Genomic DNA, 72,089 nt, shown 5'->3' on the forward strand with positions numbered 1-72,089 from the left:
TTAACCAAGCAGAAAAATATGAACTCAACAAACCTGACATTTGATATTCCCTCTTATAGAAAAGGAACAAATTCTAAGATTTCAGAATTTAAGCTTAAAGAAAAAATTCCCAAACAGTAACAAACTATTTAAACTTAGGATGAGGCATAAGGACCTAAAATAAAGATGTGAGAATGTTCGATATGTATGGCAGATTACAAACAGATTTTAAAGTATTTTAGTAAAATTAAAAGCAGACTTTCTGCCTCAAATAAAAAATGTAATGAACATATGCTATTTTTAAACATACAACACTAGACCCTCAAATGTGATCTATGTAGTTGTCTGGCTCAATACTTTATATACACAGATGAGGAAACAGGACCTTAGAAAGCACAAACTATGTGCCCATGATCATGTCTCCTCATTCATTACCTGATATGGATGAGGCACTCAATAAGTAGTCGTTTTATAAGTGAACTCAGATCTGTTTTTCTAATGCGTACTATGCCTTGCACCTTGCTAGCCCCACTCCCCAAGAATTTTAATCAAGGTTTTACCTTTAATTCCACGCTAAAGAATTATCAAGGTTTCTATACTACACCTTTATGTTAGAAAATCTAGTTAGTTATAAAGAAATTAAATGTAAAAAATGATACCTAATATGGATACAGATGGTTGGAACTCTTTCATAGTCTCATCAAATACATCAGCAGAGGACCCAACCTACACTCAATCTTAAAAATTGGTCTTGACTAGTCATGAAGAATAAAAATACATCAATTATAATTTATATCCATTGACGTTTCTACTGTCCTTCATGCCTGAGATTCCTTGTGACAGCATTCGTTGTATAGCTGCATTAAATAAGGGTTTTTTTTTTAAGCTACCAAATTAGGATCATTCTAAGCACACCAAGTTAAGAAAAAGATAGAAAAAGAAACACATACCAATGTATTTTAATGAATTACTAATGCAGATTACTTACAATTTCTGAGTTGACTGTTCATTAGGATTCAAAATTCCTACTTCGTTAACTTCATATGTCTTTTGCGTATGTGCAGATACAATTTTATCTCCTTTGGAAACAACTCCATCAAATAACGCCACATTGGCTATCACACCTCTGTACTGGTCAAAGGTGGAGTCAAATACCAGAGCTCTCAGGGGATTTTTGCGATGCACTTTAGGACTAGTAAATATAAGTAAAAAACAAATACATACATACTAAATTACAATCTTAATAAAACGCCTATTTTCAACTGAGATATTGTACTTAATCTATTATATTTCTTGAGAAAGGTTGATACTCAACAGCCAAAATAAAAGGACCTTTTTCATAAAATATGGTACATTAGATTTAATTCAACCTCTAGTTTTAAATTTTTTAATTAACTTATGAATATATTTGTTCAGTATAAAGCAAAGAACAATAATTGCCAATGTACTGAAGTCTCTTTATTATGATTGTCAAGAAGAGATTCCTATCATCCTTCCTATTTTAATTTCTGTACTGTATTTGCCTTTTATATATATTACTAAAAGCAAATAAATTTATTCTTCCTGACAGCAAAAGTATTTGCCATAAAAATTAAGCTAAAATAACATTATCACATTGTTAAGTCTTTGAACTATTAAGTATAGGTGAGCTATAGTACAAACATAGCAAAATACTTACGGGGGTATTCTTTCAATAACTGCCTGAAGAACACTTTCAACATTTGTTCCAAGTTTAGCAGAAATCTAAAAATATACATATGAAAAAAACAAGCATGTAAAGACTGTATTTTTCTATCCTGATGACTTGTGACTTATGATCAGAAGGAAGAAAGAATTCTAACAGTTATCAATCTGTTTGAAAAACACAGCAAAAAGAAAAGCACAAAGCAAATAATAAATTGACAAATACTTCTTTTTTCATTATGGTTATGTGTTTCTATGTTCTAGGATTGAATTACAAGAGCATTCTGACTATAGTACAGAAAGAGCAATGGACTAAGAGTTCAAAAAATCTGGCTAACAATCATGTTGTCTCTGATGGAGTATTTCACTTTGACCAAGACCTGTCTCCTTGAGCTTTAATTTCCTCATCTGAAAAATAAAGTGATTATTCATATTCTGCCTAAATCTCAAGGTTGCTGTGTGAATAGAATGTATTTGGACGACATGCAACTACAAGGCATATTACTGTTTTATTGTTCTCACACTAGAAAAGCAAGCCAAGACTCAAGCCACATGCCTATGCCTGACCTTGGTCATCACCAGTAGTAAATGGACTGTCTCTGAAATCTTGACTTCAAACCTCTTACCCTTCAAACCCAGTCTAGACCAGGATTTTTCAACCTCAGCACTACTGACAATTTGGGCCAGATAACTCTTTGTTTTGGGAGCCTGTCCTGCCTTACAGGATGTTCAGCAGCAACCAGGGAATCACACTGACCTACAAGATGCTAGTAGCACCCCTCCCAAGTGGTGGCAACCCAAAATGTTTCCAGACATAATCCAGTATCCCTGGTGGTTGGGGGCCATGGGGGGACCAATCACTACTGAAAACTATTGCTCTAGACTCTTAGTACCCTCTTTACAACAGGCCTTACCTTCTAATCTATTCGATAGCCTATTTTATGATGGTATCCATTAGTGCCCCCACTCCCTTTCCATACTGTCCCAGCTGGGACTCCAAGATAATGCTGTTCAGAATCATCCTGTACAATCACTTTCTATTCTCTCCCTGTCAAAAAGCAGCTGGCAAAAGCTTCAACCTTGACTGCATCCAATGATGTGCCTTTTCTATTCCTATTCCAGAGCAGATTAATTACTGGAGGAAAAATCAAATAAATAGCCTGGTTGATTTCTTGAGTCTGACAACAAGCTGCCTATGGGCAGCCTTGCTTCTTTCAAATTTATCTCCAATATCAAGGAATATAATTTAATGCAGTGCATATTTTGAAACTGATTCTTAATTTATTAATTTTAAATGGAGGGCTGTAGACAGTACTCAGTTTAGCACTGAATGTTAGGTTTGATATGTTACGTTGTTTCCTCCTAGATTATAAGCTCCTTAGTGATTTCACATCTGGGCCATTACTGCTAACTGGACTCCCTGTACCTCTTCTTGTACTCCTCCAATCCATCCTCTATAAGACAACATGAATGACTGTTTTATTTCCCTTTCTTGTTTAAAATCTTTTCATAATCTCAGAATAATTTTCAAACTCTTTAGCAAAGGAAAACAGTCCCAGCATGACTCGATCTCTACATACCCCTAACAAAGCCTTCTCACCCAACTTGCCTCCTCCTCTCTGTTCCTTACACATGCCAAATCCTATCCTGATTTAGGTTCTTTATACTTGCTCTTTTCTCTTCCTGGAATTCTTTCCTCAGAACTATTCACTCCTTCAGGTCTCAGTTTATTAGAGAAGCTTTCCCTAAGTTAGTCCATGTCACAGCATCTCTCTGAGAGAAAAAAAAAAAAAAGATTTTTTTTCATTGTTACTTATGGTATTTCACCTACAGTAAAATTTGTTGAATGAATTTCCTTGACAGTATCTGTCCTATTCAATCATTCCCACGCTTACTTCTCTGTTTGCTTATTTACTGACTGACTGTAGAGGCAAGGGTCTTGTGCATCTTGTTCACTGCTATAGCCCTAGTTGTCCAACACCAAATAAATACCCAAATGCATTTTGTGAAGATTAAAACCAGAAGTTAATTATACTTTAATATCATACTATCTAAGATATACAACCAAATGTAATTCCAGTTGGATACCTTATAATGAGGTCCCTATATAATAAAAATACATTAAATTCTATACATATAAAAAATTATTACTTTATTCAGTTTGTAAGTAATCATCCTTTGTTTAAATTAAAAAATAAATAAATAACCCCTACTCTTTCAAAAACCAGATGAGATTTGAAAGAAAAACATTATACTGCTGCACTGACATAACTTACTATAGTACTATGCACTTACGGCAGTTTGGCTGTGGCGATTTAACAAGAAAATCATCATTTGAAAGGAGAGTAAAAATTCAAATTTAAAACAGTATCAACTTTGATATAAATAAAACCTACTGTTTCCTAGCATTACCACAGCTAGCTTTTTTATAAAATAGGTTTTTGTCAATTCCAATAATGATACATACAACTACCTTTAAATTAGTTTGAACCTGCTCTTCAAACATAATATTCTCATAGAGGCAAAATGGTATACAAGAAATAATACTGCAGGAAGTTTGAGAAGGCCTGTTTTAGTCTGGGCATACTGACTAACTAAACTTGTGATGTTAGGAAAGTGGTAAATCTTTGAGCTTTAATTCCTTTAACTGTAGCATTGTAATAATACAGTATCAAAAGGGTTTCTGATAGAAGCAATCAAATAATAGTAAAAGAACTCTGCAAAACCATGAAAAAAACTATATCATGCTAGGTTATCAAATACCACAAAATTTCGCTTTTTAAAAAAGTATAATCTTTTCCAAAACAAGGTATTTTACCTTGATACATTCATCACTTGGAATATCAAACACTTTTTCAATTTGTTTTTCAACCCTTTCAGGATCAGCATTCTTCAAATCTATCTTTAAAAATAAAAACATTATGTGTTAGTATAATAAAAATAAATAGTATTAACAGTATTTGAATGGTTAAAAGATTGCCTGCTTTAAACTAACTGACCCCTCTAAGATTTTTTTTAAAGTATTAAAAAATAATATATATACAAGCAATACAATTTAACAAGTATGACTACTGAAAAATATCAGATAACAGAACATGCAAAAAACTTAAGCAGTTAGCTACTCAACGCAGAAGAATTCAGTAGTAATTTATCAATTAGCACCATGGGCACTGATTTTAAAAGTTAAACACAAGTCTGACAAGCTTTCTTACCTGTGACCTTTCTTTTTCAAAACTTAACTCCAAAATCAAGAAATGTTAATTTAACTCAATGCAGATTTTAAAATTAAAATTCTTAATGTATTAATTTTAAAACATAAAATGGAGGTTGGTAGACAGAACTCAGTTTAGCGCTGAATTGTTTCCTCCTGTATCACAAGCTCCTTTTCTTTCCTATGTGAAGTTTAGTACAACAGACATGTTTTTTTCTGTTGTGCATTCCTTTCCTACAGAAATGGCCTTCCAGTACCCCATGTAGTTCAGGGGACTATCTTCTCAACTATGTTTGAAGGTATAGGAGTTTCAGTTGCAATTCTGTTATATGCAATTCAAAGAGATAAATCCCACCAGCACATTTAATAAATAGGTGGAGATCTCTAATATAATATATAGTACACCTGATATTTTAACACTAAATGTACTTTTAGGAAGTGAAAATAATAAATAGCAGGGCTGTCTCATTATACTTACCTTGTTTATAACTGGAATTACTGACAGCTGTGCTTCAAAGGCAAGAAAGAAGTTTGCTACAGTTTGGGCTTGAATACCCTGGAAATATCAAGACACAAGACACTGATATGACAACCATCCAGCACAAAACTTGTAATTCAAGACCATTCCACACATCTTTATCAAAACTGAGATTTTGCATAACTCTAATAATAAAATTAAACAAAAATGCCATATATCTGTCTTTCATACTTTTCTCTCCATCTTACGTCTTGGGGGTCAAAACGAAGATGGCTGATGGTAAAGCAATAACCAGATCAAGCAGGGCGGTCCACCAGACACTCGCTACTAAGTTGGAGATAGGAAGCCTCAAGCAGAGGTACAGGGCAAACGAGCTGAGGTACCTATACATCCAGGCCTATGGATCATTCCCTGTGATAATTCCTTTTCTGTTCAGGAAGCAGTTATGAGAGGGCCCATTCTATGGCAGGAACTGTGTCAGACACTGAAGACACAAAGATAAAACATGGACTCAAGGACCTCAAAGCCTACTAGAGGGCACAGTCACATAGCACAGTCTATAAAGCCCAGTATCTAAGGTACAGACTGACTTTTCCTGGCAGGATCAGGAAAAGCTTACCACCACCACGGCGTACCCTTTGGGTTTTGAATAAAGAGTTTGTAAGAAACCGAGACATATCAAAAGCTTACTTTAATATATAATGGATCTTATATGGTAATTGGCTGATTATGTTTTTATGATTTATACCACAAAAGAACTTGGTAATGTTATTTGATTTTCTTTAAACCTAACACTTTCCGAATTACTGCCTTAAAATCACCTAAAAATGATCTGAAAACTAAAGATTTATTTCCAAGCTGTCCTTGGAATTGATATGGAAACCTCAGATTAAAAACTGCTAGAATTGAAGATGGGTTTTTGTTCTTTTTTTTGGCAGGATACACAGAGACATGACATCGTATTTCAACAAAAATGCAATCTTTTGAACAATTCTTCCAATCACTTTTCAAATATTAAAAGATGAACAGTCAATTTCACAGAACACTTTAATGTAATAAAACTCCAAGTTAACAGGATCAAGGAATACAGTTTTGAATAATACAATAAATCTATTTTTTTCAAACACAAAAATTCTATTTCCCCCCAAAATTTTAAGCCTCTTGAAACAATCAAGAAGGCATGTGACATCACATGCAGAACATACAAAATGAAAAACACCTACCTCATTTGCATCAACCACAAGTAGAACACCCTGGCAAGCAGAAAGTGACCTGGACACTTCATAACTAAAATCAACATGGCCCTGAGAAACAAAAAATATTGACACCTCTAAATGTTAGCTGTAATTTTTTTAGGAAGGGGCATTATGGCAAAGCTACTGACTCTACTTTAAGTTGTTCAATATAGGTTTCTGTTTTTTTAGCCTGCACTTTTGAACAATTTACATTTAACACAAGAACACTGAGAAAGCAAAAAGAAAATGTAGATGTTTAATATTCAGTTTAAAAATTAAGGATTTGTCTTCACTATTAACACAAGGTTGACTTTAACAATATAAGTAAAATTCATATTAAACTTACTGGTGTATCAATGAGATTTAAAAGGTATTGTTTTCCTTCACAATTGTAAAAAAGAGATGCTGTCTGTGCTTTAACAGTGATTCCTCTTTCTCGTTCCACTTGCAATTTATCAAGAACCTGCTTATTATTCTTTGTTTTATCAATTGTCCCTACAAAAAGAAACACTTATTGATATTTCTCTGGACTTTAAAACAAAGAGTATTACATATAAAATTAAGACCAAAATTTAATACGGCGTGGAAAAAGTAATTCCCAATTACTCACAGCTATTAAGTATATAATATAAAATGAAAATACCTGTTAGTTCTAGGAGCCTGTCTGCTAAAGTACTTTTGCCATGATCCACATGTGCAATAATACTGAAATTTCTGGTATTTTCAACAGGAAATCCAGACATGTCAAGTTTTTCCTAAAAATAAGAGAGAAATATTAAATTTAGGAGTATAAATTTTGCATAAAAGTATACTATTTTTTAAAAACAATTTCATTTCTAGCACTTATATTGTTGACATTATTCTGACAATAAAGACATGTATGGTAAGTAAGCTCACAAACTACTGGAAATTGGTATTCAAGTAAAATATACCAGTTCTTTCGTACTCTAAACATTTTATCCAATAAAAGCTATATGTAGTAATCAGCAAAAAACATGAAACTATAATGGAAGTTTTCTTTTTATAACTGCCCCAATATAAGGCACATAATAAAAGTACATTCATATCTGAAAGAAATTCTGCCAAAAAAAACCCAAAAAACTCATCCTGATGTTTGCCCTATAGATGGTCATATCTTTTGCCCTTCAATTCAAAAGGTAAACAAAACTCTACCATGTTTAAGAACCTGGAATTGCAATACAAATCCACTTTTAAAACCACAGACCTATTAGAAAAAATGGCTAATTATAATAAAGTCTGATTTTTCCACCTACTTTATAGCTTTCTGCCTAAACTATATGTATCTCTTCATGGTTATGTAGTTTTATGTAAGAGTTGCTGAACCCTCACCTTCTCCAACCACAAGAACATTGAGTCAAAATCACAGAGGTTTGCTCTGGTTGAGGTAAAATAATATAATAAAACAAACAGAAGTTAAGACATTACCCAGCACTTCTTGCATCCCAGGTACGGGTCTAAAAAGTTCCAGCCTTATATACACAAACCTCACAAATAAGCCATTGGATGTTCTATTACTGTGTTTCCCCGAAAATAAGACATGGTCTTATATTTATTTTTCCTCAAGAAGACACCCTAGGGCTGTGTTATTTCAGGGCATGTGTTATTGTTTTTAAGGACGATACAACAATCTACATTTACTCAAATAGAGTTAAGTCGTCTTCTTCTGGAACATGATCCTAACTCTCCAAACTCCGAATTCCATCCTGAATTTCTTGTGACTCTATTTCCTTTAGAACCAATGGCCCCCATCTCTCCTGTGGAGCACTAGAGCTCTCACAGGGCAGATGAGAAGGGCTGCTCCTCCTCTTTCCCGCTCTGCCAGGACATGCATGGGTTGGGTTGTGCAGATGTGCTGCATAGCCACGCCCACCACTGGGTCTTATTTTATGGGTAGGTCTTATTTTCCGGGAAACACGGCCATATCTCATTCAACAAATAAAGCAGCAGAGCCTCAAAGAAGTAACTTGCCCAAGTCACATAGCTAACAAGCTGCCGGGAAATAAAAGTGATATTAGCAGCTTCCCTGATAGGCTTTCAGGAAAATTAAATAAATCAATACACGCAAAGCTCTATGACCAATGCTTGGCATAAACTAACAGACGCATCAGCTAACACCGCCAATCAGAAACCGTAGGACAGGGATCCTCAAACTACAGCTGGTGGGCCACCTGCCGCCCACCCAGGACATTTATCTGGCCCCAGGTGTGTTGCCTGTCCTGCTTAGCAGCCGACTGCTCCCGGGGCCCACAGTGCGCATGTGTGGAATGTGCCCCAACTCTCCAACGGCCTTCCCACGGGTCTGAGGGACAGTGAACTGGCCCCCGTTTTAAAAGTTTGAGGACCCCTGGTCTAGGAAGTTCAGTGAGTCGCCCAAGGTCACACCGGTGAGAGGTGGGAGGTCCCATGCAGGAGCCCCAGCAATTTCCCCGCTCTCTGCTCTGCTTCCCTTTGCAGATCCCAAGAGGGATTCACGGCCACTCCCAGGAAAGCCTGCCGATTCCAAGATCACAGGGGCACTCCGAAGTTTTAAGAAAGTGGCTCCTCGGTCACCTTGAGGTCCGCGGAGCTGAAGCGCCTGGCTGCGGGCTCGCGGGATGGCGCAGGTCGAGGCCCCGGCAGGCGCCGGCGCGCGGCCCACAGCGCGAGCGCATGCCCGCGCCCCCAGCCCGGACCCAAGACGGTCCACATGCCCCGGGCGGCGAAGGTGTCAGGAGAGGGTCCCGGGAGGCAACAGCGCCATTGCCCGAAGCCTCCCTAGGGCCCCGCAGCCAGGCGGGGAAGGGAGGGAGCTGCGGTCGCTCTACACAACCGGAAGCCCTAGCTACTCGCCGGAAACGCGGCGCAGCGCTGTGACGTCCGCGCGGCGCAGCTCTATGGCGTCAGAGGGCGCGCGACATCTTAACGTCCGCGCGTCTCCTCGCGATACAGTGAAAGCTGAAGTTAAAGTCATGGAGCCTAAAGGTGGTATTAGGAACACAACCCACCCAGTGGCAAAATAAAATCTTTTAAAATCTGGATGTTGAGATGTATTCCACATGTCAGTCATGGAGCTAACCTCAGATGAGCTCCGGTGAAGTGAGAAAGGGGTAAAAGTGATGATGAGACCTGGATGGCATCCGATGTTTGCCTCCCGCTATTTCCTCGGGCTTTTCTGGAACATCCAGAGGTTGGTTCCAAGGAGGGAGAGGGTAGTTGTGATCAGTTCACCATTGTGATTGGAAACAGAATTCTTAGTATTGTTCCCAAAACCTTTGAAAGTTTCAATTGGACACAATTGAAGACTCCTGAGCAGTGAAAAATGGGATTTGTTTTTGGCTAACCTCGTATTGACTTATGGACCCTTTTCTAGACCCTTGTACGCTCTCCAGAAAGCAAACATTAAGTCTTTTTTTTTTTCTTTTTTTGTTTATATGCATAACGAAGACATGATTTTTTTTCTTTTTCTTTTTTTTAAACATTAAGTCTTAATTAGCACAACCACCATAAATTCCCACCACTTCCCTAACTCATAATACTCCCTAAAGATTTGCCCTCAGAAAACTACTCATTGAATTTTTTTTCCCCCCCTTGGCATGTGTTGTCTTGTCTGGCAAATCAATAAACTCAACTCTGATGATCACAGGAGTGGTCTGGCCTTTCCTTTACTCGCTGTCTGAGTTTTGGAAATCAGAGCAAACACATTGATCTCTAAAGCCTAAAATCGATACGTAAGAGATGAGATCAGGAATATCCAAAGCCACTTCAGGGAGAAAATAGTGTACAGTAGTGCTTCCTGATCCACCGTTTTGCTTTCCACAGTTTCAGTTACGAGAACTATTAAACGGAAAATTGCAGAAATAAACCATTCATACATTTTTAAATTGCGCACTGTTGTGAGTAGTGTGATGAAATCTCTTGCCCACCTGCTCCATCCTGCCCTGCACTGGAGTCTTGCCTTTGTCCAGCACATCTATGCAGTCTACATGACAGCATGTACCGTGTTTCCCCGAAAATAAGACCAGGTCTTATATTTATTTTTCCTCAAGAAGACACCCTAGGGCTTATTTTCAGGGGGTGTGTTGTTTTTTTTTAAGTATTGTACAACAATCGACATCTATTCAAATAGAGTGAAGTCGTCTTCTTCTGGAACATCATCATCACTCTCCAAACCCCAAATTCCATCCTGAATGTCTTATGACTCTATTGCCTTTAGAACCATCAACCCCGATCTCTCCTGTGGAGCACTAGAGCTCTCATGGGGCAGATGAGAAGGGCTGCTCATCTTCTTGACCACTCTGCGATGAAATGCATGAGTTGTGCAAATGTGCTGCATAGCCACACCCATCACTAGGTCTTATTTTGGGGGTAAGGCTTCTATTGCACAAATGCTTAGAAATCCTGCTAGGGATTACTTTTGGGGAAACACGGCACGTTAGTCACTTAGTAACTGCCTCGACAGATCACATTGACAGATCACATCGATTATCACATCGACAGATCACAAGAAAGGGTGAGTACAGTATAATAAGATATTTTGAGAAAGAGAAGGAAGAACCACATTCACATGACTTTTATTCCAGTATATTTTTTATAATTGTTCTTTTTTATTATTAATTATTTTTGTTAATCTCTTATTTGTGCCTGATTTATAAATTAAACTTTATCATAGGTTTAAAGGTTTAAATCATAGGTTTAAATCATATCATAGGTATGTATATGTAGGAAAAAACATAGTATATATAGGGTTTGATACTATGCATGGTTTCAGGCATCCACTGAGGGTCTTGGAACATAGTGGGGATATACTGCACGGGACAGGACAACAGTTGGTATAATTTAACAAATGGTTTCAATATAGCTGAAGAAAAACATGGATCCACCAGAAGGAATATAAACTAGAAAAGAAAAAAGAAGAAGAAGAAGAAAGGGCATTAGAGAGGCAAAGGTTGACATTATCTTTATAGGGTCCATTGTGGTAAGTGCCTTGAACCAAGAACTTTTTTTTATGTGTTGGCCAGAAATGGAGGCACAGGGAATTAAAAACCAAGTCCCCACACTCTGATTCCACTTCACTAAGTAATATTTCTATTATCTTTTGTCTTCACATAGTTTTGCCTGCAATACATGTGGTCAAATGTACCTTTTTAGGTTTGAGGTATGAAGATTTAAGTCTAATAATTCTCATCCTTTAACACAGGATGTCTCCTCCCTGGTGGAAAAGGTATAGAATCAACAAATTGTGCTGCTTCCTATTGTTTTTAAGAAGATGACATTAAGATACATTTGCACCTTTTATAAGTGATCACGAATACGTATTGAAATAAATGGAACATGCAATATCTGCAAAGCTTGTGTAAGAATTTTTACTATATACAAATTGTACCAACTTCTATCCAAAGAACAGAGATATGCTCAGTGCATTTCCTGCCTCCCTATTTGAGTTTCTAACGGATCAATTTACAATCAACTTCACAACGAATAGTTCTTTCTAAGGCAGGACCTTTTCTAACTTAGGCCACTTTGTGGGTGTTGAGAAATGTTAATACTCGTAAAACCCTTATAATTTAACTGAGAGTGTCCATAAGGCATGCCCAGAAGAAATTCGGAAGCTCCACAAAGTAGACCCTTAAATCTATCTGAGGTCATTTTCTGTATTCTGCCTGGAAAGTTCCCTTTCTATTTTTCAAGTTAATTTTAGCAATGGTGTCGCCAAACTTTCTAATGCTACATAAAATAGGTTATTTTTTTTTCCATCTTTTGAAAACATATTTTTCACTATTTTTCAAATCCTTACCCTGGGGCCCTTTGAGCTTCCGCTAACAGTCTCCTTGCGGCTCTTCCAAATTTTTCTTCCTATTTCGTCTCAGAGCCAATATAACATTTTAAAAAACTGATTACATGCTCTACATTGTGTTCTTGTTATTTGTCGCTGTCATTACAAACCGCTGTAAAATTGAGTGGCTTAAAACAATCGTTCCTTTTGCTCATTCATCTGCAATTTGGAAGGATTGACAGGGATGGCTTGTTTCTGTCGTATGATGTGTGTGGCCTCAACTGGGGTGATTGGACAAGCAGGGCGCTTGAAAAATGACTTATTCCTCTTGTCATAGTCACAGGGCCTTTCCACGTGGGTCTCTCGAGCATGACCTCAGGGTACATTGCCTTATTACATGGCAGTTGGCCTCCGAGAACAAGTGTTCCAAGAGACCGAGGCAAAAAGCTAACTGACTCCCAGGCTCAGAAGTCTGAGAACATTACTTTGACCACATTTTATTGGTCAAGCAAGTCACTAAGGCCAGCCCATCGTCAAGGTGAAAGGTATTCCTTCTCAACAAGAGGAATGTCAAGGAATTTGTAGCTATCTTTCATCTGCATTTTTAATTGTCCAACTAATTTCTTCCTATTTTTTCAGTTGAGACAGGGCCTCGCTCTTGCTCAGGCTGGTCTCAAACTCCTGACCTCGAGCAATCTTTCTGCCTCGGCCTCCCAGAGTGCTAGGATTACAGGCATGAGCCACCGCTCCCAGCCAATTTATGTATTATAAAATAAGATATGAATGGTCAAGAAATGTTGAATCTCTAATCACAATCTATCTGTAAAAGTAAGCATTTGCACATATATACCTCCCAGCTTCTTTTGATAAAATGAAATTTATGCAGATTTATGTACTATCAGAGTAGAGTCCACTAAAAAAAAGTTATGTGTTGAATGACTATAAATAATGGACACAAGAATAAATATAGATACCTGCTATTGATCCAGCTTCATTTTCATCTAGAATCATGATCATAACAAGTACCATTTATTGAGCATTAACTACTTCCAGCTACTGTGGTAATTGCTCCTTTTGCAAAATTCTGCCTAATCCTCATATTGTATACATGTTTATTTATACACACATATATACATACATTTTGATCAATGATTTAGGTATATTATGAAACATAAAAAATAAAGTTAAGTGGATGAGATAAAGATGGAATAAACTGTACCTAAGATGTAGGTATACATTTTGTTCCTTTTTACAGTTGAGAGAACTGAGTATCCATTTGGTTAGATAACTTATGGAGGAATTTATGTAATTCCCAGGAAAGACTGCTTATGAAAATTAATTATATCAACTTGCTAAATGTATGTAAATTTGACTTCTTATTACATTTAAAAATGACAATAATAATAACATGGTTGCCAAGAATGTACAACTCAACTACTGCTCATATCAGGTTTAATAATTACAGGTGCAAAGTATGTTTCTGCTAACATTTAATTATTACCAAACTAAAAACTTAGTAAGAGTTCAGTAATAATTCTGCTAGATTCCAATGTCTTCTACTAAAACAAAAGTGGAAGCTGACAAAAAAATAGATTAAAAGTCAAAGATTATTATGACAGTATTAATGAAGCAAAAACCTGTAGTTTTCTTTTCTTTTCTTGCCATAGAGCATATTGAGCTCTTTAAAATTCATGCAGTGAAATAGAATTTTATGCCTATTTTCATGTAACTATGTAATATTCTGGGCTGTAGTTTCAGGCTTATAAAATAGAAGCAGCATGATCTTTAAGGGGCAGATGATCAGGAACAAATCTTTTGTGCTACTAACAAAAAGTGCTTATAGAGAATGCTGACCAAAATGCATTAAAAATAATGGAAAATGAAATGCATTGTATTCTTCTCTGCATTAATGTGAATAGTAATTTATATGTAAAATGCATCCAATGTACATTAAATTGCAACACAGATTGCCAAGTAAAGTAATTGCATGATAAACACTGGTAATAAAGAATCAATTTTCCTGTCAGCAGAGGTAGAAAATGATAACACATACTCCTTTGGGTTTATTGACAGCTCCGTTCAGCTGAAAAATATTTTGCAGGGTTATAAATAAACATCATTTAGTGTTTCCAAATAGGTACAGTCATAACACCAGAATTCTGGCCAGCCATATACAGTGTTTTTGGAGAAGCAGAGAAATAAAAGGAAACTAGTCTGAGTGAGAGAATTGATGTTTCAGACTAGGTTCTTTCACATACTAGGTGTGTAACTATACAAGTCATTGAGCCTCTCTTGAGCCTCTGGTTTTTGTTGTTGTTGTTGTTTTTTGAGACAGAGTCTCGCTTTATTGCCCAGGCTAGAGTGAGAGCCGTGGCGTCAGCCTAGCTCACAGCAACCTCAAACTCCTGGGCTCAAGCGATCCTCCTGCCTCAGCCTCCCGAGTAGCTGGGACTACAGGCATGCGCCACCATGCCTAGCTAATTTTTTTCTATATATATTAGTTGGCCAATTAATTTCTTTCTATTTATAGTAGAGACGGGGTCTCGCTCTTGCTCAGAGCTGGTTTCGAACTCTTGACCTCGAGCAATCCTCCCGCCTCGGCCTCCCAGAGTGCTAGGATTACAGGCGTGAGCCACCGCGCCCGGCCTTGAGCCTCTGTTTTAATATCAGAAGACTTCCGTGCTGGATGTCACAATTTTATATGATGCTTGCTTGTATTGACAGACATCAACTGAAATATTGGATTCGAGTATGCAGAATTAATAGTAGTGATCATTCACCCATCCATCTAATAATTCATCCTTTAATTTAACACAAATACGCATGTATAATTGTCAGGTCTAGAGCACATTGTTGCAGATATAGCTATGGAGCAAGTCAGTCTCTACAACACTTGATGGACGATCAGAGAGATGCTAAGAAATTGTGAGTGTGGACGGAAATTCTTCTCCTTGAGTCCTCCTGCTAATTGCAATTAGGAACCACAGAAAAATCTTCCCTGATTTTGGCAATTCACTAAAGGCATCATTTTTTACAGTCTTTTAATTTAACCTTCATTGCCTCCTGCCAATCTGCTACTTTAAAAGTGGTATTTCACTTTGTTGAATAATTACAAACAGAAGTGTAATTGGGAGAACAGGTTGGCTTCAACCAGGCTGATAGCAGGGAGGATGGAATAAACTGGGAGATATACTTTTGAGAAAGAATTGGTAGAATTTGTTGACAGGTTAGATGATTTCTGATTTGACTCAGTGGGTGCTTTGTGATGCCATTTCTTGAAATGGAGAAAACCGTATTGGGTTGAGGGGGGTAGAGATTTCTTAAAAATCTGTTTTTGATTATGTTAAGTATGAAACATCTGTCAAATTGACAGTTTGGGGCTGAGAAAGAAGGTCACAGGTGCATATGTAACTTTTGGATTGTCTATGTATAATAATATATAAATCTAGGAGAATAGATGTGATCATCTTAGGAGAGAATTCAAAGAGAGAACAAAGTAAAGGGAGGAAAGGAGGGAAGGAAGGAGAGAGTGGGGAGAGAAAGGGAAATGAAAGGGAAGGAAAGGAAAGTGGCTGTGAGTAGAACATGGGGCTTTTTATATCCAGTGAGAATCTTTATTCATATTTTTGTGCAGTCTTTTTGGTCACTCAGAACCCAGAAACTATTATTTAAATAAATGAGTTAAAATATTAAATTGATGACACTGTGACTATACATAATATTGATCTCTATTTCTGTTCTTCTGCATACACTATAACAATCAGATGATTCATTAATGGAAAAAACACTTAAATGCATATTTTATACATATCTAGTATTACCTTTGTAAGGGTAGCTTTAAAATATTCTGGCATATGCATTAGTGGACCATTAATGCACTTCTCGGGAGATTGAAGTCATTTGGTCTTCAATGTTTCATAGCTTATAGTTCACTTGAGATTTGGATTAATTTCATTTTTATATGCCATTTTTGGTCCATGTATTCCTGCAGTTCATTTGATCAAGCCAGTTTTTATGAAGGAAACAATGTTGAAAAGTATAAAATCAAAAAATAAGTTTAAAATTTATCTAAATGGACTAAGATTACAAATATCATCTTTGGTAAGCTTTTCTGTGAATTTGTATGCCAGAAACAAAGAATGTACCCTGAATCTCTGCTGTTACAGGAAGGGACCTATGTTCTCACATAAAGAACTTTGAAAGAAAGAATGGAAAAGGTGATGATCTAAATTTGTCTGCTATTCAACAATTTGGCCTTACTCTATAGCGTTATGTTATATATTAGGACAGAAAACTTGTCAGAATTCTAGAAGTGACCATTGATAATTGCCTTTTCCTTCTCCCTCCTATTCAGTGAAAATTGAATCCTATTAAATCTTCTTTCCACATATCTTCTGGGTTTTTTTGTTGTTGTTGTCATTTTTGTTTTTGTTTTTTGTTTTTTGAGACAGAATCTCACTCTGTTGCTTGGGCTAGAGTGCCGTGGTGTCAGCCTAGCTCACAGCAACCTCAAACTCCTGGACTCAAGCAATCCTCCTGCCTCAGTCTCCCGAGTAGCTGGGACTACAGGCATGTGCCACCATGCCCGGCTAATTTTTTCTCTTTATATTTTTAGTTGGCCAATTCATTTGTTTCTATTTTTAGTAGAGATGGGGGTCTTACTCTTGCTCAGGCTGGTCTCGAACTCCTGACCTTGAGCGATACGCCTGCCTCGGCCTCCCAGAGTGGTAGGACACATATCTTCTGTACCTGTTCAGTCCTCTCTGTTTCCACTGGACCTTCCTCCGTTCAAATAGCTCTTTGTCCTTCCTGGGCTGAATCCTCTTCTCACTGATATGCCTGTTCCAGTCATGACCTCTTCCATTCATCGTTCTCTCAGCTGCAATGGCTTTTGGATCAGTTCTCCCCACTTCAACGGCGACCCTAGTCCAAGCCTCCGGAGTCTCATGCCTGCATTATAGCAGCAGCCCCTTCCTAACCAGGCTCCCTCCTCCAATTCTGCATAACGCTGACCCTATCATCTCATTGCTTAAAACCTTCAAGGACATCTCATTTCAATTATATTGGCGTCTAGACTCCTTACCATGACCTACAAGCTCCTTTGGGATCCGCCCATGCTTCTAACGTCATCTCCTTCCACTTTTCCCTAGTTCAAAAATCACTAGTCTCATTGGCTTTCTCTCTAAACCGCCAACCACCAAACTCCTTGCCATCTCAAAGCCTTTGCTTAAGGCATTCTTCACATAATCTTTCAAATGACCTCTTCCTTCTCATCCATCAGGTATCTATCCAAATGACCCTCTTAAAAGGCCTTCTCTGAATACTAAAATCTTCTCCCTTTAGCACTCTTCATCTTAATAGCATATTCTTCTTCTCTCCTGAAATCATTAATATCTCGGATAATAATGTGAGTTCTGGGCTGTCTGCCATGATTCAAACGTTGGCTCTTTCAACTACTTACTAGTTGATGACCTTGAGCGAGTTGCTTAATCTCTATTTCTTTTTTCTGTAAAACAGGATAATAATAATACCTCATAAGATTGTTGAATTAAATGACTTAAACCTGACAGTTGTAGAAAAATGCCCAGCTGGTCATTATTATTAGTTATATGTGTACTATAATCAATCCTAAAATATATCTCTTTAAATGCAAGCTACACAGAGCTGCATTTAAAGAGATGCTAGTCCTGTAACCCTAGCATCTAGAACAAAGTCTGGTACTTAGTAGTAGGTCCTCAATAAATGTGTGATCTGCCACTACCTGACTAGTGACCTAGAAAAGGAAGCTCTGATCAAACAAATTCGAATTCCAAATGTTTTTAAACAGTGCGGAAAAGATTACTGCGACATTCTGTCCTTAGCTCCAGCATAAAAATTTTAAATGCCAAGGCCGGGCGCGGTGGCTCACGCCTGTCATCCTAGCACTCTGGGAGGCTGAGGCGGGCGGATTGCTTGAGTTCAGGAGTTCGGAACCAGCCTGAGCAAGAGCAAGACCCTGTCTCTACTATAAATAGAAACAAATTAATTGGCCAACTAATAGATATAGAAAAAATGAGCCGGGCGTGGTGGCGCATGCCTGTAGTCCCAGCTACTCGGGAGGCTGAGGCAGGAGGACTGCTTGAGACCAAGAGTTTGAGGTTGCTGTGAGCGAGGCTGATGCCACGGCACTATAGCCTGAGCAACAGAGTGAGACTCTGTCTCAAAATAAATAAATAAATGCACTAGATCACATGAGCACTTAATATATCTGTCTTAACCTCTGCTGGAGAAGTGAGAAACAGGAAAAAAGAGTCAGAGGCAGACCATAATTAGTCTTCCTAAATGTTGTTCACATAAATAGAATATTTCAGATCTAGCCAAAATCAATGAAACCCTATTTTTATTTTGGTGCTAAGATCTTCATAAGAAACGACAGGGATCTGGCACCTCTTATATTTTTCCGGGTTGAGCTTGAGCCCATTATCCAAAGTGAGGTGACACAAGATGGAAAGAATGGGCTCCACGTGTACTCGCCATCAAATTGGTACTGACGGATCAACACTATGGTGCCCACATGGTAGTGATATTCTCCAGGGCTGGGGGGCTGGGGGGGTTAAACTCACGACAATAGGACACGGTGTGCATTGTTGTGTGTGGGGGGGGGGAAGGGCAGGCCTGTAATTTCCACTTGGGAGAGGCCAGGATATAAAATGTAGCCAAAATGTTTGTACCTTCACAATATCCTGAAATAAAAATAAAAATGAGTAATGGAAATGAAAACAAAACAAAACAAAAAAAGATTATGTACCATACATTGACTTTTTTCTGCATATTAGTAGTAAATCCTATCTAGGTAAAATATAATCTCAAAGGCCATGAAGTGGAGGGAACATTGAAGCATCTTACTTTCCAATGCTTGCCTCAAATGAATAATCTTATGTCAAAGTATAATAAACATGCAGGCAAGGGAATTCAATCTATCTTTCATTTCCACATTATCAGTTTATGTCTGTACACTGTTCACTGTGTTTGTAAACCATAACAAGTGTTATGAGATACTGTATTTGGCATTTTGGTAGGCTTTTTTTTTTTTTTTTTTGGCTGTAGCATCTGTTCAGAGTGTCAGAGTACAAATTTAGAAACATATATATATATAGCCAGCCCCGTCATCTTTCCACAAACAGATTTGCTTTAAGAAGCTCATGTAAAGCTACACTAGTTGGGGGATATTTCCACATCAAACACACAGAGGTATGTGTCTGATCCTTCTCAAAGACTTGGCATATAAACAAAGTGGGAAGCTGGGTTATGTAAGGACTCTAATACCAATGGCCATATTACATAAAGCTTTGCATGTTTTGAAAACTTAGTGCGTTCTCCAGAAATTACTCCCTGTGCTTTATGACAACATATTTTCATGTGTTGAAAAAGTTATGCTGCTAAATTTTAAGTTCTTTAAATTATAAGTTGTTATAAGATTTATCACTAAGTCCTGATTTTAGTTTACATAATTCATAGCTGCTTTTATACACACTGCTAATGAAAAAATCTTGATTTATTAAATCGGATGCGTGAATTGCCGCATCTAATTTTAGAAAAGCTTTTTGTGTTTTTGCTGAACAAATTTGATATATGTGACATTTGTTGCTCGACTATTTCTGATTAATGAGGCCCTTAGGGTTAAGGCTGTTTATGCAATTCCATTTGAAATTTATTATAAGTAGTATTTCATAGATGATTATAATTACATGGATTGCTCCTAGTGATTTTTTAATTCACTTTTTAAAAAGAAAGTTTTTCCAAGAACAATAAAGATTAAAATGTTGAGTTGGATCATCATATTTGTTCAATTGAGAATTCTCTTCTCCATTCTCTAAGTTTTTATCAAAATAGCCACTCTTATCTCTCTAGAACCTTCTTCTTCCCTCACCTCTTTCTCCTCTCAAATCTCATTTTCCCTCTGGTATTCCTGGCCATTAGGTCTAGTTCAAGGTCATGCCTTCCTCTTCTTTCCCAAAAGTGAGTAGAAACTATGTAAAGAGTATATATTAATAGGAAAGAGTATATATTAATAGGAAAAAAGCCGGTTCCTTTAGCAGTATTGAGTCTTTCTCTATCCGACTCAGCCAGAAATGCAGGTACACTATCCAAAGAAAAAGACGAATGAAAATGCTCCAAACACTTTTCAGGAATTGTCAGCTAGAACTAGAAAATAGGTCTTAGGGCTTTGTTTTTGTTTTGGGGAATAGGGAGGCTATTAGCAAACTTTAAAGCTGTAGGAAAATCAAACTTAAATAGTATTATCAGTCATTTGCTTTATAGTCTTGTTATAAGTGTGTGTACCATGCTTCCCCAAAAATAAGACCTACCCATAAAGTAAGCCCTAGCAGGATGTCTAAGAATGTGCAAAATAGAAGCCCTACCCGGAAAATAACACCTAGTGACGGGCGTGGCTGCGCAGCGTATCTACACGACCCATGCGTGTCGTCGTGGAGCGGGAAAGAACACGAGCAGCCCTTCTCATCTGCCCCGTGAGAGCTCTAGTGCTCCACAGGAGAGATCGGGGACGATGGTTCTAAAGGAAACAGAGTCGCAAGACATTCAGGATGGAATTTGGGGTTTGGAGAGTGATGATGATGTTCCAGAAGAAGATGACTTAACTCAATGTGAATAAATGTAGATTGTTGTACCATACTTAAAAAAACAAAATCCCCTGACAATAAGCCCTAGGGTGTCTTCTTGAGGAAAAATAAATATAAGACCCTGTCTTATTTTGGGGGAGACACGGTATATATATGAGTGTGTGTGTGTATGTGCTTATGCACACACACATGCTTAAAATGAAGAATTGACATTACTTCATCACTTAAGGGAAAACCTAGATGTGTAACAAGTTTTAAAGTTTTTCTCTTAAACTTCTAAAAATAAGATATTTGGGGAAGAATGTTAATTGTTTCAGATCAGTTAAAGTCAATTTAGTCAAAGTCACGGTCCAGGATGTGAAAATTTCAGAAGTAGCTGAAGATAACACATTTTGCAAATGACTTTCTAGCGTATATTTCCACACTCTTCCCTCAATAACTTAATTTACCCATTGAAAGAATACCTTGTTCCTCTCTGGGAGGCCGAGGCGGGCGGATTGCTCGAGGTCAGGAGTTCGAAACCAGCCTGAGCAAGAGCGAGACCCCGTCTCTACTATAAATAGAAAGAAATTAATTGGCCAACTAATATATACAAAAAAAAAAAAAAAGAATACCTTGTTCTCTGATAGGAATTCAGTCATAACCATATCATCAATTAATCTTTCTAAATGTCTCAAAAAGAAGTTACATTGACTCATGCACTTAGTGGAAAAACAAAAACAAAAAAAGAAAACCTCTTATTTTTCAGGATGTCAAACTTGGGGCAGTTTGAGTCTGATTTTTATCAATCTAATTATACCATTGATAATCAGGAGCCGAGTTGTAATGATTCTAATGCCCATGGACACCTCTACGGACGTGGAAAGTAAGTACTTTATCTTGCTCTCATTTTAAGAAGTCTCAATATTATGGCAAGGGGCTCTAGGTGGGGAGGTTTCCTTGAGAGAAGTCAAAGTTTGTCTCAGTATATCTCAGTGAAGTCCCCAAGGGAAAAAATATGTCACCAAATGGCAGAGAAGTTAATACATTTCTCTCCATCAATGCCCCTTATCACCTAGGGCCCAGGCTGAGCGAACGACTTGTCTTCTCTTTTTAAAATACCATTTAACAGGGAGTCTGAATACAAGTCCTGGGCAAACAAGCAAGTGTTTTCCTTTCCCCTGAGGTTCCCCAGGACGCTTCTTGAGAAACACATTTCACTTAATTTAGTAGACATTGATAGAATGCCTGCTTGCGTGAAAAGAAATTAAGAAGGGTACTACAAACCCAAAGGTGAAGGCGACATCCATAGTCTTCTCCCTCACAAAATGTATGATCTTTATGCTAAGCAATTGGGCAATTAAATATGCAATTATAATACACTGTGAATAGTGTGCTGTCACGGAGTCAAGGCAAACATATTTCAAAACATGTTAGTTATTTACAATGAAAATTCTCCTTGAGCTGATAAAAATAAAATGATAAAGAATTTAGCGTCTGTCCTTTGCTAGTAGCAAAATATGGCATTTAGAGTAAGAAGAATTGGGTTCAAATTCTGGCCCTAGTAGATGTTGTCTTTGTGATATTGGAAAGACTTCTTTGTCTTAATCTGAAAAATAAGGACATTCATAATACCTACTTTATAAATTTTATTGGGAAACAATTGTGATAGTGTGTAGGAAAGTGTGTTTTAAAGTAAGACCATGATATGAGTATTATTTATTTATGCAAGGGTGGTTCACAAAAGCAATTGACACTTTGTTACCCAAGGACTTAAACATACTGTATTTCGTTACACAGTTGTTGTATTTTTTTTTTTTTTGGATGTTGTTTTGTGGACAGACTCTTCAACTTTCATAATGACTCACATTGAGCTGTTCATACATGTTAGGAACTGTTCTGAGACGTATATAAATTAACTCATTGGATCATCGACCAACCGTATGAGCTAGGTACTACAGTTTGAGCATCCCAGATCTGAAAATCCGAAATCCAGAATGCTCCAAAATCTGAAACTTTTTGAGCACTGACATGACATTCCAAGGAAATGCTCCCTGGAGCATTTCAGATTTATGATTTTCACATTAGAGATGCTCGACTGGTATGTATTCTGCAAATGTTCCAAAAAACAAACAAACAAAAAAAAAAACTGACTATGGAGGGATCAAGCTAACAAAAAACCAAAAAAGAATAATAATTAAAAAAAAAAAAGACAAAATCTAAAAAAACTCCTAAATCTGAAGCACTTCTGGTACTAAGCATTTTGGATAAGGGACACTCAACCTGTACTATTATTCCCATTGTACACATGAGAAATCAAGCAAAAGGGGAAATTAAGGAGCTTTCTTAGGGTCTCACATCTAGTGAGAAATGGGGCTCAGATTTTAGCCAAAGTTTGTTTGATTAGAGGCACAACTATGCGAGCATATGCTTTGTGGTAGAATCAAGACATTTTTGAATGTGAAATGCGTGCTATTAACAATCACGTTGCGACAATAGGAATAAACTGCACTATCTTAGGCAAATTAGGATGTGTGGTATATTCCAAATGTATTAATTCTTGAAGATTTTTTTTAACGCATAAAAAAAAAATACCTTAACAGCCCCAGATAGAAAGAAGAAAAGACTTAAATATGACAGGCAGTTGGGAGTCTTTTGTTCCTATTCTGGCCAAGAAAAAAATTGCACACTGTTTTCACTGACCGATCATTCCTACAGACAGCAGCAAGTGATGCTGTTTTCACAAGCTTCTTCCTAGCTACTCCTGCTGAGCCACTGCTCTAAAGGATTGGGAAAGGCATTGAGATTTAATGTTTTTAAAACTGGAAACATTAAATATCTGGGATTCTATCTCATTCACACCCCTCTTCTATCCTGTCCAACACCGGTCCGACTGCCTTTTATGATTTATACTTTGGAACAGGGGTCCTCAAACTTTTCAAACAGGGGGCCAGTTCACTGTCCCTCAGACCGTTGGAGGGCTGGACTATAGTTTTAAAAAAAAAACTATGAACAAATTCCTATGCACACTGCACATATTTTATGTTGAAGTAAAAAAACAAACGGGCAAAAACACCCGCATGTGGCCCTCTGGCCGCAGTTCGAGGACGCCTGCCTTGGAAGATCAAGAAAAAAATAGAAAAGTGTTTGGGGCACAAGGAGTAGTTTCAGCATGAAGTTATTCCAGCCTGGTCATTCTAAATATACAGCCCACAACGAGAGCTATAAAATAGGCTTTTCCAGCTCTGCTCTCTCCTGTTTTGTAGAAAGGAAGCGGTTGCCTTGAAACTTCTGATTCTTTTCTCCCTTCTCTTTTCCAGATGTGATAAGCAATTGGGCAGCATCTACATTTACAGACTAAACTATCTGAAATATTCCACACATCTTAATTTGCCTCAGATAGTGCAGAGAATACAGACTAAACTGAACTATTCAGAGAACTTTCTCCTTAAGCCAGTACTCATGGACCACACGGCCTTCTCCCTGCACCCCACCTGCTAAAATGTGCTTTCTCCATTTGACTGCACCTGTCAACATTTCTCAGAAATCAGGATAACAAAGAGAGGATTCCTCCTTTGGAAATAACCAAATGAGGAAAGCTCATCATTATATCAGGTTGATGGCCTTGCTTGCTTTATTTTTATTTTTTATGTATTTTTTTTTTCCAGACAGAGTCTCACTCTGTTGCCCGGGCTAGAGTGAGTGCCGTGGCGTCAGCCTAGCTCACAGCAACCTCCAACTCCTGGGCTCAAGCGATCCTCCTGCCTCAGCCTCCTGAGTAGCTGTGACTACAGGCATGTGCCACCACGCCCGGCTCATTTTTTTTCTATGTATTTTTAGTTGTCCAATTAATTTCTTTCTATTTTTAGTAGAGACGGGGGTCTCGCTCTTGCTCAGGCTGGTCTCGAACTCCTGACCTAGAGCGATCCTCCTGCCTCAGCCTTCCAGAGTGCTAGGATTACAGGCATGAGCCCCGCGCTCAGTCCCTCACCTGTTTTATACGCTTGGTATTTAAATCCGGGGCCTGATTTGGATGCAGCAACATTTAAATTCCAACCCACACTGTAAGTCTTAGGAATTAGGAAAGGGCAGATTCGCGGTGGTAGTTTTATGAGGTGCATAAAACATGGATTCAGGTCAGTGATTTACTGCTAGTGTACATCAAAGGACCTCCAGAGAGATGATCTTTTATTCATACCATGAATAGTTCAATTAAAATATACCCCAAGTAAGAATAAAATGCTCATCGTCCTGATAAAAGATATAGAAAATCCAGAGGATAATTATAATCAGTCATTCAGCTTCTGTGTTTCTGTCTCTGTCACTTCCTCTGTCTTTCACTCTCTCCCTCCCCTCACACCTGCTCCCAGTATATGGGGGCTTATTTTAAAAATTCTGTTTGGCTCAACAGAGCACTGATCCGAAAGCTGATTGGCTGTGCTTACTAAGACAACGAAGATATTTGTATTTAAAAAACATTTCTTATTTTAGAATGAACAAGGAGGAGCTTTCACTTAAAAACAAACAAACAAACAAAAAACAGCCGGGTGTGGTGGCTCACACCTGTCATCCTAGCACTCTGTGAGGCTGGTGGATCGCCAAGGCTGGTGGATCGCTCAAGGTCAGGATTTCAAAACCAGCCTGAGCAAGAGCGAGATCCCATCTCTACTAAAAATAGAAAGAAATTAATTGGCCAACTAAAAATATGTATAGGAAAAAATTAGCCGGGCATGGTGGCGCATGCCTGTAATCCCAGCTGCTCAGGAGGCTGAGGCAGGAGGATCGCTTGAGCCCAGGAATTTGAGGTTGCTGTGAGCTAGGCTGATGCCATGGTAGTCTAGCCCAGGCAACAGAGTGAGACTCTGTCTCAAAACACACACACACACACACACACACACACACACACACACACACACACACACCTATTCAGTAATTCAGATAGGGGTAATTCCCAACCACCTATAGCTGGTTACCTAGGCTATATTTTCCCACTATATTTTTCCAATTTTTGAAATGGGAAATCTATTTATATTATTTGGAGGAAGAAATGGACATTGCTGCAGAAAGGTGAGGACAATTCGAAAACTCCCTTTGAATGTTCTGGTAGGATTTTAACAGATCAACACTGAATCATCATCTTTTCTGAATCTTCAGACATGATCTTCTACTATTTCAAACACAGTTGATAGCATCACTTTTCACCCGGCTGAACCAGCCAGGATCTGGGAGTGTTGTATGAGCCAACACCCCCAGCTACCATGTTTCCCCCCAAAATAAGACAGGGTCTTATATTTATTTTTCCTCAAGAAGACACCCTAGGGCTTATTTTCAGGGCATGTGTTATTTTTTTTAAGTACAGTACAACCATCTCCATTGATTCAAATAGAGTGAAGTCGTCTTCTTCTGGAACATCATCCTCACTCTCCAAACCCCGAATCCCATCCTGAATGTCTTGCGACTCTGTTTCCTTTAGAACCACCGGCCCCATCTCTCCTGTGGAGCACTAGAGCTCTCACGGGGCGGATGAGAAGGGCTGCTCATGTTCTTTCCCACTCCGCCACGACACGCATGGGTCGGATGCGCTGCGCAGCCACGCCCATCACTAGGGCTGATTTTCATAGCCACGCCCATCACCAGGGCTGATTTTCATAGCCACACCCATCACTAGGGCTGATTTTCATGGCCACGCCCACCACTAGGTCTTATTTTCTGGGTAGGACTTCTGTTGCGCAAATGCTTAGAAATCCTGCTAGGGCTTATTGTATGGGTGGGTTTTATTTTTGGGGAAACACGTTACTGTTGCCTAATGGTGCCCTTAAACTGATTCTATACAACCTGGCTTTGCAATTTGCAAAGGGCACTTAGAATGCCTGCTTTTATAGCCTATGCTGGAAGCTTACATAGAGAAAATGTTGCTGGGCATCCAGGCTAAACTTTTTTCAGCCAATAGGGCATTTTTTGTGTTGTTGTAGACCTGTCATGCTATTGTCTTCTCCTGTTTAAGGTGGTGTTGCACATTCTGAAAACATTTGTGGTTTCGAGTTACGAATGGTTGCAATGCCACCTAACTGAAAGAAGCATACTTATACTTGCATATGAGCCCAAATGTGGAGACGGAATTACAACGAATGGTACTGATCTGGGGGTACCTATCTCACCACCTGAAGTGCAGTGTTGTTCTCCTAATGACACAAGGGGTGAACTTACTACCTGCCTTCCCCCAGGGTCAGACTGGACAGAACTTCCATTACCATGGAAGTTCAAACTCACAGTTTTGGAAAAACAACACCTGTCATAAAATGTGTAATTAATGGTTAAGTTATGAAACACAGAAAACAACCTGCAGGCAAAAAACAAACAAAACGTATCTTGAACCATAGAAATTATTACAACTGACTCTTCTGTATTTGCATCGGAAGACAAAGGTTTAAGTCCTGCTCACCCAGAAACAGGTCAAAAATTTTGCCCAGCTTGATATTTGGGGAAGATTGATATCTGGGAGATTGTGCCTTATCTTAACACAACATTATGAGAGTAAAGACAAACCTCCGGGGGCTAGTTAGAATTTCATAACCCTAGGTCTGAGTGGTGAATAGGGGAATGTTGAAGAATGGGTGTGTCTATAGAGAGTTCTTTTATGTAGGCTAGGTGCATGGCCATTGCATTGAGGCCCATAGAGAAATCCTCGCACAGGTATAGCGGAGATTCTCCTGGTGGAAAAACAAAGGACTAGTGGGGTGTGGAAGTCGTTTTGGGCGTTCCAGGGAACCCGAAATGGAAATAAAGGTTAAAGATGATCAGCACAGAAGGGACACAGACTTTTGACCACCTACTGATGCTGGTTTTCTTTAAGGAAGTGACAGACAGGGAGACAACTTGTTACAAACACAGAAGAGCGCCCCAGGAAGAAAGGAACATGCAAATACTTAGCTCATTGATTCTTCGATCATTTCTCCTAGTCCCAACACAATCCTCAATGCTTTGCTTATTTTAGCTAATTTAACTCGCAGCAGCCCTGTGAGTTCTATTATCCTCATTTTACGGATGAGAAAACTGAGGCACAGAACGTGAAGTAGTAGTTTGTTTAAGATTATAAAACAGGGATTTGAACCCTGGGAGTCGAACGTACAAGGTGACGTTTGCTAATCACTCTCCTTGTTTAAGGATACATCCTACCATTGGATTATCAGTGCAAGAAGAAATGTAGCTCCACCACACTGGAGAAGGGAACTATGATCAAGAATGTTACTGGCTGTTCCAAAGGAGTCTCACAGTCACTTCACCGTGGCTGGGAGTGATTTTTTTTACAGGAAGAGGAGACATTTAGTGACAGAACTCATAATTTAGACCCGACCAGCCAGAGTCCATTGTTTCACTTGGTGTAATTCGGTTGACATTGATTTCATTCGGAATAACACGCTGAATTACAAATTATCACAATTTCAGTACTAGCTCTGCCTTAAGCTCATTAAGGATGCTATGAGATCCAAGAGAAGAGTTATATTTTGTTGGTGGACTCCAAAAGACTCCCATTGTTGTGCGGGGTATAGATGCATAACGCTAACATCTTAAACATTGAGCATATTAATCGGACTCAATAAGTTGCCTCTAATAGGGTAATCATCAAGTCCTATAGACTTAACAGAGCAAATAGTGAAGTGTCCAGTCCCATTGTCCTAGAATTTTTTTTTTTTTCCATGAAAGGATTGTAGGCTTGAAAGATGCCACTAAGAATGTAAGAGAACTCGTTGGCATAGCCATGCAGACTTAGTGCTATCTAGTAAAAAAAAAAAAAAAAAAAGGCATAATACCAGAAGGCATGAGACTAAGTGTAGTCTCATGATATACACTTAAAGTTACGGTTGTTCATAGCAATTTTGGGGAAAAGGCCTCAAACATGAAAATTGGGTTAGGTTATTTACAGAGGTTTTCGGGTGAGACTTCGGACTAATAATATGATTATTTTGGTATTGCATGGGTTCTGTTCTTCGCGATGTCATGTTAAATATTATGGTCAGAGTGTACAAAGTCGGCCAGGTGCGGTGGCTCACGCCTGTAATCCTAGCACTCTGGGAGGCCGAGACGGGAGGATCGCTTGAGCTCAGGAGTTCGAGACCAGCCTGAGGAAGAGCGAGACCCCGTCTCTACTAAAAATAGAAAGAAATTAGCCAAATAACTAAAAATAGAAAAAAATATTAGCCGGGCATGGTGGCACATGCCTGTAGTCCCAACTTCTTGGGAGGCTGAGGCAGGAGGATCGCTTCAGCCCAGCAGTTTGAGGTTGCTGTGAGCTAGGCTGATGCCACAGCACTCTAGCCCAAGCAAGAGTGAGACTCTGTCTCAAAAAAAAACAGTGTACAAAGTCAAAGTTATAAGATAAAAAAGAAAGAATTTAAATTTTGACAGCTATAAAAGATGAGCATGGCAATTTTAGTAATTAAAGGATTTTGTGTATTAAGGGGACTTTTATTAACCAACAAGCCATTCAGATTCTTATTTATAATTTTTTTCTACCAATACTTTTCATAGTGTGCCTACTTTGCTGAAAAAAAATTAAGAACATAACAGATGGCTAAATTAATCACAACAGTAGGTAATCAGCATATGTTCTTGGGCATTCGAAAAATATTACCCAGGTCCCTTCTCCTAATTAGCTTACAGTTGAGTTAGTGAATGATTAAGTGTTTTCCTATCTCTCTCTGTCTCTCTGGCTTTCTTTTCCAAAATAGGTTATTTTCTTGGCCAGGCTTACTCCTATGAAGGAGGTTGAGTATGCTATTCTTAGATTTCATATTAAGATTGATGTTGGAAGAAAAGTATTAAAAGCCATCTTGCAAGTATTTTACCATGAAGAGACCATGGAGAGTTCAAAGTGCAGAATTGTAGATTGTATATTTGGCTTAGCCCCACGGGCTTTGATGGAAGAAACCTAAACATGTTAGTGGCCAACTCTTCATGTTTCTTCCCTTTCTTTCAGGTAAAAACAATATAAGATGGACAAATAACCTCACACACACACACTCTTTTTCTTTCCTTTCTGTAGCTCTAACAAGAAGTTATTTGCAAAGACTGTTGTTTTCCAGCTTACTCATACAAATGGTAAAATGAAAAACCAAAACACAGTCAAGGATGTATTGAAACATCCTTGGCATTGTTATCAATATTGTTATCAATATTTTGGCAAAACGAAATTGCTCCTTTCAAAAGAGGGACTCTAAAACCAGCTACAGGACACATTTAGCTACACACAATAGATAACTCAATTGGCAATCCTTGTCTGGGAATGGCCAGAACTGGAAAATGTATTATTTCTTTACAGACTAATCCGCAATCAGTTTAGGAATTTATTTATTTATTTTCCTACAAATTGACTCTACTGTTAAAATTATGATTTTTTTTACTTGGTGGTTCCACAGTCTTACGAGGACATCACTGTTGGTGATTGTCCCTGAAGATCTACGAAAAAAGCAGCGTGTGAGGTCAGCAAAACACTGCTCAGAAAACCTCAGCCAGAGTCCCACACCTGCGGTATTATTGCAGGATACCCGGCAGGTCACTCAGTCTCTATGAACCTCTACTTCTGTAAAATGGGATTAAGAACACATTTTTCCTTGTAGAGCATTAATAGAGAAAACATGAGGGGGACGTGTCCAGCACATTGTACATCCTTAATTAATATTTGTGTCAGCACGGATCATTTTCTAGAATTCTTCCTGTGACCAGTTATTTCGCTCTTTGGGAACAAATTATTTCTTTCATCGGTAAATATTCATAAAACTAGGTGAAGTCATGAAAGAGAAATTGTAGTTTTCTTTTACTTGATTTGTTATGATATATTTTTTTTCTTTAGATGTATAAATATGAGCACTTTTCTTTTTCTAGACAAGCGGATGCTCAGCCTCAGCCTGCCTCTTTTGTTCCACCAGAAATGCTCATGCCACCAGATTACGCAGGACAATTTTTTCAGCCAGCTTCCAGCTCGGATTATTATTCACAATCTTCTTCCATTGGCAGTTTTGACGAAGAGCCTCCTTTGCTAGAAGATAAGTTAAGGGAGTGTTATTAATGTGTGTACAGCTCAAAGAATAATAGCAATAATTAGCACTTAATGTGCACTGCCAGTATGTTTTGTGTACAGTGTTTTATGTGTGATCATTTCGCCTGTGACAGTAGTTTGCTAAACCAAGGCACTTAAACCGTTGAAAGTTTGTTGCATGTTTGTGCAGGGAAATTGGAAGTAGATTTGTGCTCCTGCTGTGACATTTCTGTGGCCATTAAATATTTTTTTCCCACTGTTTCTTAAATTTGGACACCCTGGCCGTGTTTAGACGACAGCAAAGACATCTCTTGGCAGAGTGGTAATATCAAGGCGACCACCCTTCCCACCCCAATTAATGAAGCCCTTCAGAACAGCATATGCTTGCCTGGGAGCAAGCGGGATAGCTTCTCAAATTAATATTTTTGTTGTTGTTGACATGGAGATATGCCATTTTTTTTTTTTTTTTTTTTACTTTCCATGATTTGTATGAGCTCTTTCATCTTAGCTTGGTGTGGGTCAGTGGAGAAGAATATGATTGCAGGAAATAACACTGATGGTGAGACAGGGACCCAGAGACTCTTGGAGCTGAAGGTCCTTAAGGGATCTCGGAGATGTTCCATTTATTGATTTTATACACACACACTTGCGCGCACACACACACAGCTACTCTGTATCTGCTGATTTTGCTCTTAAAGAATGTCAACATGATGCTAGCAGCATATGTGCTAAAAAAAAAAAAAACAAACAAAAAAAGAAAAAAAAAAAAAAAAAAAACCCTAAAACTCAAGGGATTTAAATTTGAGAGCCAAGCAGAAATAGTCACTGGTTAACTACTCCAAGTCTTTGATATGTATGTAGTCAAGAGAAAAGGAATAGATTAAAATTTTCCATATTTTAATATCCAAAGATTATTATTTGTCTGATATGAATACAGCCAGCCACCTGGAATTGAAAGATTTCTTCTGTTGTTGTCTTTATTTTATTTTATTTTTTTGAGACAGAGTCTCACTCTGTTGCCCAGGCTAGAGTGCCGTGGCGTCAGCTTAGCTCACAGCAACCTCCAACTCCTAGGTTCAAGCGATCCTCCTGCCTCAGCCTCCCGAGTAGCTGGGACTACAGGCATGCACCACCATGCCAGGCTAATTTTTTGTATAGATATGTCAGTTGGCCAATTAATTTCTTTCTATTTTTAGTAAAGACAGGGTCTCGCTCTTGCTCAAACTGGTTTCGAACTCCTGACCTCGAGCGATCCCCCCCCCCCCCCCCCCCCCCCCCCCCCGCCTCGGCCTCCCAGAGTGCTTGGATGACAGGCGTGAGCCACACCGCCTGGCCTATGTTTAGAGACATTTGTATAGCCAAAATATTTATTATCTAGAATATGTATTTCAAATATTTTTTTTTCCTAGCATGTGTTTGCCATCTAATTTGTTTATAGGTATTTCAGGGGGCATATAAAAAATGTAATACTTTTGTTTTAAGCCCAGAATATTTTTTTTTGGTAACTTTTCTTCTTTCCAATTGCTTTTTTGTTTACAATCTCTTTCTCCCGCTCTGAATACTATTTATATCCCTTTATAGATTCTCAAGTTTTTAACATTTTTTTTTGTTTTATATGTAAATTTTAGACTTGAGAGTTGTTTTTAGCTTAATATGTGAAAGTAAGTATTTAACTTTAATTTTTTATTTATTGGTTCATCAATTTTTTTCCTGCAACATTTCTACTTATCAAAAACATCTCTATTACTGGACGCTACACTCTATGCATCCTCCTATAATATCTCCTTCAATGTGAATAGAAAATAAACACCAGATTTTCTTTCACACTTTTTACAGCTTAGAGAAAATTTTCTAGATTTTTTTTTTTCTGTTTGTGATCCTCTGTACCAAATATATAGTATAAGAGAGCACCTAATATAATTTCGCATTTGGAATCTATGAAATATCTAGTCTTTTGATCCAATATGTTCTTCAGGCTGGGTGACTTGTGAAAATCTCAAGCCTCATATGTCCAAAAATATGAAACACTATAGTCAGGATTTCTATGATAAGGTAATTAATAGTATTTGCTAATTTTTACTGAGCACACATCAAAACAGCCTATAACATTATGAAGCTATAATAATGGACATTCCTTGCACAAGAGCATGTTATTTTGAAAATGTGCTAATTTATTCCTTAAGTGCTTTGTCATCTAAAATACTTATTTGGTTTTATGTAAGAATAATAACTTTCGTATTTGATAATATACAGCCAATATGTTAACGAATGCATCTTCAAAAATAATAGTCAATTCCAGTCTGTCAGACTAGAAAAAATTACCGATACTTGGCATTTCGTATTTGTAGCATAGCCTGATGTTTATATACGAAAAGCTAAATGCCACAATTTACATAGAAAATAAAGATTTTAATTCATTTTTATAGCATATCTATCATATGCTTTACTGCCACTAGATGACAGCAAAACAATAAATTTTGCATTCAAATTTCACAGCAGTTTCATCTTTTATTTTGTATAATATGGTATTATATTAGGATCTACAATTAATAAATACTTATAATCTCATTCACATACCTTGTAATAAATTCAAAACCAAAATATTATGGAGCAATATTTTAGAAGAAAGCACATAAAATCTTTTTTTTCTTACGAAAATATTTAGTAGGTCTTATGCTCATTTATTGTTTCATGACTCAATGTTGAAACATGTGCAGAAGTTAATTATGCCATCAAATAAATGGTTAGAATCAGTAAGGATGCTGCATAAAGCATTTTTCATCTGAGTCTTTTTTTTTTCAGAAATAATTGTGCTTTTTGAGGAAAAAGGCATTTGGAATTAAAGACCACTTTATTGTGGCAAATGCTGAAAAATGCATTGTTAGCATTAACGCCAAAATTGAAAAATAAAGCTTGAAAACAGCATAAGCCTCGGGTGAAATTAATTCTAAATACACAGCATTTCTCAATTTTTAAATTCTTATGCTATTTTAAAAATCATGTTAAGCACCCTAATCTTAGTTTAAGCTTGGTGACCTGCTCATATTCTTTAAATAGTACGTTCATTAAAAAATATACAAACACACTGAAAATAAAGCATGAAATATGGAAGTTGAAATGTAAATTGTTTGCTTACTATTAATTTAACTGGTCATTTTTTTTTTCTTTGCAAGCTCGGAATAGCAAATGTCATCCTGGGCATGAAATGAGTAAAAATACCCTTTCTGTCTCAGTTCAGACCAGTGTCTAGATGACAGTCTGAAAATCTCTGGGTTTTTAGAGCAGGGCCCCTCTGTGTCATGAGAATCATTAAAAGTGCATCTTGTATTCTGCACCCAGAATGTCAGGTATGCAAGGTATTTAAGAGGGACGTGCTGCTGTAAAAGAAGTTGAGCTATGCCCTATATCTGACCAAACAGGGTTGCTAAAATCCTTGGAAGGGAAGTTGAATGTCACATGTAAATAAATTTAAGAAGACAGTCGTTCACATGGGAGAATTGGGCTTAATTAAAAAAAAAATACAACTATTATGAGAGTAGATGCACATTGACCAAACCAGAACTCTATGATTAAAAGCATGGAGTCTAGCTGGGCGTGGTGGCTCACGCCTGTCATCCTAGAACTCTGGGAGGCTGAGGCAGGCGGATTGCTCGAGGTCAGGAGTTCAAAACCAGCCTGAGCAAGAGCAAGACCCTGTTTCTACTATAAATAGAAATAAATTAATTGGCCAACTAATATATATATATATATATATATATATATATATATATATATATATAAAATCAGCTGGGCATGGTGGCACATGCCTGTAGGTAGTCCCAAGCTACTCGGGAGGCTGAGGCAGGAGGATTGCTTGAGCCCAGGAGTTTGAGGTTGCTGTGAGCGAGGCTGATGCCACGGCACTCATTCTAGCCTGGGCAACAAAGCGAGACTCTGTCTCAAAAAAAATAAAAAAAACAAACAAAGCATGGAGTCTGAAGTCAGACTGTCCAATGCTGAAACCTAGATTTTCTATTACTAGCTCAAGTTACTTAATCTCTCAAAACCTCAACCACCTGCTGCATAAAACAGGAATGAAAGAACATTACTAGCTTCACTGTGTGTGTTTAAGACCAACGCATGTCAATCTTGCAGGGCCCACAGTAAACCCTTAGTAAATGGTAGCTCTTTTTAGTTAATATGTCTGTACTTGTAATAGTTTAGCTTCAGTTCTTCCTACCTTCCACCTCACCTGTATTGAAGATTAAAAACGATAGAAGGAGGGTAATCAGCTTGATTGCTATTGAAGTCATACTCTTCTCTTTGTTCTCTTTTTTTACTCTTAGTTTATCTCATAGTAGTGAGAAAATAAACCAATATGGTGTCAGTAGTTATTTACACGTTCAGTGGATATCAAATGCCTGAGTGTTCTTCTTTATAAAAATATTAGAGGAACAGAATCTAGCAGAGGAGCCTGTGTGTTGACAGGAAGAATTCTTTGGAAAAGAAGCATAGGAGGAAAAAAATTTAGAAATTTCTACCTGAGTTTGGACTCATGGACACTGGGCCCCACTGACTGTGGATATTTTATTCCAACACTACCATTTATAAAAGGGAAAGTTTAACTTGTCTCAATAATTTAATCTTGGAATACACAGACTCAATCTCACAGTGCCTTGACCTTATAAAAAGTATTAGTGCACATTCCGATTACTTTTATGTGCAGAAAGAACCCTCCCCTTTTCTCCTCAGTGGAGTTTCAGGCGTTTAGCATAAAATTTCTCTTTTCATTAGGCATAGTGGTAGTAAAATCCAAGACTTAGATCATCATTACTTTAGATAGTATGGCTAATTGAAAAATTATGCCATAGTCGACACGACAAGATTTCAGAAGTGTTAGCAGTTGAAAATATGGAAAGAGGAAATATCTAAATGGGCGATAGGATGAGGCTTTTGGTATATTAGCTACAATTTTATCTTTGACTGCATATTGTCAGTTTCCCAATTTTTAACTAGATTTTAAGTGTGCACTTGCTATATAAATCAGGAAACGTTTTCTTTTGTGGAATATTTCTCTAAAATATTTAGGTTATGTCATTGTTTGACAATAAAAAGGGGTGTTTTTTTTTAGTTTTTTTTTTTTAAGGATTCCTATATATTACAGAACTTTAGATTCTATGTAAGATAGAACATAACACTTTAGAAGGTATAATAGGACAATCAGATTAAAATTCTAAGTAAATTAATGAACTGGGCTAACCTTTAATTAGAGAATATAGCATTTATATTTTTCTATGTTTATATTACTCTGTTTTTCTTTTTGCAGAACTTGGAATCAATTTTGATCACATATGGCAAAAAACCTTGACGGTGTTAAACCCAATGAAACCAGCAGATGGCAGCATTATGAACGAAACGGACCTCACTGGGCCCATCCTGTTTTGCATTGCTCTGGCAGCCACCCTGCTTCTGGTAAAAGGGGACAGCAAGCGTCAGATTTTAACGCTGGTCATTTTCAGTGTCCATTCCGACAGGTCTTTGTAAACATGGAGGAGAGTATGTTGCTTTACATAGTGAAAACGGCTTAATGCATGACTCAACTTTTTAAGTGAGAGAGAATATGTAATCAAACCATAGTGACGAAAAGAAGCTACTGCTCATGGATGACAACAAATGAAAACATAAGTTTAAATAGAATTTCAAAAATCAAACCACCAAGTCAAATTTTCCCCAAAGCAAGAGATCACTTATATCTTTCTTGTTATGAAGAAAAGACTGTCAGGCTGGAATAGTTGAAGGAAAACATGGATTTGGGAACTATAAGCCCTCAGTTTTGGGCCAGGCGCGGTGGCTCACGCCTATAATCCTAGCACTCTGGGAGGCCAAGGCGGGCGGATTGCTCGAGGTCAGGAGTTCAAAACCAGCCTGAGCAAGAGCAAGACCCCGTCTCTACTATAAATAGAAAGAAATTAATTGGCCAACTAATATATATATATATAATTAGCTGGGCGTGGTGGCGCATGCCTATAGTCCCAGCTACTCAGGAGGCTGAGGCAGGAGGATCGCTTGAGCCCAGGAGTTGGAGGTTGCTGTGAGCTAGGCTGATGCCATGGCACTCACTCTAGCCTGGGCAACAAAGCGAGACTCTGTCTCAAAAAAAAAAAAAAAAAAAAAAAGGCCCTCAATTTCATTTCTTGATTTCTGTGGGATTTCTATTGTGACACTGAGCAAGTCACCTCTCTCCCTCTTTGGTCATCATTTTCTTCGCTGCGGTATATCCCAAGAGTTATTTTAATAACTAGATATTTCTAACATCTTTCTAATAACAAGATATTTCTAATATCTTGTGAAGTAGGAGATGAGTCTCCTCGTTTCTGAATAAAGTATGAATGGTTTAGGAATAAATAAATAAGTTATTTATGAAGAAAACAATTTGCAATGATAACCTATGATTCGTTTACTCAATCTATATATTTCCTCTATAATTTAGTTTTCTGCTTTTTATGGAGGCATTTTCCCCCTAGCTTCACTGAATATCTTCTGTATGGGCCCCTTTCATTCTTTACACCTGGAAGCAATGATGTTAAGAGTCATCAAAAGGTAAAGAAAAACACGTTTCCACCTAAGTCAAGTTTAGAAAACATTCTAACTCATAGCTTAAACAAAAAAAGAAAAGAAAAATAAATGAGAAAAGGTCTCTAGTTTTACGGTGAGGAGGGACTAGTAAGACATTAAAAACAAGATGGAAACGATCAATTCAGTCTGAAAAGTATAGTTTCATTGAGGCACAAAGAGCTAAACTTGGCAGGGGAAATAATTTAGGAAATTAAAGACTCTAGGAACTTTTAAGATAACTTAAAATAACTGTTTAACGCTCTTCCCCCGCTTACTGCTATACACTTCCCATAAAAATAATTTTCCCTTAATGTAGCTATAATTTTTAAGTAGTTATGAAATGCATTTGCAACTAAATAAATTTTGCTTTTCATTTATTAATTATATGTTATCAATCAAAATACTGATAGCAGTACTAGTTTCTGCATGGTGCTATGTCCAATAGTCACATCATAGATATCCTCTACAAAAGTATTTAATGATAACATCTTATTTCTTTCTTCGTACTACATACAGCACATGGAAATACTCTGTAAATCAAATGCTGTATTGACTAGAGTTTTAATTTAGTCTCTAATCTCCGTTCTTCTGTCTTTGCCACAGCAATTTGATAATTTTAGATTAAGCTGCTAAGTAAGGCCATGCCAATTAATCAAATAGTCAGAAACAATCAATTTAATATATTAACTCATCTTTCTTTTTCAAGTCATTTGTAATATAACAGCTGTTTTTCTGTAGGAAAGTATTACAGTTAGTGTTCCTTAAAGGATAGCGTTAATCTCACTAAAATCTCTCTTTCATGTATAATGTTAGTTGGAATTATTTAAATATCCTCTCTTATGTTTTAAATGCAAAACATTATAGGCAAAAAAAATTCTTAAGTGGAAGTGAAAAAATTAGATCTGCCCTAACTTTTCCACTGGCTGTGATCTTGAACTTTTGGTTTCATATTTATAGGCCCTCATTTTATTTTCTTCAAGACAAAAGGAGTTTCTTATGGTTCCTTTGAGTTCTAAAATTATGGAGAATGTGTGAAAATACCAATTTTCTAAATCTTTTTATGCAAACAGTTTCCCTTGGATTTTACCATTAGATATAGTAACTTTAGAAATGATTATGATAAATACAGAGAAATTAGGAGCCCCCCCCCCAAAAAAAAAACCTCCAACTGGATATTAATTGAAGATTTAACTCAGAATTCATTTGGTGCTAAGTTAACTCTGCCTTAGATATCTGGAATTAAAATATATAGAGTGATTTTATAGGCTGATACAAGAATTATACTAGAGAAAGCAAAACTAAATCCAGAACCAATATCCAAACCTGTTCCCTATCTCCAGATATGTAACATTCATAGTCATAGACTCATCGTTTTTATAATTTATGTTGATGTAAAGACCCGATACTTTCTAGTGGGCTTTCTCCAGGTTGAAAGAGATAAACCAAAGAAAACAGCTTCAAACACTTAACACAAGCTTTAGTTTTACTCGTTCTTTCCCCTAAAACTATTTTGAACCCTGACACCAAGATCTAGCACCTCTTATATTATCCTGGATAGAGACTGAGCCCATCCTTCGAAGTGAGGTATCACAAGGATGGAAAAACATGTACCGCATATATTTGCCATAAAATTGGTACTCACCGATCAGCACTAAGGTGCTCACATGGTAGTGACACTCACTGGGTGCCGGTCAGGTAGGGGGAGGGGGGTTGGGGGTGCAGGGGGGGTAAACCCACAGTTAATGGAAACAGGGCACATTGTATGGGTGAAGGACATGCTTATAGATATGGCTTGGGTGAGGCAGATGCATCTCATGTAACCAAAATGTTTGTACCCCCATAATACCCTTAATTAAAAGAATAAATAAATACATAATTTTTAAAAATATTTAAAAAATAAAAAATAAATAAGTGGTTTAAAGCAAATTGCTCCATGCGACTTTTCTGGCAGGGCTAAGAATATGATCTGGAAAAACAATATCCGTGGCCAATATTAAAAAAGACGCATAATCAGAAGAATGCTTAAGTATTTTAAATTAATATGTGGTAATTAGGGAGGGCTGAAAACTTGTGAGGTTAAAACATGGAACATTTATTTCTATTTCAATTATAAGCTCTTGTTAAGACTTTGAAACGAATTTTAAAAATAGCAGCGATGCAGGTCAAATACAATTACAGCCTAAATTGGACAAACCAGCAAGAGGAAGCCATGAAGAGAGAGGTCCATAATTGATAAAGAAAGGCATAATTTTACTATCAGTACCAAATTAGTTTCATCCACCCTGTATTTGCCATGCTCCATTTATAAAAATGCCTTTTGGGGCCACAAAGATACAGTTTATATGTCCTTTGGGAATAAGGAAATTGTCCTACAATATGCAACCAGCTTTATCTTAGACTTATCTCATCCAAATAAAATATTAAGTAGAATGTTTTTGTAATACATGAAAATAATTTGAAATTGCCACTATTTTCCTAGTAGAGGGAACCTATCCAATAGGGCAGTGCATACCTGATAGCATGCCCATAACTAGCATTATTCCCTCAAATAGGTATAAGAATAAAAAAGATTTAATGAGACCTTATCAGTGGCCAATGCTGAGGAGAATTCTATCACCGTAGTCCCTGATATTTTATGAAAAACTTAGTAGTGACCAACCTCTCTAACTGCAGAGGAAGAAGAATTCACAATATGTGGACAATTTTTTTTTTTTGGACAGAGTCTCACTCTGTTGCCCAGGCTAGAGTGCCGTGGCATCAGCCTAGCTCACAGCAACCTCAAACTCCTGGGCTCGAGCAATCCTCCTGCCTCAGCCTCCCGAGTAGCTGGGACTACAGGCATGCGCCACCATGCCCGGCTAATTTTTTCTATCTATTTTTAGTTGGCCAATTAATTTCTTTCTATTTTTAGTAGAGAAGGGATCTTGCTCTTGCTCAGGCTGGTTTCGAACTCCTGACCTTGAGTGATCCGCCCGCCTCGGCCTCCCAGAGTGCTAGGATTACAGGCGTGAGCCACTGCGCCCAGCCTGTGTGGACAATTTTTAACACTAAAATGATCATCACATTCTCTATTACCCTAATTAATAATTGCAGAATATGTATCTCTAAAGAACTTCATGGATAACCACCATGGAGAAAGAAAAAAATGACAGCTAAAAAGTTCTCCCTATGAATCAATTTATCAACTCCTTCATTTCTTTTACACAATTCCCCTGAAAACCAGAGTTAGCCTCTTCAACCTCTATCTAGAGGTTATAATCAACTCAATGCAAAGACAAAAATAAATAAATAAATAAATACATTATTTTACTGGAGTTTTGGCATTCTCAGGTAGCAAACATTAAAAGACCTCCTGTTGAATTAATATCAATAGTAGACTGTGACTTCCCTGGGATGAATTTTTTGGGAGTCCTGCTCCTTAATGCCTTGTGAGTGATGGCTGGTTTTCGAGTCCTCCTTCGAAGCTTAGTGGTGTGCTCTGAACTCCACCAACTTCATTTAACAACGCCCCTTTTATGATTCATTGCCGGTTGGTTTATATAAATCAGGTTTTTTCATAAGACGTCGTCAGTCAGTGGTGGAGTGGGCACTATGAAGAACAGAAGGATTCTGTGGTCAGATAAGTTTGGGATGTGCGGAGTTCAATGTGGTTAAACAAATCCCATTATTTTAGGACTTGTTAGTGCTCCTGTTAATGTTAGAGACCCGAATTTTAGAGCCAGAGTGCTGGGGTCCCTATTTCCATATGGTTGTTTATGTGGATTAAATAATATACATAGGACACATAGAATGGGACCCGACATAGTAAATCCGATAGATGTTTGCTAATTTTACAAACATGTCTTGTCCATCTCCAGGACTAACTTGGATGTTTTTTTTTTCATTCCTTTATTTTATCATTCCATTATTCAATAAATATGGGCACAAAATGTAGCTTTACAAGTCCTACTAGACAATCGATGATACAAACCTAGAGCTATTTCCGTCTTTCTTTGTAGCATCTTTGTTCCATCCCAAGTATAGTCAGGGATATTTGTTTTTAGGATCTGAATTCATTTCATAGGCAGTGTTTTATTTTTTTCCAGAACCTCTAATCTCCTAATGATAATGATAGGGAAAAATCCCCACCCCGGGGCCCCATGGCTGAACTCACTACTGATTGGATATAAAGCTTGTTGCTGATTGGATGTTAAAGCTTGTTGCTGATTGGATGTTAAAGCTTGTTGCTGATTGGACGCTTTTTGAGTCCCACCAAGGGTATAAAAACCAGGGGAGAACAAGGAAGTGGGGCTCAGAAAGGGAGCCCACTGGTAGGATAAAGGTTGATTCTCTGACTCTCTGTGTGCCACTTGGTTCTTTCCCTGGTCAGTTCCTGTTACGCTTGCTGTTACACTTGCTGGAACAACAGCACTACAAAGACATGGGGCAGAGTTGAGCTGACTCTAAAATACCTTCTGCTTTGTTGACGTTCAGATTTGCTCTTGACGTCTACTGTGTGTTCAAACCGTTTTCTCCACGTTGTTTCAGGCAGGCAAAGTCCAGTTTGGTTACGTGTACGGCATGAGTGCCGTAGGCTGCCTTGGGGTTTATGCCTTACTGAACCTGATGAGCTCTTCCGGGGTGTCCTACGGCTGTGTGGCCAGCGTGCTGGGGTACTGCCTGCTGCCCATGGTCATCCTGTCCGGCTGCGCCGTCTTCTTCTCCCTGCAGTAAGTGACCGTGTGCTCCAACATTGCATGCATGATCATCACAAAGGCGTGCCACCCCGGTGCAAAAGCTGAGCTCTTTCCCATCGTTTTGGTTGTGGAATTAGGGAAACAACAGCTATTGAAAGTTACACACAGTTTGAGAAAAGTAGGTCCCATTTGGCTCAGGTGCTAGTCCTATTTCAGTGATTTAAAAAATAAAGTAAGCCAAGTTATCTTTGAAACTGGCACTTTTTTAAAGTCGTCACATTTTCCAATGTGACCTGTTGTCGTGTGTCAAATAACAGCTGTAGAAAATGCACTCGTTTGATTTTGGAAGAGTAAGCACCCGGTGAGCATGGACAAATTGCTTCTGCTCCCAGGCCTATTGCCTTCTAGGCTAGAAGCAGCGGTTCTTTCTCAGCTGGGCTTTTTGCACTGTAGTGAATTCCCAGGAACTCAGGATGTTAAGGCTGGAGAACTTTGTAGCAGTATATGCTCAGTCAACACATTTGTTTCTTTCTCTCCCCTCACTTAGGCAGTTAGCATTTGCAATTCAAAGCTATTAATAAGGCTACAGTAGATACAAGTTTCTGCTGGGCAATTTCCCAGAGCACTTGCATATCACTACCACTTGGGTGAGGAGGGAAAGCAAGCGATTCCATAGTCCTTTGTCGACTGCCGGGTTCTAAACCCACTTGGAAAAATAAACATTTGGGGTCAGTGTTCATTCTTCTACACCCAAAGGGACACAGGTTGCATTTTCTTCTTGAGTAATGCAAGTCCTAGATTATTAATGCTACCCTGGTGAGGATATTATATAAAGAATTTACCAGTGCCAAAGATAAACATCTTAGGAAAGCCCTTAATGTTTTTTTGTTCAATATGATCACAGATAACATTTTTATGACATCATCGAGAATGACTTATAAATGCTTTTCTTGTTTTATTATGGTGTCATTTTTAAAATGACGTTCCCGAAGAATAACTTAGAGCAGACCCTTTATCAGCAAGTACTCAGCACTTTAAAGAGAAGAATGTGGTGAGAAATATATACCTTGAATTTCTAAACATAATGTGAGTTATAGGTATATTTACTGAGTCTTATCCATGGAAAAATCCCACATTTCATATGCTGTTTCCTTTAGTAAGCTGTTCGATTCACTCTGTTATTTAGTACAGAAGTTTGGCATGTTAATACACAGTTCAGTTCTATAACTTCTACTTTGCTTTTGCAAAAGTATACCATTATGATCTATGGTTTAAAAATTCTAAAGTTTAAACATAGTTTCCAGCAAAGCTGAGATTCGAAGCATTTTAAATAACTTCAGAATAGTCAGAAATAGCAAGAAAAGAAAAACTAGAACTTTTGGATTTGGAGAATCATTAGAAGTCTGGACTTTCTTCATTCTGAAATTATAAAGGATGATCTGGAGATACATTAAATTAATATTAAATGGGGAATAAAACTATCTGACCCCTGAGACTATTAAATTGAAATTTACTGTCTCATTCAACTTAAATCAGATGTAATTTTACATTTTCGTTCACAAAAACATGTACATTAAATCACTTTAGAAACTGCTCCTAATAGGTATTTATTAAACCAATAAATATGGTATTTATTGGATGCTTTTAAAAATATTTTTGGTTTACTGATAATCTGAGGCATTATAAGCTATCGTGTACAGATTTTTACTTGTTTTGCTTCAGTGAAATTATTAAAAGTAGATATTTCTGTCATTCTCACGAATAATAAACACAATTCCCAACTTCAGAATCAAACCAGGACCAAGTGAGGCAGTGCAGTTTGATGGTGGAAACAGCAAAGTGCTAGGAGTTTGGAGAGCTTGACCCAATGCCTGCTTTCCTGAACAAGTCCCTGCAGTGCTTTGAAGCCGGGCACTGGATATTTCTTGAGTTCTCTCCTAGCTCTTATGTCTCATTTTTCTACATAATGAATTCTGTTTTGCACATAAGGAAAGAAATAGATTTTTTACTGTAGGTACCCCTGCCTAGCTTTTTATTCCCACGGTGGCCAGACTTAACCACCTTATTTGCCCATTTGCCCAATCATTCTTTCTTTTTTTTTTGAGACAGAGTCTCACTCGGTTGTCCCAGATAGACTGCCATGGGATCAGCCTAGCTCACAGCAACCTCAAACTCCTGGGCTTAAGAGATCCTTCTGCCTCAGCCTCCCCAGTAGCTGGGACTACAGGCATGTGCCACCATGCCTGGCTAATTATATATATATATATATATATATATATATATATATATATATATATATATATAATTATATATATATATTTATATATATTTAGTTGGCCAATTAATTTATTTCTATTTTTTTAGTAGAAACGAGGTCTTACTCTTGCTCAGGCTGGTCTCGAACTCCTGACCTCGAGTAATCCGCCCGCCTCGGCCTCCCAGAGTGCTAGGATTACAGGCACCCATTCATTCTTAAAGAACTGGTTGCCTCGGTAGTTACTTTTTTTGTTGTTGTTATAATTTTTATTTTTTTTTATTTCGGCATATTATGGGGGTACAGATTTTAAGGTTTCGTCCTTTCCCCCCTCCCCCCACAAGTCTGAGTCTCCAGCATGACCATCCCCCAGATGGTGCACATCTCACTCATTATGTATGTATATACCCGTCCCCCTCCCCCCTCCCACCTGCCCAATACCCTATTACTGTAGCACCTATGTGACCACTTAGGTGCTGTTCAGTTAATACCAATTTGCTGGTGAGTACATGTGGTGCTTGTTTTTCCATTCTTGGGATACTTCACTTAGTAGTATGGCTTCCAGCTCTAACCAGGAAAATATAAGATGTGCTATATCACCGTTGTTTCTTAGAGCTGAATAGTACTCCATGGTATACATAGACCACATTTTATTAATCCACTCTTGGATTGATGGGCACTTGGGCTGTTTCCACAGCCTTGCAATTATGAATTGTGCTATAAACATTGGTAGTTACTTTTTGAAGATACCAATTTGAACAAATCTATTCCAGTATCCTAAAACATCCACGCATACACATACAAAATAGAACTTCAGGGATGGGGTGCGAGGCCCCACATATATGTGCTTCCCTAGTTCATGTGTTTCCTATTTGAGCCGTGTCAGGCTTTGCTATATCGGACAAAAACCTAAGAAATAGATCTGGGCGTAGCGGGGACCAGTCACCCTACTGGAATATAAGTCAGTGCATCTTTTTTATCCTGTGGGCCAATTTTTGAAGAAAGCAGGGGAAAGGAAACCTGTAGCTATAAGGAGGAGAGGGCTCCAAACATAGTAAATACAAGGGAACTTCAGGAGTTGGGGCTTGAATGTTGACAGAGGAGAGTGACTGCTGGTGGTTTCTTCTGTTTTTACTCATTGAAGTTTTACTGAAGTATAAAATATTTAGCCTCTGTGGTGAATTTGACTGCAAAGTTTTCTAGCTGGCTGAGGCTTCTTTTTTTTTTTTTTTTCCATATGGTTCAGCATCTTCATTTTACAAATGGAGAAAGTGGCTATACATATTGTACCAAGGACATTTCAGAGGCAGCTGTGACTCAATAATCTCTTTTTTCTCCAGGCGTAAGGCAATCGTCTCTTTTTGTCTTTGCTGTAGGGGCACCCTTGGCACCGTGTCAGCCCTGGTCATCGTTGGCTGGTGCAGCCTCTCGGCTTCCAAGATCTTCACGTCAGCCTTGGACATGGAGGGGCAGCAGCTTCTGATCGCGTACCCCTGTGCCTTGCTCTACGGACTTTTTGCCCTCCTGACAGTTTTCTGAAGAACGTTTAAGGTGGCCTTGCGAGATTCTGATTCGTTTGCTGTTCGGATCATCTCGGAAATGTATTCGTATTCGAAGTTGGTGGTGTCCTTTCTGTCTTAACTGCTGTCGAGAGAATCATAAGCAGAGAGACAAAACAGCACTTAAGGATGGTTCCCTAATAGCCTATTGGTTTCAATGATGTTTTGCTTTTCAGTTTGGTGCATTAAAACATTTAAAAATGCTTAGTAAAAAGAGACGTTGGCTGCTGTACTGATGGACCCTACTTTTCTCAATAGATGTATTTCTGAGAAATTATAAGTAAATAAGATCGTATGCTTACCGATTAAAGGAAATCTCTAATAAGCCTTTTGAAAAAAAATTCATGGCAGCTCAAGCTGTGTGCAATGTGGGTTAAAAATTGCACTGTTTAGCACCTTTGGAGACTTCAGGGGTATGTTATACAGGGTTTTTATTTACGTGAAGAGTCAAAGAACCTCCTGTCTTTCAATTCACTTACTTTAATAATGGTTGTTTGGTCTCATTTAGATAATGCATTGACTCACTACTTTTCCAAGCCCTCACTTCCTTCTTACTTAGTTAAGATGCCATGGTCCATTACTATAATTTCTCCCTTGCGTATGCCATCAGCAACTTTGTCATTTTCTCCCTAAGTAGATGAATGTCACTAGAGAAAATCCCACTTATTTCACATTTATTGTATTACCATATCTCAAATGGCTCCTCGATACTACCCGTGAGTCCTACTACATTCTCCTACTAAATTTGCTTCCATACCAGACTTTATTAGATTGTTGATATTTGAGCTTTCTATTTTTTTTGGATGTGAGCATTTAATGCTGTTAGTTTTCCTCTCAGGAATGCTTTTACTGAATCCCACAGATTTTGATAACTTGTGTCCCAGTTATCATTTAGTTCAAAGAATGTTTTGATTTCTTTCTGTATTTCCTCCTTTACCTAATAGTTATTCAATAATAGATTGTTTAATTTCCGTGAGTTTGTGAAGTGGTGTGTATTTCTGTTGGAATGGAACTCTAATTTTATACTACTATGATCTGATGAGATACACAGTATTATTTCTATCTTTTTTTTTTTTTATTTTGTTGAGGTCTGAGTTGTGGCCTCATATATGTTATCAATTTTGAAGAAAGTTCCATGAGCTGATGAGAAGAATGTATATTCAGTTTTATGTGGGTGGAATGTTCTGTAGAGGTCTGTCAGACCCTTTTGTTCTAGAGATCTGTTTAAGTCCATCATTTGTTTTGCTTATTTTCTGTTTGGAAGATCTGTCCTGTTCATTCAGTGGGGTGTTAAAGTTCTCTGCTACTTATGGCATTATGGTTTATCATGCTATTTAGATCAGACAGGGCTTGCTTTATGTACCTGGGTGCTCCGGAGTTGGGTGCATAAATATTAAGAATTGTTAAGTCTTCTTGTTGGATCTTCCCTTTCACCATTGTATAGTGGCCATCTTTGTCCTTTCTTACTTTTGCTATTTTAAAGCTTATGTTATCTAAAATAAGTATAGCTACCCCTGCTTTCTTTTGACTTCCATTTGCCTGGTGGATTGTTTTCCATCCCTTCACCTTGAGTCTGAAAGTATCTTTGTGGGTTAGATGCATTTCCTGTAGACAGCAGATACTAAGCGTGTGGATTTTCATCCACTCTGCCAGTCTGCATCTCTTCAGAGGACAATTCAAGTCATTCACATTTATTTTTATTTTTTTATTTTTTTATACATGCACTGTGCATAATATAAATAAATTATGCACGGTGCATGTATAAAAAATAAATAATAAATAAATGTGAATGACTTGAATCATGGCTTGAAAAAATATATACAATAAGTTGTCACGATTTTGATATTTACTGAGGACTTATAGGCTGGCTTAGAGACTTTACATATATTAACTCATTTTTAATCATCGCTGTAATTTTATGACATACCCTTACCATCACCTTCTTCTTACAGGTGAAGCTGGTGAGTTACAGAGAGGCTGAGTCACTTGCCCAAGATTACTCAGTCAAGAACTAGGATTTGAATGAGGGAAGCTTGATTTCAGAGTTCCTAATCATCATATAACATGGCATGTAACTCAGCAGTGACATGTCTATCATTTTCCCCACTCAGATTTATCCTTTCTTCTTGACTTTGGCCACTACTACTAGATAGGGCCAATGGGCTTTACCTACTAGGGAAAAATAATATGGCAATGAGGTAGAAGAAGAATCCAGGATGTCTAACAGGGGTACCTGCCTGACTCCTGGGTCCATTCCTGAACTCTAGTTGAAATAAATGATGTAGATTCAGATCTCGTTAGAATTTGGAAAATTGAAAAATTTCACAAAATATAAGTTCTCCTTCCCGCATCCCAGAAAGCATGTACATTATATGGAATTATATGGAATGAAGGTATTTTCCTTTTTAATTTCTGAAATAAATTGTGGAACTGATTTGTGATCAGTGGAGTGTGTTACAGAACACATGATAAAGGGAATGAAACACATTTGGAGTACACAGGTAGAAATATATCTTTTTTGGTGCAACACACCAGAAAATGGTTTCCTTTTTCTTTTCCTCAAATGCTTTTAACTTTTTTTTTTTTTCATCTGAGAATGTAACATTTTTCAACATTTCTTGTCTTTACAGGTTAGTTGAAAGTTGAAGATTATGTGCTAAGGGTAAATGGCACACTTAGTGTCAAGAGATGGCCTTCATTTCGGCAGGAATGATTGGGAACATGGGCTGAAAATAAAAGTCCTGAATTCCTCAGATCCAAGTGCCCCAGTTCACAGCAGTTTAACTAGGGCAGTGGCCTTTGCAACACTGGATGACAGGTGCGTCTCTTCTCTGCGCTGGCTCCCGGTAAGGGACACCTACCACAAAACCACGTTGAAAATCTCCTTGCTCCTCTTTTATTTAGAGCACAGTGTGGGTTCTACTCTGCTTCTCTGACACCATCCAGGCTCTATAGCTTGCCAGATCAGTTTTCATTTCGGAGTGGAAGTCTGGAGTAATATTTTTTTTAAGTTAAAAAAAAAGAAAAAGGAAAAAAACCTACCAGGCTCTTTCATAGAGAATCTATGATGATCGTGACCAAATATATATTTTCAGGAAAAAAAAGTAGATTTTTTTTTTTCATGAAGCTAGAGTTCGTAAACTTTTACACTACTGGGGAACCATGCAGGGTGGTGAAAATGTCGTGAACGATGACTTTGACATAGGGGAAAGAAGGAAGGAAGAGAAGGAAGGAAGGAAAAGAGGGAGGGAGGGAAGGAAGGAAGGAGAAGGGAAGGTAAGGGAGGGGAGGGGAGGGGAGGGGAGGGGAGGAAAGGAAAGGAAAGGAAAGGAAAGGAAAGGAAAGGAAAGGAAAGGAAAGGAAAGGAAAGGAAAGGAAAGGAAAGGAAAGGAAAGGAAGGAAAATCAGTCAATTCTAGGTTCTTATCCTGGCTTTGCATGTAAACAGCATGATGACTTCGAGACCATTGTGTAGCTTTCTGAATCTCATTTTCTTCACATGGAAAAGGAAGTGAATAATGCAGTCTGCCAGGGCCGTGTGAGGACTACATAAGATGCTGCGTGTAAATTGTCTGGCCCAGTGCCCCGCATGTAGTAAACACTCAGTAAATGGGAACTTGCCCCAGCTGTAACAGATCCTCCGGGATGAGATTCTAGGAAAGGCTATTTGCTTTTCCATAACATCATGAATAAAATTATGGATAAAAGATGATGACCTTAATTGATATACAGACAAGGGAAAGCAATTATTTTGGCACGGAGGAGACCATGTCAAGGTGACCTAGACTTTTTTTTAAGCATGACTAGAAATCCTAACACGGCTTTATGAATTCGAAAGAAGGGCCTTTGTTGAAGTTGTATCATTTGGTTACCAAGCACCTGACCATGCTTCCTATTTTAAAGGTATTCCCCGTATCCCGAAGTGGGATATTCTTTGTTTTCTCTGATCTCTGACAGCTAGTGGCACACACACACGAACTAGGGGCAGCCGACTGGATCCTTTTATTCAGCACCGGGAATCCTGATAACGTGCTACAGGGGCAGAGGAGCTGTTAGACATATTCAAGGAGGCAGGAGACCAGATTCTAGTCATGGTGGCTGGGTTCATATCTGCCGGGTTACACGGATTGTTTTTTGCAATGCTTGAGTCCTGGCTACAGGTGTGCCCATCACCCAAATAGCACTCGCAGTACCCATGAGGTTGGTTTACTCACCTCCCCAGCCCACCCCGTGGCTTTCCGCGGGGTTTTATTTCCCTGTGTTTATGTATCTGCCAGGCTAGGCTTTATCTCCGGCAATGCCTGTGCGGTATTCTGTACCTTGGTCTCTTTAGGACTATGCCTTTTTCCCAGTCTCGGTCCTCTGGCCTTATGGTTGGTTCTATGATCTATCCTGCGTCCTTCTTATACATTCTGGGTTTTTAAAAAATATTAAATAGAGTCAATTTCTGTTGTTTGTGTCCAAGAACCCCTAAGGTATTGTTAGACCAGTGAACATTTCCTACTCTTAGTAACACCAAAAACTTGAGAAGGCGAGTTAGCTTTGACAGCCCACGACACAGAGGGCTGGAATGAGTGTCATTCTTCGCGTTGATTGAGAAGACGTAGCCACTGCACTGTATATAGCAGTCACTTAGCCCCTAAACCGTCACTGGAGGTGTATTACCGTCACACAAAACTCCACGAAGCAAGGCCCCTTGGAACCGATTGTAATTTGGGGAGAGATTTTTGGCAACTAAAGTATGATTCCCAGCATCCGGAAAGAGGTTAATAACTCGAGTTTCATCTGTCCCAGCAGCAAATCTCCTGAGAACGACCGAGAGCTGCATTTGCAGGGGGTGTCGTGTGGCGCAGAGGGCTGTGCCGTGCTAGATAGAAGGGAAGCCGCACGTGGGGAATGACATGTCGGATATGCCCCAGAGGCAGGATGCTGGCAAGGGCAGCAGGAGGGACAGTGAGCACCAGGGACAGTGAGCTCTAGAGGGGCTCCCGCTGGCCGAGAGAACCTGGGCCACTGCCTGTCACCGGCTGCAGTGAGACCATCACCTGTAGGCACCACCATCTGTCTGTCTTGCCTTTTAATACCTGACAACAGGGGCATTCATCCTTATTTAATGAAAAGTGTGGGCCGTGTAGACAAACTGCCATTCTGAACTTCGCTCGGAGGGGTCACTTACTGCACACAGAGGGGCAGGAGAAGCCAGCACAAGTACAAGCAAGGTTGTTCTTGTATCAAAAGCTTATTAGAGGCTGGGCGTGGTGGCTCACACCTGTCATCCCGGCACTCTGGGAGGCCGAGGCGGGAGGATCGCTCAAGGTCAGGAGTTCTAGACCAGCCCGAACAAGAGCGATACCCCCGTCTCTACTAAAAATAGAAAGAAATTAATTGGACAACTAAATATATATATATAGAAAAAATGAGCCGGGCATGGTGGTGCATGCCTGTAGTCCCAGCTACTCGGGAGGTTGAGGCAGGAGGATCTCTTGAGCCAGAGAATGTGAGGTTGCTGTGAGCTAGGCTGATGCCATGGCACTCTAGCCCAGGCAACAGACTCTGTCTCAAAAAAAAAAAAAAAAAAAAAAAGCGTATTAGAGGAATGTTCATAAAATGCTTTCAGATTCCCAGGATTTGCATAGAATGCAATTGTTTGTAGAGGCCTCAAGATGCCATTTCATGACTCTGCCTTTGATAATTTTCATTCTGCCCAGGGAGTTTGCTTATTCTATAAGTTGTTTGGACTCCCTCCAGCAAAGATATTTTTATTCCTAGCATTACCTTTTTTTTATAAACACTGGCTACAAAAGCATTCATTTCATAATGATTTGCATAGGCCCCTGGGCTTTCCTCTCCGCAAGGAATCCTACAGCCCGACCTAATGTTTTCCATGCCTATAACCTGTCCCCTATTTATCTGCCTTGGGTCATAACTGCTATCAATCAAGAAGTATTGCTTGGCTGGGTGCAGTGGCTCACGCCTGTAATCCTAGCACTCTGGGAGGCTAAGGCAGGAGGATCGCTCAAGGTCAGGAGTTCGAAACCAGCCTGAGCAAGAGTGAGACTCCGACTCTACTAAAAATAGAAAGAAATTAATTGACCAACTAAAAATATATAGAAAAAAAATTAGCCGGGCATGGTGGTGCATGCCTGTAGTCCCAGCTACTCAGGAGGCTGAGGCAGGAGGATCGCTTGAGCCCAGGAGTTTGAAGTTGCTGTGAGCCAGGCTGATGCCACGGCACTCTAGCCTGGGCAACAGAGTGAGACTCTGTCTAAAAAAAAAAAACCCAAAAAACATTGCTTAATTAAAATGATAGGTCGGAAATGTAAATCTGCCACTTTGATGAATGATAAGCATTAATGCTACGTTGATCTTATTAGACGGCTACGTCTGGCACGATTTCCCAAGTTAAATTCCTTTCAGCATAAACTCTTTTCAACAAACCTCTCGCCAATCATCAACTTGGACAAAACAGACCCTTCAAATAGCCATTCATATTTGCTCAGGCATTATAGTTTCATAGATTATTATTTTTAAATAATGATGAATTCTATTTACTAATCTTGGCTTTTTCAATCATAGCTTAAACTAATCTTGAGAAAATTCCTCTTCACTGGAGCAGAATGAACTCACACAGAATACGTTCACATGATCGTCAGACCCACCCTGGGTCTCACACACAGCTCCACAGCACTTCGGAATTAGTAGTTGTTGTGCAAGACTCCTACAACGTGACCCAGAGCTGCCAGTTCAGGGCCTCCGCCTTACTGCTGGGGATACATATATCCCCCACGGCCAGCAGAGTCTTCTTCAGACTCACTCCCTCTGACTTCTTACTTTTCTCCCTTCCACGAGTAGAAGGAAAATACCATTATGTATGCATCTACCGTGTTTCCCCGAAAACAAGACAGGGTCTTGTATTTATTTGTCCTCAAGAAGACACCCTAGGGCTTATTTTCAGGGCATGTGTTATTTTTTCTAAGTATGGTACAACCCTCTCCATTGATTCAAATGGGGTTAAGTCGTCTTCTTCTGGAACATCATCCTCACTCTCCAGACCCCGAATCCCATCCTGAATGTCTTGCGACTCTGTTTCCTTTAGAACCACTGGCCCCGATCTCCCCTGTGGAGCACTAGAGCTCTCACGGGGCGGATGAGAAGGGCTGCTCGTGTTCTTTCCCGCTCCGCGACGACACGCATGGGTTGTGCAGATGCGCTGGGCAGCCACGCCCCTCACTAGGGCTGATTTTCATAGCCACGCCCATCACTAGGGCTGATTTTCATAGCCACGCCCTTCACTAGGGCTGATTTTCATAGCCACGCCCATCATTAGGGCTGATTTTCATAGCCACGCCCATCACTAGGGCTGATTTTTCATAGCCACGCCCATCACTAGGGCTGATTTTCATAGCCACGCCCATCACTAGGGCTGATTTTCATAGCCACGCCCTTCACTAGGGCTTATTTTCGGGGTAGGGCTTCTATTGCGCACATGCTTAGAAATCCTACTAGGGCTTATTTGATGGGTAGGGCTTATTTTCGGGGAAACACGGTACCTATCTCTCCCTTGACCCCAAAACTACTTCTAGGCTCATTTGACTTCACTGAAGCCCCTGCCTCTGTTTTGCAACCACAAGCATGGATAGATTACAGTAAACTCAGAGAATTATTTTGTACCAGCCAAGTATATAGAGTAGGCAATGGAGGCAATCTTGTTGTGTCCTTTCCCAAGAGGTTAGCAGGCTCTGTCTAAAAGGAACTCCAAGCCTCTAAACAATTTAATAAAATTAATGCGTTTTTAGCGCAAACTCTTGCACTTTTAACATGACACCAATTTCATATAATTTGAAATCTATTCATTGGAGCAACCATCCACAGAATAGTTCTCAACTATTCTTGAACCTGAAATGCCTGTTAAGATGCAATTGGTACTGTCAACGTTTCTTGTAGGATTTTAATGAGAAAAAAAAAAATAAAATGAAAAGCAGACTTCTCCATACAGCCGGTCATTAATCACTGTAATGATAGCTGGGAAGTAAATTAACTGATACCATAACCTCTTCCCCTTCAGAAGCTAAGTAATCAGAAAGGTACCACGGGAAAATTGATTTACATCTGAACATGATTTTTAAAGAAGTGATGATAATTAAAAAATGTTACAAAAAAAAATCAAAGTTTAAAAAATTTATTTTAAAAAGTGAAACATCCTCTTAAGAACTTCAAGCTTAGAGGCAGTACTGCAGTTCTCATCTCTGCAGGTCACAGTGCCTGTAGACTGCTCAGGCCATGCTGTATTACTCTCTCTCTTGCCAACCCTGTTCCACCCCCTATGTATCCATTGAGGACTTAGGATCCTGTCGAGTTTCTGCTCTTTCCTCAAATGCACGACTCATCCCAAGCGACCCGCGTACCCATGTGGGTGGAGTGCCCTGCACCTGCTCCTCCAAGCACCTCCAAGACTGCACAGCCACGGCTGGGCCTCCACTTCAGCATCCTGCTACCGTAGCTACGCTCTGCACATTGCTGTTTCCTAGAATTATTTTATCTCCAAGACCAGGTGTCCTCAACGGGCCACATGCGGGTGTTTTTGCCTGTTTTTTTTTTTTTTTTTTTTTTTTTTTTACTTCAAAATAAGATATGTGCAGTGTGCATAGGAATGTGTTCATAGTTGCTTTTTTTCCTTTAAACTATAGCCTGGCCCTCTAATGGTCTGAGGCACAGTGAACTGGCCCCCTGTTTAAGAAGTTTGGGGACCCCTGTCTGAGACGAATGTTATTAGGATTCCCAGTCTCTCAATGTCTTCCTTTTCTATCAGTGCTCTTCTCTCTTTCTACCGCATTTAATTTTTGTCTTTATTCAAACCAGATATCAGGATGTCTCACATTCTCAATTCTTTTTTTTTTTTTTTTGAGTCACAGTCTCACTCTGTTGCCCGGGCTACAGTGCTGTGGCATCAGCCTAGCTCACAGCAACCTCCAACTCCTGGGCTCAAGTGATCCTCCTGGCTCAGCCTCCCGAGTAAGCTGGGACTACAGGCATGCACCACCATGCCTGGCTAATTTTTCTATATATATTTTTAGTTGGCCGATGAATTTCTTTCTATCTTTAGTAGAGACGGGGTCTCGCTCTTGTTCAGGCTGGTTTCGAACTCCTGACGTTCAGCAATCCTCCCTCCTCAGCCTCCCAGAGTGCTAGGATTACAGGCATGAGCCACTGCACCCGGCCACATTCTCAATTCTTAAACTTTTGCCCTTTTGCCACCTGGCGTTGCTAAGCAACACACACCATAGATTAAAACAAAACGAAACAAAACTAAAACCACTTCTAGTTTCTTAATTTCCTACTTGGTCTGATGGGAGCTGCTGGAAAACTGGATAACCACACAACCATACAGATGAGTTTGATTTCGAAGTTATAAACTGAATTTTCAAATGGAGTCTCAAAGCAACTCAGTAAGTAAAATATATTTATTATAGAACTCATAAAAGCAAGCAAGCAAGCAAGCAAACAAAAATGCCCCTTAAAATGCACTTAGGCAATGTCACAGAATTTATTTTAAATGTCTAATTTTTAATGGCTCCATATTATCCTCCTGTTTAGACACACTGAAATTTATTTTTAACTTTCCTTTACTGGTGGGTATTTAGATGGTTAATGACCAGCGACTCTAACTTTTTATTTAGAATGAGTTCCTAAAGATAGAATTAGAGAGCTAAAGAAAATAACGGTTTAAGGCTCTTGATGCACTTTGACAAATCACCTTTGAGAAAAGTGGGAACGTTAGAATCCAACAACAGCAAAAAAAAAGTAAGTAGAACTATTTTGTCCTGTATTTAGCACACTGTACGTAACCAAATGTGACCATATATAATCGGTGGCCAAAGTAGCACTGATAGCATTTAAAAGTCTTTAAGTTGCCAAAAATGGGGTATGTGTGTGTTTTATCTCTTTGATTACTAGAAAGGTTAAACTTTTTTACTTTGTAAGTTTCTTAGCATCTATTGTTTTGTGAATTGCCTGCTCACATTTTTAAAGTAATCATTTGGACTGTTCCTGGCCATCTCACTTCCGATTCTACACCTTCCCAAGTTTGCTTCCTATATTTTAAATTTTTTCTTTTTTTTTTAAATTTTTTTGAGACAGAGTCTCACTCTGTTGCCCGGGCTAGAGTGAGTGCCGCGGCGTCAGCCTAGCTCACAGCAACCTCCAACTCCTGGGCTCAAGGGATCCTCCTGGCTCAGCCTCCCGAGTAGCTGGGACTACAGGCATGCACCACCATGCCCGGCTAATTTTTTTCTATATATATTTTTAGTTGGCCAATTAATTTCTTTCTATTTATAGTAGAGACAGGGTCTCACTCTTGCTCAGGCTGGTTTCGAACTCCTGACCTCGAGAGATCCTCCTGCCTGGGCCTCCCAGAATGCTAGGATGACAGGCAGCGTGAGCCACCCCACCCGGCTGCTACGTTTTAAATTACAGTGAGTCTATCCAGCAAAAAAAAAAATCTCCTCTTCTCTATCTGCATATCCTGTCTTCTGTATTGTGCTGGTTTACTTACTGACAACTGAGAATCCTTTCCCCATTTTTTTTGCGTGCTACTTTGTTATCACCTGGGCTAGAACCCTGGGAGTTGCATTTACCAGAATTCTACCGACCAGATTTCAGGTGAGATTCCAACAGATCTCTCACGCAAGATGCGGCAGGCCAAAAGGAAGCAGAAACCATCGTGTGTGCTGAGCGGTTGCAGCCAAACACGTGGGCTTTGGCAGAAGGAAAATGTGAGGCTTTTCTGCCTTCTGGGTGTTTTCCCCACCTGCTGTCCAATTTGCTGCTGCTACTACGGGCAGCTGAGATCCTCACTGGCATCTCCCTGCCGTTCCCGTATAAATGGGACTCTTGCATGTGCACGGGTTCCACGTAAGGAGCCCTGCTTCACACCTGAAGCCTGTGTGTGATCTTTCAGGCTGGACCCCAGGCAATTACAAGGATGGGGAAGCCCCCCACCCCCGCCCCCCGCCCCCAAGGGGAAAGTTGGCCTCTGCGCACCTGTGTTGTTGCCCTGCCAGTCCACTGCAGTTTTCCGGAGGGAATCATAGTGAAGGAATCGGGTTCCTAAGGGACAGCCATGTTCTTGCAGGGAGACCTCCTGATCCGGCCCGGGGGTCTTAAGTGCTTCCCAGGCACCCCCTTCCCAGGCCTTGTTACAGCCCTTTCCACCCCTACCGAGTTTCCCCGAAAATAAGACAGGGTCTTGTATTTATTTTTCCTCAAGAAGACTCCTTAGGGCTTATTTTCAGGGGATGTGTTATTTTTTTTTTTTAAGCACGGTACAACCATCTACATCTATTCAGATAGAGTGAAGTCGTCTTCTTCTGGAACTTCATCCTCACTCTCCAAACCCCGAATCCCATCCTGAATGTCTTGCGACTCTGTTTCCCTTAGAACCACTGGCCCCGATCTCTCCTGTGGAGCACTAGAGCTCTCACGGGGCGGATGAGAAGGGCTGCTCGTGTTCTTTCCAGCTCCGCGACGACTCGCATGGGTTGTGCAGATGCACTGCGCAGCCACGCCTGTCACTAGGGCTGATTTTCATAGCCACGCCCATCACTAGGGCTGATTTTCATAGCCACGCCCACCACTAGGGCTGATTTTCACAGCCACGCCCATCACTAGGGCTGATTTTCATGGCCACTCCCACCACTAGGGCTGATTTTCATGGCCACTCCCACCACTAGGGCTGATTTTCATGGCCACTCCCACCACTAGGGCTGATTTTCATAGCCACGCCCACTACTAGGGCTGATTTTCATGGCCACTCCCACCACTAGGGCTGATTTTCATAGCCACGCCCACCACTAGGACTGATTTTCACAGCCACGCCCATCACTAGGGCTGATTCATAGCCACGCCTGTCACTAGGGCTTATTTTTGGGGTAGGGATTCTATGGCGCACATGCTTAGACATCCTGCTAGGGCTTATTTTATGGGTAGGGCTTATTTTCGGGGATACACGGTAGGGTCTTTGGGGAGGTAAAGTTAAATGAGGCCAGGGGGTGGGTGGGACCCTACGGGAGAGCTCCCTCTCTCTCTCTCTCTCTTTCTCTGTCCACTGGTGCACACAGTGAGCAGACCATGGGAAGACACAGCAAGAAGTAGCATTTGCAAGCTTAAGAGACAGGACTTGCCAGCGCCAACCCTATTGGCACTTTGATCTTGGACTTCAGCCTCCAGAACTGTGAGAAAGGAAACTGCTGTTGAAGGCAGCCGGTCTGTGCTATTCTGTTAGGGCCACCTCGCAAACCAGCACAGACCTGAAGGGTGGGTGAAGATGTCCACGTGCAGAGCAGCAAACTGTCTGCAGAGACAAACACTTCCAGGGAGGGAGGGACAACGGACACAAAGCTCTGGAGGCTGAAACTGTCCTGGTGCCCTGGGCAACCGCATGAAGAACAGTAATTCCTGGGTTTCTATGGATCCATCGGAAGTATTTCTGAAATGGCTTTGGGGAATGGAGGCCAAGACAACACGACAACTAGTTATGGAGAGAAGAAATGGATTTGGGTTCTGATGGCCCTGAGTTCCACCCCTAAGGAGGACAAGGTGATGGAGACAGGAGGAGACACCAGGGTTCTCCATGTGAGCAGCCTCTTAGGCACTGAGACAGTGATTAAGTTCAACCTTTGCACGTTACAGATGTCAACATCAAAACCAGGAGAAATGGCGGATGTTAACAGGGGTTAAACAGATAACACACGAGCTAACATCGGGCACATTTAAGAATCTGGGTCTCCTAGATTCCTTTCAAGTGCTTTACATCTTTGCACTCACTTGTTTTTTTTTTTTTTTTTTCTCGGTTCCTTTATTCCACTCGCGGAATTTAATTTTTTAAATACCCCAGATTTCACAAAGCGCGACAGTAGAATAAAAAAACTGGAGTTTCTTTTCATACCAACTTATTTATTTGGATTTTTTTTATGTTTCAAATTATTGATAGATTCAAAGAGTCATTTTGATGTCGAGTCACACCCGACATCCAAATGCAGAAGGTTAAACAATCCTATTAAACTAAACCAACTTCCCTGACCCAAATTGATGTCTTGTAATTGGGCTGTGGCACCAAACCTGATTTCTAGAACAGCCTCTCTCTATCGTGTCCGAATAATTCTAAGGAACCTAGAAACTAGGAAAACTGCAAACTAAAAGAATTAACCGTGGATTCTTTTACTGAGTGTATTTTGCCTCCGTAATCTTAGCAACATTGACCAAGCTCTGTTTAAAGATTATTCTGGGTCTGATAACATATTTGGTTTATTCACATTGTACTATAACCTCCCCCCCCCCAAATACGTCACTTTCATAAATGCTGGAATGATGATAGTAGTGTATATATTTTTTTTTTTTTTGAGACAGAGTCTCGCTTTGTTGTCCAGGCTAGAGTGAGTGCCGTGGCGTCAGCCTAGCTCACAGCAACCTCAAACTCCTGGACTCAAGCGATCCTCCTGCCTCAGCCTCCCGAGTGGCTGGGACTACAGGCATGCGCCACCATGCCCGGCTAATTTTTTATATATATATCAGTTGGCCAATTAATTTCTTTGTATTTATAGTAGAGACGGGGTCTCGCTCTTGCTCAGGCTGGTTTTGAACTCCTGACGTTGAGCAATCCGCCCGCCTCAGCCTCCCAAGAGCTAGGATTACAGGCGTGAGCCACCGCGCCCGGCAGTAGTGTATATTTATTGAGTATTTATGGTATGTCTATTCTGGTCAAGGTGTTTCTTTATCTTGCAAAAGCTCTAACTGCATCCCTGAGTTTGCAAACTGAATGTTGGAAACTTCCAGAGCCCGAATAAGAGCTGGACTGTCTGCATCGATCAATCAGTACACCTTTTAGAGGATGCATTTCTCGTGTCCTGCGGACCCTGTTGGCAAGATCTCTCTGTCCGTGGATTTTGAATTCTATCATACTCGCGTAAGAAACTGCTTTCTTAATCTGTGAGTTGCATTTCAACGGTGAAGGCCTCTTTTGTGGCCATCATAAATGTCGAATTTGGCTTGGCCAGTTGTGGTGTTTCACTGGGACCGACTCACAATGACTCCTCTGCCCTTGTTCGGGTTGGTGTCAAAAGCGTCCCTCTGTCAAAGGATTCTCCTATTTTCATGAGGCTATAGACTCCAGACAGTGCTGGTAAAAAGTATGCTTTCAATATCCTACATATTCATGAAAGTTTTAGTCTTAAATGAAGCGGAGATTGTAGTGAGGCCTAATCTCAGCATGTATGTGGACCTTATAACTACAAACCTTAAAACAGCCTCTTTCTGTTCAGTGCCTTTTATTCTGTTTTAAAATGGACTGAGAGGCTCTTAGCATACAAATAATTTCAGGGAATTGGGCAATTGATATCAAACTTTTCAGTATGCCCCGAAGCTGCTATTTTAGGGTCAGATTCTGGTCAGATTTCAGAACAGAGACAATTTTCAGTTTTTACCACATTCTAGAGTCTAGGTTTCTCTCTCTTTGCTGGAAGATTGTGTTTGTGTGAATTAGCAGTGAAACTCAACAAACTCACGAGTATCTCCAGAGAAAGATGATCTGGATCAACTCTGCCCTATAAAAGTTAACAGTTAATAGAGACAGTAAAAAATGTTGTTCACCTTTTGAGTAAACAGCAAAAGCGAAAAAAATGAGAGACAAGAGTGTTTGCCTTTTATTTGCCTGTTTTTCAGTTTATCTTTGTTAGATCTTATGATTGTTTGGGAAATTGAGTCTCCATCAAAAAATAAAGATTTTTTTTTTAAATTAACAGTACACCTCAACGACCGAGTGATTTTTAACACTAACAAAACTACTGCAAACATTTCAATTTGGAATGCTTGAGAAACATACTTGATAAACTTCCTTAAAGTGATTCTTAAAAGGAGCATTTATTAGACAGACATTAAAATACTGATGTGCTTTGGTATGAAGGAAAGGTCTCAGCTCCTGTAGGATTAACTTTCAGCTTCATTGTTTTTGTCAAGTGAACATTTCTTTAAAAGGAACAATTTTAAATGTCTTCTAGTTTAATTCATAGATAGGAGCTTTATCTATGAATTTAGGATTTGTTCAGAATACCAAGTAAACAAAGTGTGCACGTGTGTGTGTGTGTGTGTATGTAGCTTCATTCTTTTTCAAAATCACATACTGAGGAATTTATGGAAGTAACTAAAGCATTATAAAGAATCATGGCATGAAAACCACATAATGTGATATGAATGGCCAATAGGCAATTTGTACATATAAAATATAAATATATATCTGAATATATATCTTAAACTCTCTTAATAAAATATGTGCATGCTGGAAAAATTTTGGAATTGTATCCAATAGAGTGCCACTGATACAACAGAAGCAAGTTACTCTTGATTATGGCATTCAAAAAAAATTTTTTTTTGAAATGTGATTATTGATTTAAAATAATGGCATTATTAATTTAAAAGGTAAATATGCAAATGTCACATCCCAAATTCAGAGTCTGTGGGTTGCTGAGTCCAGAGGAGAAAGGACAAAGGGGATAAGGAGAGATCATAGCAAGTCCAGTACAATCTATGTATTGGATTCTTGCTTATAAATATAGAATGAAATTGTTTATCTGTTTCTATGAACTATAACAGTATATCATAGACTTGTCGCCTGTTCCTATGTAAAAACGAGAAGCACTTTCTTGATTATCAAGGCCAAAAATATATTAGTTTATTTACTGAGATTGATGCATTAGATAGAATTCTGGGTATGTTCTCGTTAGGGTCTTTTAGTTGAAGGAAACAGAGATACACTCAAGGCATCTTCATGTTGAAGGACTTATAGTGAGGAAGTCTTTTGGGCAATTAGAGAGACAGAGATCAAATATGATTCCAAGAATGGAAACCATGGTGCGGCTGTCCATCACGCCAATGGGACCGGATCCAAGACAGCACTAATAATTCCAGCAGCAGAAATCCGTGAACTGTCAGGAGCTTGACAGCACTGCCCTGTTCTCCCTTGTATTGGCTTGTGCGGTCTTGCCACTCCTCTGTCTTCCAACTGCTTCCTCAAAACTGCAGCTTGCTGTGACCCTTTATGACCCCGACTCTAAATTTGTCTTGGACCCATCTAATCCCCATGGCTTCTCCTTATTCCTCTTAGCAGCTATAATTCTCAGGATGACTTGCCTAACTTTTCTTGCTATTTAACAGAAAGCATTCTTGAGCCATAAAATCTTATACGGCCACGTGCAGACAAAAATGACTTCACCTTGAAAGCTAGCCCGCCATGTTGATTTCTGAATAACTCCAGACCCAGGAGCATCTTCAAATTTCTACTTTGCTTATGTTCCCTAGTGTAAGATCATGTACTCACCATAGACTCTGCTCCACATCAAATTATGGGCTATGTATGATGCTCATAGCACTCTTCCCTATTTTGTAGGGTTGCCTTTAATTGTCCATATAGAGCATGTACCCACTTACCCTACAGTATTTCAGCCCTGGATCTAGGGGATAAATAACAGTGTGGAGATCTACCTCTCCCCCAAGACCACACTTCTTTTCATAAGTTCCCCAATAAATCACTTTATACCGACAAGCTAGATTTCTCTGCCTCATTCTTTGGTTTCTGAGCTCCTTCTGTGTTTCGGGACTGCTTTGCATATACGTGGCCCTTTTGAGGAACAAGCCAGATAATAATTTTAGTCTATCTGGGCAGACCTTTTCCCCATCAGACTACTTCAAAGAACATCGACTAGTCTGTAAATTGGTTGCCTTTCGGGCAGAAGCTCCTGGTTCAAATACCTTGAGGAAGACCCGGTCATCTTGTCTTCCCCTTGCAAGAATGTATGGACGTGAGAAAGACTGTGATTGACCAATATAATAACCCTTTGCACCTTAACTTATTCCACACATACCTTCTTTAGTTAACTACAGTTCCAAAGATGCTACGACCTTGTGTGACCCGATGAGAACATGTTGAGATTGGTCTTCTGACAACCACCCTACCCTGAATGTTTGGAGTGAGCCAACCACGATAATTCCATTGTTCAAGAAGGTGATGAAATTGTAACCAATGAAATGGGAGGGTAGGCTGTATGTATGTAGAAGTGGGCAGGGAACTTACAAGCAATGTTGACTCTTGACAGAGAGAGAGAGAGCAACAAGAAGAAATGATCTCCCTTCTTCCTTGGGACATTGTTAAGGGTGACTGCTGCAGCCACCCTGCTAACAGCCTGAAAACCACACAGTGCCAAGGATGGCAAGAAGGGAGACAGGAAGCCTGAGAATGTGTTGATACCTTTTAGCCTGACCTAAGCAATGACTTCCTTTTTCTGCTAAACAACGTATTTTCTTACTATGTTAGCAGCCACGAACAACCTAACGGATGCATACGTACAACTCAAACATCACCTTGCCAATTAGGTCTTTCTTGGCTGGGCTGCTTAAAATCTTACACATCCAACACTTTTTAGCCTCATTCCCTATTTTTTCCCTTAGTGTTTAATTACCATTTAACATACTATACAACCGATTTCTATATCTTGCTTATCGACTATGTCTACACACCAGAATTTGAGAGACAATTAGAGATCCTTTTTCCTTTGTTTAGTTCACGATGGCATCCCCTGCACCTAAGAATAGTGCCTGGGATCTATCAGGCAATTCATTGATATCTGCTGAGTGGCTGAATGACCTGTATTCAGTAAAAATTTATTGAGTGATTCAATGGCCTACTAAACTTCTAGAATGAAAGTAACATAACTGTTTGTGCTTAAATCTTTAAAAAAATATTTCTGGCTGGGTGTAGCGGCTCACGCCTGTAATCCTGGCACTTTGGGAGGCCAAGGCAGGAGGATTACTTGAGATCAGGAGTTTGAGATCAGCCTGAGCAAGAGTGAGATCCCATTTCTACAAAAAAAAAAAAAAAAAAAAAATTAGAAAAAAATAGCTGAATGTGGAGGCACGTGCCTGTAGTCCCAGCTACTCGGGAGGCCTAGGCAGGAAGATCACTTGAGCCCAGGAATTTGAGGTTGCAGGGAGTTGCAATGATGCCACTACATTCTAGACCAGGCGATAGAGCAAGACTTGTCTCAAAAAAATATATATATATATATGTATATATATTTTATTTTTCCAAATTGGTCTCTAAATACTACCAGTTATGATAGAGCTTGTTTCCCTGCACTCTTACTTATTTCAGTAAGTTTTAATACAGACTTAGTTGATAAAGAAAACTGACATATTTTCTATATTTTTCTAATATTATATCAATTTTCATTTATTTGACTATTACTAAGGTGAACCCCTTCTGTCTATTTAGTAGCCAGGTTTAGGGAGCCTACGAATGAATTGCTTTTAGATTATTTGGTCTTCTTTTCTACTAGGATGCTTGTTTTTCTTTTATTGATCTTTAAATAATATATCAGAGTGAATATTCATTTTCAATTTTCGATTTCATTTTCAAAACAGTTTTCTTAGTTTATCATTTGCTTTGTAATTTTAATCAATAGTTTGCGATATACTTCAGTGTTACGTTTTTATTTGTCAAAGCTTTCTCTTCTTCCTAGATTTTGCTTTTGATAAGAAAAGCAAAGCTTTCTTCCTTTCCAGAATTATGCAATTATTAATAGTCCCCATCATCAGTGTTCTTTGAATTGTGCTCTGTAGACAGCCTGCAGCAGAAATCACTTGGGTTTGCTTATTTAAAACATATTAATAGAATCCCGATGTTCCACCCCAGACTAATTGTGTTAGATTTCTTTTCAAGTGAGGCCAAAATAATCTTCAGTTTTAAAATCAAGACAAAGTGTTGATCCTTTTGCATATTACAATTTGACACAGTTGATGTATATTTTTCCGGTAGCTCATTAAGACTATAAATTACTTTTTAATAATTATAATAGGAGATGATTTTTTGAAAAAGTACTGCAAAGCAAAAAGTATATAAAATAAATGTGAAAGTTATCATCCAATCACCTCTTTGGGACTAAAGACTATTATCAACAAGCTTGTTTTGAGTTCTTCAGGATATGTTTCCTATCATAGTAAAATTTTGACTATCTAAAAAGTTGTAAATTTATAATCCTGACGACTAGCATTTTGTAAATTTATATAATTATTTTTTAACAGAGAAATCCAAAAAAAAAAAAATTTGAAATATGGGGTTCTTCTGTACAATCTAAGAATTCTCCCAGCAATTATACAGATTATGCATTAAGCCATGTTCCAAAGCAAATAAGGATATTTATATATACTTATATAAACATCTTAATGCAGGTTGCTTTACATTATTTAAAAATTTCAGAGGAAAAATCACAAATTATTCATTATAACATGAGCTGAACGTAGTAGTAAAGCTATTCATATTTCATTTTCTGTCATGCCAAGTTCTTTGCAAATTGTCAGAGGGCATAAATTACCTTTAAAATTCTGGTCTTGTGCGGTTTGATCTTGTTGATAAAATTTTCAACAGACCATGGAATGTCTTCAGAAGTGGCAGCTTCCCATCAAGTGCAAAAATACATGTTAATCTCGGGTGACGATTTGTCTTAAATCGTGGCTTCCCCTATATTATCGACCCTGACTTCGAAGGTGAGCAGGCTGCCTGATTTCCTTGTTTGACCAGGAAGGATTTTACATTCATTAGGCACAGAGCAATTAATTCTTTCTTTAAAGTTGAATATAGGCTTTTAGACCTATTTTAATTGGATTCTGTGATATTGATTTTCCAGGGTTATGTATTAACCCATTGGAATACTTTCTCCTGAAATCGTTATGTTGGGCTTAACCTCCATATATTCATATATTAGAATACATGGACTTTTTTAAGTCTATATCCTTTCTAACAGTTTTTCTGAGGCTGTGGGATTTATGTGAAAGAGAACCCATGGCTATGTTCTATATTAAATACATACCCACTTACGTGTCTGGTGGTGTTGCCCAAGGCTCATTCTTTGGACTTCTGTATCAGTTCTTTCTCCCTAGGTAGAAAGCTACTTTAGCCCCATGTGCTTTATGTTCAGTGCTATGCCATGACTCCTAGTTTCCCAAATAATTCAGGCTTAAGTAATCAATGCTAGGTTCCCTGGATAGCGTGAAGGGCCCCAGTTAGCCCCCCTCTCCCCATGCTGGGATAGTCGCTGAAGAAGTACAGGCTTTCTGCAGGGGCTTCTAGATGAAAAACGAACCTGGAACTCCTAGAGGTCTTTTGCGATATTGTGAGAAGAACTCACTGAGAGTGAAACCAACACAGGGAAAAGCACGCTGAAGAGGTGCATGAAGGCGGATTTCCGATTGATTCATTTGAGCCCATGAGCCCAAACAGGCTTACTCTTGGCCTTTCCAGTAACCTTTACATGCACATAGGCCCAAATTTACCTTTACTTGCTTAAGCCACTTTTAATTGGGTTTCAATTCCATGCAAATAAATCAATGGCACAGAAAATGCTTCAGTAATAAATAGCAAATGATTAAAAGCCACACACATTTTTAAAAATTTTGGCATTATCTCAGATATTAAAAAATATGCAAAGAAATAAGACTTAAATGAAAAGGTAAAAATGTAATTCTCCTTGAGAAGTAGGATGAGTATTTTTTATCTAGTAACTTTTTTAATCTTCAAAATTTCTATAATAAACATCTGTTGGCCGGGCGCGGTGGCTCACGCCTATCATCCTAGCACTCTGGGAGGCTGAGGCGGGAGGATAGCTCGAGGTCAGGAGTTTGAAACCAGCCCGAGCAAGAGTGAGACCCCATCTCTACTATAAATAGAAAGAAATTAATTGCTCAACTAATATATATAGAAAAAATTAGCCGGGCATGGTGGCACATGCCTGTAGTCCCAGCTACTCGGGAGGCTGAGGCAGCAGGATTGCTTGAGCCCCGGAGTTGGAGGTTGCTGTGAGCTAGGCTGATGCCACGGCACTCACTCTAGCCTGGACAACAAAGCGAGACTCTGTCTCAAAAACAAACAAACAAACAAAAGAACAACTGTTATGTTTCTAAGAGGAAAAGCTGTAAATCTAATTTTATAAAAACTTAGCTTTTCCATTTTTATGGGTGCTGTATTTCCTCAATATTCTTTGTGCTTAAATGTGGTTTTGCTTAAAAACTGGATTTATTGGATAAATATTGGATTTATTTTTATTGGGTGCATGATTTTGAGTTCATCTTTAAAAAAAGAACATAAACCTGGCTAATAGCTTCCCCCCCACACTCATAAAGATTTTTATTTCCTATTCTAATTGTGAGTTATTTTTTTTTTTAAATCTCACCTCTAAAATTCTATTTTTTTTCTTTTAGTTGCCTATCAATTATCTTTCTACTGCTTATTTTGGGGCATTCTTGTGTATATGATTTTCTATTTCTCTTTGCTTTTTAGACTGACAACATGAATATACTTTCTTCTAACTGCTGCTTTAAGTAGGCAATAATGTGTGAATATTCACATGAACAGTTGTAATGGAAGTGGAGAGTAATTGCTATTTTATTTGTTTTTGTTTTTGTTTTTGTTTTTGTTTTTTTTTTTTTGAGACAGAGTCTCGCTTGTTGCCCAGGCTAGAGTGAGTGCCGTGGCGTCAGCCTAGCTCACAGCAACCTCAAACTCCTGGGCTCAAGCAATCCTGCTGCCTCAGCCTCCCGAGTAGCTGGGACTACAGGCATGCGCCACCATGCCCGGCTAATTTTATAAATATATTAGCTGGCCAATTAATTTCTTTCTATTTATAGTAGAGACGGGGTCTCGCTCCTGCTCAGGCTGGTTTCGAACTCCTGACCTCGAGCAATCCGCCCGCCTCAGCCTCCCAGAGTGCTAGGATTACAGGCGTGAGCCACCGCGCCCGGCTAATTGCTATTTTAAATGCTGCTACTGCTGTCTATGAAAAAAAAGTTAGGTGTTTAAGCCTTTGTGATTTGAAAAAGCTTAAAGAAGTTTCAGGTATAATGTGAGTTGATTCCTATTTTAGCTGACATCCACAATTTACTCAAACTTATCGTATTATAATGTAATTCAATATTGAATACATTTTATATCTAAATAGATAAGGAACTGTTTGATTCATTGTGAATTTTTTACACTCTGTGGGTATTGGAAATGTCCACGTGTAAGTAGCTAATACATAAAAGTTCATGGAACATTAATAAACATGGGGCATTTGAATGTTGAAATGCTTTATCTTTTTAATACAAAAATTTTTTAAATATTCCTTTCATTTTTTAGAAACTGAAATCTATTGAAATGCTTTATAACAACAGATTGTTTTTTTCTTTCTAGTATTGAGAGAAGAGTATTATTTAGCTTAGAAGTTATTTTCTTCTCCCAAATATCAAAGTGATCTTCAGCAGTACGAAGAGAAACTATCTCTGGGTATCCTCAGACAGATACACAGGAATATTTGGAAGAGGCAGAATTGAATGAGAATTGCGGTGATAGAAAATTTAGCAATTTACACATCTGAGTGAGGATTATAGGAATATAACTGAGAAAGTTTCCACAGTGAAGTTAGCTTGGATCAAGTGCAGAAGAGAATGGAGAACAGTCTAAAATTTGTATAGAAACTCTTATAAAAAGAAGTAATTAACCTGACATGAACCAATTTGAGAACAGAACAAGGTTAGTGGGTGGTTTAGAAAAAGAGGGGGTAAAAATAGCAGAAGCATATCTGGACCAGACCTGGGCCAAAGAGAGTCCCTTGGGGATCCCTAACTAAGGGTTTTGCTCTATCTTTAAAAATGGAGGGGCTGGTCAATTATCCTAGAACCATAACTAGTCTTAACTGCTTTTGTATGTCTTGTTATTGTTGTCCTGTTTAGGGTCCATAACATGTGTTTAATCTTTCTTCCTTCCTTCCTTCCTTTCTTTCTTTCTTTCTTTCTTTCTTTCTTTCTTTCTTTCTTTCTTTCTTTCTTTCTTTCTTTCTTTCTTTCTTTCTTTCTTTCTTTCCTTCCTTCCTTCCTTCCTTCCTTCCTTCCTTCCTTCCTTCCTTCCTTCCTTCCTTCCTTCCTTCCTTCCCTCCCTCCCTCCCTCCCTCTTTCCTTCCTTCCTTCCTTCCTTCCTTCCTTCCTTCCTTCCTTCCTTCCTTCCTTCCTTCCTTCCTTCCTCCTTCCCTCCCTCCCTCCCTCCCTCTTTCCTTCCCTCTTTCCTTCCTTCCTTCCTTCCTCCTTCCCTCCCTCCCTCCCTCCCTCCCTCTTTCCTTCCCTCTTTCCTTCCTTCCTTCCTTCCTTCCTTCCTTCCTTCCTTCCTTCCTTCCTTCCTTCCTTCCTTCCTCCTTCCCTCCCTCCCTCCCTCCCTCTTTCCTTCCTTCCTTCCTTCCTTCCTTCCTTCCTTCCTTCCTTCCTTCCTTCCTCCTTCCCTCCCTCCCTCCCTCCCTCCCTCCCTCTTTCCTTCCTTCCTTCCTTCCTTCCTTCCTTCCTTCCTTCCTTCCTTCCTTCCTTCCTTCCTTCCTTCCTTCCTTCCTCTCTCTCTCTTTTCTTTTTTTCCAAATTAATAGAGCTTCAGGGATTGTTAAACTGACCAGGAAGAACTTAAATTCCATTCGTTTAGTGGAAAAATATTGTCAAGGGCCTACCTAGTACATGTCAGACACAGTACTGGGTGAGAAAAATGACTAAGACATCATCTGTCACCTGGAGTCACCCAGACGCATAATGCAGTGAGCTCAGTAGCAGGAAAATGAGATGCTAGAATAGAAGGTCACCTTTTTCAGCCTCCGGTGCTACGTTCCGGGGCTAAGGAGCAGGTGGAGGCTATGCTAGAGCTGAACTTCGAAGAAGAGTAAAAATTTGTTATGCAAATGATGGAGATGCAGGTGGGTGGGACTGGAACATTCTAGAATCACAGAGAGGAATTAATAAAGGCACATGGAGATCCTGCTGCTGTTAGTAAACAGGCCAGATAAGTAGCTTGGCCTCTGTGACTCTGTTTCTCAATTCGTAAAAATGAGGAGCATTTATTCATCTTGATTCAAGTCTCTATTAATAGCTTATTTTACAAGTGTGCCCTTTTTGTTTTTAAAGACATGATTTACACATTGGAAGCCTGGACTCAGTGTAATATTAATGGTTTGTAATGATTTGGTCACATGATCACCTACAGTTTGAGATTTCTGGTTAATAATAATAAGTTTTTCTTGATTTTATTGAAGCATGTATGTGTGTTATTTTTGCGGTTTTATGTATTATTTTACGCCGTGCTTCAAATATCTTAGTCCACTTTATTGTGATGCCTAGAGGTCTTTGTATCAAAGTATGTGTGTTGTAAAATCTTATCCTCTCTCTTTTTTAAAGTAAAACTTCTGGCTAGACTTTGGAAATAGGCACAGTTGCAAAAGAAAGATATTAGAAATTGAACAAACACATCGATTGCTCAATAATTAAAATTATCTCCTTCTTTTCAATATCGCTCTGTGCCTTCAAGAATTATATTCTTGATACCATAAAATGTATTTGCAAAGGCAAGTAAATTTCACTTCTTACAATGGACATGATAGGGGAAAAAAAAAAGGGAAACTAAATCAAATTCTATAACCAGCGTACTTCTGTAATGCTAGTGAGCCAGAAATGTCAAAAAATATTACATACTTCTGAGTTCGCCCAAAGCAACACATCTCTCAATCCCATTTTGTCTTTTGCCAGCCTCTTGTTTTCTCCTTTTCTTTGCTCTGCTCTTGCAGCCAGTGTGTGGGGGATAGAACCTTAGCTGCCGTAGGATTTCCCAGCTTTCTCTGGGTCTCTCTGCAGATAAAATAATTTTCTCTTAGAAACACTGTGGAAGAGAAAATCCTCTATGGTCCTTAAAAATCAGAATCTATCAGAATGTGGGCCACTGCTTTAGTTTCCAATCGTTCTTCTTACTGTCTCAAGGTTCTATTTCTTCAAATACTCTAATTATTTTAGTATTATCAGGGTCTCCTTTGACTAGAATTTTTGCCTCGATTCTTGTTATCCTGTGGAAGTACAGTGAACTTAATAAAAAATGCATCAGTAAGCAAATAAAGTTTCTCGTAATACAGAGTCATTTGGATTTTCTGTTTTCAGTGATGAAGATTAAATGCTCACTGATTCTGCATAAAAGTGTCAGGATCTACTTCTTTCCTATGTTCCTCCTCTCTGCAAATGTGCAGGCAAAAATTAGTTTGTCCATTTTTAGTTTCCCATCTTTAAGGTTAGATTGGCTCTCTTCTTAAGCCACTGAATACTTGCTTGGTTTATCTTTTCGGCTACAGCCAAAAGCTCTGAGTGTTTTATTTCCTTACTTAAACGGATTGAAATGTTTTCAGTGACAATAGTTCATCTTTATTGACTATATTGTCTACACTATGACAATTCTCCCATTTCCTCTTCTCTAGACTAGCTATGGTTGTGCGCAAAGGGAGAAAGTAATTGTATTTATTTAAAAAAGGATGTTACTGTTTTGAATATTTTATTATAGCATTCTTCCTTCTGAATTCTCATAGGGTTGCTTTACTCTTCTAGAGTTATTTAATTTTCCGTTTTGCAAAAACTAAGGACCCTGGCAAATAATTTTTTTAACCAGAATCTTACAAATGAAATTACTCAACTTGTATTATATATGTATTTTTTTTTTCCTATTCTATGAGAGAAAATTCAGACCAGGACTGAATGAAAAGAAAAAAATTTTATGTGGGTAGGGTCTGGAGATTGTTTCTGGCAGCAACTTTTTAATGATTTTTATTTTAGAAGAAAAGAAAATGAATACAGCTTTGGTTTGTAAGAGCTTAAGAAAGATGGATCGGGGGAGGGGGGGCGGTGATGGGGAAGTGGGGAGAGCACAAGAGGCTGCTGGATGGGAGGCTCAAATAGTTCCTGGGCCAGATCAAGGATGGGGGTCCCCATAGTCATGAATAGTGGCCGTAAAATTCTGAAACCTACAGTCCCAGAGAAGAACCAATGAAGGAAAGCGTTCCTCTGTAAGTTGCTTGGGTCAAGTGCCCAGGAGCCATGTTGCCCCATGGGGCCACCTCTAGCAACGAAGCTCTGAGGAATCTACCTGCACAGGC

General features: G+C 39.0%; 2 protein-coding genes across 2 annotated transcripts in view; one reads left to right on the top strand and one right to left on the bottom strand.

Annotated features, from left to right (window-relative positions):
- The window catches only part of GUF1 (GTP binding elongation factor GUF1), a 19,843-nt gene extending 10,406 nt beyond the window's left edge, over nt 1-9,437 (bottom strand). The window contains exons 1-8 of the mRNA XM_012743049.3: nt 9,158-9,437; nt 7,230-7,341; nt 6,933-7,081; nt 6,575-6,655; nt 5,352-5,429; nt 4,481-4,564; nt 1,658-1,722; nt 968-1,171 (exon numbers count right to left, since the gene is read on the bottom strand). Coding sequence (XP_012598503.3) covers nt 968-1,171; nt 1,658-1,722; nt 4,481-4,564; nt 5,352-5,429; nt 6,575-6,655; nt 6,933-7,081; nt 7,230-7,341; nt 9,158-9,295 — 911 coding nt within the window. The 5' untranslated portion in view covers nt 9,296-9,437. The remainder of the gene's footprint in view (nt 1-967; nt 1,172-1,657; nt 1,723-4,480; nt 4,565-5,351; nt 5,430-6,574; nt 6,656-6,932; nt 7,082-7,229; nt 7,342-9,157) is intronic.
- A 12,292-nt stretch (nt 9,438-21,729) lies between these two features.
- On the top strand, nt 21,730-46,320 carry YIPF7 (Yip1 domain family member 7). Its single transcript, XM_075997853.1, is given in 6 exon segments — nt 21,730-21,838; nt 24,226-24,235; nt 30,842-31,017; nt 36,301-36,446; nt 42,117-42,298; nt 45,896-46,320. Coding segments are annotated over 6 exon segments (786 nt in total). The 3' UTR covers nt 46,059-46,320.
- Nucleotides 46,321-72,089: the final 25,769 nt, after the last annotated feature.

The sequence above is a fragment of the Microcebus murinus genome, chromosome 26 (assembly GCF_040939455.1).
Source record: "Microcebus murinus isolate Inina chromosome 26, M.murinus_Inina_mat1.0, whole genome shotgun sequence".
Taxonomy (NCBI): Eukaryota; Metazoa; Chordata; class Mammalia; order Primates; family Cheirogaleidae; genus Microcebus; species Microcebus murinus.